At 39.8% G+C, this 62,154-nt stretch overlaps 1 protein-coding gene across 2 annotated transcripts; it reads left to right on the top strand.

The window, feature by feature from the left end:
* Window positions 1–11,822: 11,822 nt before the first annotated feature.
* Window positions 11,823–32,129, top strand: LOC103756505 (cell surface glycoprotein CD200 receptor 1-A). 2 transcript variants are annotated; one of them, XM_008922558.4, is made up of 6 exons: window positions 11,823–13,989; window positions 26,796–27,104; window positions 27,852–28,103; window positions 28,872–28,971; window positions 29,358–29,400; window positions 30,704–32,129. In XM_008922558.4, exons 1-6 carry the CDS (start codon window positions 13,905–13,907, stop codon window positions 30,824–30,826), a joined length of 912 nt encoding a protein of 303 aa, XP_008920806.4. In that variant the 5' UTR covers window positions 11,823–13,904; the 3' UTR covers window positions 30,827–32,129. The 2 variants fall into 2 exon arrangements, with proteins under 2 accessions (XP_008920806.4, XP_017930137.3); XM_018074648.3 differs by lacking the exon at window positions 28,872–28,971 and having other exon boundaries at window positions 30,704–30,848.
* Window positions 32,130–62,154: the final 30,025 nt, after the last annotated feature.

Genomic DNA, 62,154 nt, shown 5'->3' with positions numbered 1-62,154 from the left:
CTCATGTTCTTTCCCTCACAGCCACTCTCTTGTCAGCAGTATATCTGAAGAATATAGGCATGAGATTTCTACCTGATACCATCAGTATTTTGACTGTCAGTTAAAAGAGGCTTCTGCACAGCCACATCCATGTCTTATTAAGTATTTTGAAGAAAACTTAAATACACTAAGAAGTACCACATAGACATGCAGGTTTATGTGTGTGCTTGTGTAGAATTTCTAAGCAATGTAAAACTGCATTTTAAAACAAGGGTGTTTTAAAAGTTTCTTTAAAAAAAATATGTGATGTGTAACTCAGTCATCAGAGCAAAGAGAACATTTTCCTTTTGCATTGAGAAGCAGCACAGTAAGCACTTCACAAAACTAGATTGAGTTGCTATTTGTTCTTTGTGGTAATGCAACTGCATGATCGAAAGCCACAAAGAATTCAGTAGCAGAAATCTAGACTGAATATATATTTTAAATAACCATAAACAACAAGTTCACACAGTGAAAGTGGTTCTGCTGCAGCAGAATGGTACTTGGTTATCATAAATCAGAGTGCTGATCAGGTATCTAAGCAAGTAACTCTCTACCACTGAGATGTCAGGTGATTTCTTTGGTATTTTGGAGATGGAGAGCAAAGGACAGAGGCCTAAGATATCCTGTGAGGCCTACAAATAATTTCCAGAAGGGGCAGAAGCAACTTAAAATAATACAGGGTTCTTTCCAGCACAACTTCTCACTTAGGCAAGTATCCAATGGCCGAATAGGCCTGACAAGTACTCAAAGCTCCCCCAGGCTATGTGGTTTTGCTTCTGATTGTGTTAAATTTTCCAGAGATAGACAGTAGGCACTAGAACAGGGATATGAAACAGGATTGGTACCAGTTCCCAAGCCTGAGAAGAATGTGCCAGGTGTCCATCATCTCTGCCCCATTCCTCGTGTTATCTTGAAGTATCTGGGATGCTTTCAGTTTTCAGGACATGGGCTCAGAACTCCATCCCTGCTAATGCCTGTCACCTCTTCACTGGAAAAAGCATCAACACCACAAATGTAAAAAACCATATATTTGTATCACTTTGTAGAAGCATTGGGGAGTAACTGTATTATTTTTGCATTTTCAGTGCTAAAGGAAGGATATGTTTCTTCCAGTAGCTCAGAAAAAGAAAACTCCCTCTGATATGAAACACAGACAAGAAAAGACTCCTAGCCCATTTAAGCTTTGCTGCAGGATTTATCAGCCATAAATTGGCCCCACGAGGAGAGGCAAGGCAAAGAAGGTACAGGAAGCCAGCTCTGCAAAAGGGCAGGGGGTGGAAGCTCTCTAGCTTCAAGGACCTAAACCACCATAATAATGGGGTGTCAGAGCACAGTAGTGAAGAGAGAGCAATGACTGGTTGCAGTTATACTGGCACAACAGGAGTCTGGCACAAGCCAGACTGTGTGGAATATCCATCTGAGACACAGATAAAATCAAGCTTGAATATTAAGTGCAAAAGCTGCCTGTGCCTTGTGTGAGGGGACCACAAGTGCAATGGGTGAGTCAGGCTGTTCTTTGGAACAGGGCACTGTTACACACCAGGGCCAGAGCTCTGTGCCCAGGCTGTTTCTTCCTAACTTTGTCATGGTCTTAGACACTGAGATCACATCAGAGACCACATCAGAACCCCAGGTGTTTAAATGAGGTGTGGGATACAGAAGTTGTGGAGACCAGTTGAGGAAGGGTCACATTACATCCTGAAATGGCATGTAGGCCAAATGTCTATCCCAACTGACCAGGGAATAAGAGCTGCATTAACCTGATGTATCAGTAGCAGTCACAGTGCAGAACTGCTCTTCCAAAGATAAACATGCTCCAGGATAACTGGATGCTGACCAAAGACCTAGGTCCTCTGAAATTTAATTGTCTTCATGTTAGCATTAGGATAACAGACTTTAGGGAGGAGTAAAAGCTTATGAGAACTAAGTATCAAACTTACAAAACTTACAACCTATCTCATGAACTAGATATTAAACTTATGAAAACTAAATACCAGATAAATATTATTGAGGATGTAGAGTATGCACATAGTTTTTCTGTAAGTGCTTAAAAAGTAGTTCTAAGGACTGCATCTCTTTGTAATGTGTCTTGCTCAGTGATGAAAATATTACAAGATTTTCTGAACATGACATTTAACGGAAAATGGTGTCACCACTCACTGATGATTTCTGCTCACAGCACCACTATATGGAGCCCTGACATCTAATTCAGGCATGTAGTTCTAAGATGGAACTTTTCTTCTAATACTACTAGTGATTTAGATATTTTTTTCTTTTGAATTAAAAAGAATTGCCAAAGAAATAATGACATAAGAATGCAGTTGCAATTGCTGTTGCTTATTCCATTATCAGTGAAGATTTTAGCTACCATTTAAAAAGATTTTTATAGTGCCCAGTTTGACAAGGCTAGGAGGTATCTATCAAGGTTTGCAGCCATGCTTTCATCCAGATTTCTCTCAGTAATGAGATTGCAAACCTAATAACACTACTGGAGTCAGTTTCTATTTACAACAGTAAAACTGCAGAATTTCAAATACAGGAATATCTGCTATATCAAGGAGTTAATAACATATTTGAGGCAGTATTTTTAGTACAGATTGCTATTTCTAGGATTGTAAAATAGGCTGTGTGTCAGTTACAGCTACCACTGAGCAGGACAGTCTTGGTCCAGAGGGCTGCACTTAAAGTGACCATAATGCTAGGGCTTCATATAGGCTTTGTCAGCATCCAGACTTTTATTCACAATTAAAATTGTTTCTTGCTTCAGTTTCTTCATTCTTCAAATAATAATCAGCCTGAAGAGAGCCTTACTTGTGTCTGTGCAAAAGGATTTAAAAATCTACAAGTTCTGGTCTGAACAACAATGCCAAAGGATCTCCTGTCTGGGACGATCTCGGTGATGAGGGACCGTTCAGTGCCAGATGTTCAGGATAAGACTGAAAATGTTCACAATACATCTTGTATAACTATGCAAAAATAAGTAGTGCCTGCCTAACCTTCACTTACTGCTATCTGTCTTTCCATCAGCGGGCTGGTTGGCCCTTGTTTATTTTTACTGCATCTGGTATTTCCACTCATGCATATGAACTTTTTCCGATTAAGTAATTTGCTTAATATCTCTACATCAGTAGTTTATCTTACATTGCATCAAATAGAGTTTATTCATTTCATTTGTTGCCTGATAATGTCATCAAAACACAATATGTTAAGAGACAGGGCAAGCACAAACAACCCTCTAAAGCAGTGTCTCATTTTTTGCAGGCAGGTAGCCCATTCCATCAGGGAAAATATTAAATTATGGAAACTACTTCCTATATGTACCTTGTCACAGTAGAAACTGTGCCTGTATTCTGGCTCACTTATATGCACTGCATTGAGAGGCAACTACAAACTCTATGTTGTATTTGAAAACAGTGACTTAAATCACATCTATCAAGTATATCAGAGGCATTGTTCCTCTGATTCAATTCTGCTTATTTCAGGTTTTATGCCATGGGGTTCAAGAGTGAATTCTTTTGATACTTAAATTCTTAATTCTTTAGATTTAATGTGAAAAAAATATCATTAAATTATATTTTCTCACTTTTCTAGTTCTCAAATGTACAGAAGAGTGAACTTACCTTCCTTAGAGAAAGATGAATCTTCACAGGAGTCATGATGAATGTCACGATGAACTAAAAAAAACCTAATAAAACTTTTCAATTTAAATATTTTAAAATCAACCTACCTATAATGATGACCAGTTACTATACCATACCTATACAAGCTATTGTGTTAGGTAAAAATCATATGGTGGTACATGCTTTCTCCTCAAGTTTCACAAAAAGTAGACCTTGGAATTTACTTTCACCCCATATGCAAATGTCTCTGGGTTGAATAAAGTATTTAATTCCACCCTAAAATGAGTTTCTGAAAGAGGGCAGCACCATCTGTTTTGACCACAAGGTGGAGATGAAAGGGCAGCTAGAGTGGGTTTTTATATCTACTGAGGTCACCCACAAGTCAAATGTGTGTTATCCCAACTTCCTGGTCTTATGCACTGGACAATGAGAAAAATAGTGATTATCAGACACCATGTTCTGAAACAGCTGTGAAAGAGACATTTCAGATCACTGTGAATTCTAGCAAAACCCGTGGGATAGAATGGAGGGAAAGGGACAGTTTTCTCCTCTAGAAGAAATGATAGAGCCTACAATAGCTGAAAAGTAGGGTGGAATGTAAGTAGATACAGTGGGAGAACTCTGAATCGTAGATGAGATGTTACTTCTAAAGTAATTTCTGGTTGTTCAGTATTTCTGGTGAAACGGGACCTCATGACACATTTATCAGCAGAGATACTCAACCATGGAGAAAAGGCAGCTGTAACTGCAGAATTCTTCTCGCAGATGGTATGGGTGGTCAACTTTATCAGTCAGAAAGTCCAATGTAGTAAGTATTAGTTACTTCAGCTGTCTGAAGGCCAGTTATTTTTAGGACAGCCACATAATTTGAGTTCCCAGATCATTATTTTTACTCATCAAGACCGTACCTGTGAAAAGATTTGGTATGTCTGTATAGCACAAAGCCTGGGCTGAACTCCATGTTGCCTTTGTTTGTTTGTTTTTGTTTGGTTTTGTTTGTTTGGTTGGTTTATTTGTTTGTTCTGATCATTCTGGACTTAGGTTTAGATCCTTGATTCTCACAAAAATCAAACACTAATATGTGCCAAAAAGTGATTTCAAGGCATTAACTATATATGCCATTTCATATACAGTCATTCTATCTTCTAGATGGTATTACTAAAGCAAGTCTTGGCAGAGAAAATTTGGGAAGCTTCAGCTGGTCTGGGTAATGAAGTAAATAATATATATATCTCAACATACCCTGAAAGCAAGCAGAGTATTTAGTCACAGAAGATTTAACCTGAAGTCGTGCTCTGTTTAGACAGTATTTGGATCACAATAATATACTGAAAAGGTGATTTTGTGAGAACAAAATCTGCCATACCCCTGCTGCACATCCCCTGACAGCTGTGCCAAACTCATTAGTAAGCTACTGTTGGTATTTATAGCTTATCAGGGTAAACAGTTGCTTTTTACAGGGCTAAAGCTGTAAGTTCCCATTATATCAAAGGGCACAGGGTTGAGAAAGCCAACCAAAAGTAGGAAGCTTAGAATGCTCTGCTCAGTACCAGAATTTTGTCTCATCAAAATTCAAATTGCATCATTTAGGGGATTTTAGTGCTGTTTCATTCTGCTTTCAGCATTTTCATCCCAAAGAGCAGCTACAGCAGTTTCTAAAGAAAGAGCAAAGCAGCATGTGGAAACACGTCATTGTTAGTCCCCAAATTACAATTTTTCAGCTTCTGACTGACTGCCTCCTTCTTCTTACTGATCAGTCAGGCTTGCCAACCACTAGGGAGTTGCAAATGTCAAATGTCATCACTTGTATTCACCAATATCTAGTTTAGAAATTCTGACCTAATTAAAACATAGAAAGCAAAATTTATTGTCACTACCAGCATTCTACCATCATGTTCTTTTCTTCATCTGAAGTGTTGGCAGTATTGCCAAGTTCTGAAATTAAATAATATTTGGGGTTCTACTCCATCTGGAGTCATATGGCTCTTAGATCTCATATTTTAGCCGCTGCTGTTACAAAGCAAAACTACCCAAGCAAATGCATTTCTTTTGCAGTGATATGATTTGTGGCCAGCAAGTTGAGAAATTACTTTTCAACTTTCAGGGATATCAAGTCTCAATTTTTCATGTTTTATAGATGCCATACAGCACCCCACTGCCCCCACACCTTCCCTGATGCTGTTCTTAATCACACATTGCAAATGGTAAGCTGGTATTTCCCTGTCCCAGACAGGCCTTGTTTGTTCTGGTGTAACAAGCAGGGCTGATTCCTAGTCATGCATCAGTATCAGGAAAAATGAACTGTTTAGGTTATCGTCTGCTTACACGGGAGAAGCAGGTTTGTTCTCAGTTTCCAATGTATGCATCCCCATCATAACATATGCATTATATGTATGGGATACATGTAGCCTTGGGACTGGAGCTTCTCTGAGACAGAGGCAGTGTTTACAATTCACCCATGAAAAGGGAAGGTGACAGAATGAGTCAGCAGCAAAACTGGAAGAGAGATCTTTACCTCTGGACTATCCTGAAACCCCCAGATCAAATCTACCTTCCTGAAAAAGTGTCCAGAACAGCACCATGAAATCAGGAAATTCCATCCTACACATTAAAATAATTGAGACTATCAGGAAATATAAAGGCTTTATGAATAAACTGACCTTTCTGGAGTTATACTAGAGATTCTTTTGGATTTGCATATCTTAATTAAACCAACTGTAATTGAAGTATTTTATGCCCAACACAACTGTGATGGGCTTACCTCACTTCACGCCAACTTCAAGGCAAGAAAAGGAAGTAACTTTACATTCACTGCATAAATGGACCACGTGCATATTTATCACCATATATTGCTGAAATAAGAAAACAAGCAAGTCTCCATAAAAGAGATAATCATGAGTTGTGGAAACATTAGAAATTAGAACAATGCAGGCACAGTACTGAAACAAATATTAAGATTTATGTACTGTCATTTAAACCAATACCTAAGTCCAGAAGATTAGAAAATGTCTTGTACTTTTCTGTGAATGATCTGATGCTGGACTTGAATTTCTTCAATAGAAATAGAAATGTCCTTTCTATTAGAATTATCTTCTCTCAGCCTTATTGCAAAATAAGACAGAAATAACTGTCCAAACCCCCAAATCAGACAGAAGAATCTCCTGCTTCTGCTTACACATGTAGCATCTGTTGCAGAAAATGAAATAAATGCCCCACACCCTGCAAATACCTCCATACATCAGTTTCTTTTCACTGATTTCCATTGACTTATGTGAGAGAAGAATGTCTCACAAATTTCTCATGTTTTCTTAGTCCAGCTACATGAAATAATGGAGGACATATCACACACAGTCTTAGTATTCTGTGCAGACACGCTGGGGATAATAGCACAGCACGACATGCAGAGCAGTGCCAAGGTTAATCCCAAACTAGCTGAGCTAGCAGATTTCCAGGCCACGTCATTAAGTGCTGCCAGTGGTGTCCAAGTGCAAAACTTCCTTCTTCATATCCTTAGCTTGCCTGTCCTGGGAGATTGCTAGGAAGAATCTCCATTGGTAAGAAAATAGCCTCAGGCTTTGTTGTCAAGTGAAGATATCCTTTTCATTCCTCAAGCCAAGTATTTCCATGTTTTAAGGAACTGGAGAAGTGAAACATCTTCTTCCTCTTATTTAAGAAAAGCCTTAACAATTCCTCATTTCCGTGCAATCTCCTGACCAAAGAAAAGTGGTACTGACTTCCAGCACAGAGGGGAGTTAGGATTCATCTGGACGTTCCTGCTCCTTTTCCCTCATGAAACAACTATCTCAGTTCATCTGGTCCTCTGACTCACTTCCTCCCCACTTTTCAGTCATCTGCTCTCAGTGCTCTTTTGCAATTAAGCCCAGTCTTCCTCGTCCAATCTGGAGCAGGGTTCAAGGGGAGCCTTGCTGGGAGGTAGGGTAGAACATAACCACAATGTAATCATAAGATGGAGCTCCCAGGCCTTGTGACCTGTGCAGGAGTTTGGGGTGGGTGGACATCATGCATTTTAATGCTCTTAATGCTAATTTTAAGAGAGCCACAACAGTTCATACCAGCAGGAGCTTGTGTGCCTTTGGTGTAATGTCAGTGATCCAACTGGCTCCAAATAAGCTGAGAGCTCATTGCATGGCACTGGGGACTCATTCCTCTCCACTGGGTAGCAGTTAGTTTCATGAACAGGGTTCTGTGCCCTGGCTACGTGCAGTGCTGTGCTGACTTGACTACACAACATCTGTTTCTGAAGCCAGCTCACAGCCAGCTCAGGGAGCTCGGCACTGTCATCATCTGCACAGCATGGACATGGCCAGCAGAAGACATTAGGACAGGACTCCAAGGAGTGATGGGAAGCAGAATTTAAGACTAGGCTGCAGACTTCTACATTAAGCACCCTCAGGAGTACTTTGAAACATAATGTTTTATTTACCTACACATGTATGTAAAGTGTGCACCACAGCTCTGAATTCAAAGTCAGGTCCCCCAGTTTCAGTCTTGCTATTAAATGCAAACTTCCTTGAAGGGAGAGGGACTCTGGGAGTGTGGGCTTCACCTCAGTCTCACCTACCCTCCAGTAAGAGTTGTGTAAAATTAACTTTATTCTTGTTAGGACTTTCAGGTGTGTGGGTGTTTCCAGGAATAAACAATACCCAACCACAGAACAACCAGGAAGCTGCTTTATAAGCATATTATGCCACTTTGCTGCCACAAAGTTTATAAATTATATCTCCATAGCCAGGCTGCTGCATTATGCCATTCTGCTAGAGGACTTACCATGTGGTGGGATCAATGGGCAAGGAAATGACCACTGCACGCTGGCCTTCACGGCCTTTGCTGAAAGCAAAGGCTGGAAGTACAGTCTGCAATTTCACATGTCAAGACAATCAAATTTGAGGCAGACCTATCAATCATGCTCCAGGTAGACTGGATGAACTCTGTTAGAGTCAAGGACTGGAATAGCTAGAGGAACAGCTAGTCAGAGCAAAGTGCATCAGCTAAGTAGATATAGAACTTTTGCATCTGCCCACACAAGAATGATGCTATCCAATACTTTTGTTTTCTCTTTCTCATACCTCCATATACAAAATTAACATCTTTTGTTACTGAGTATGGAAATAAAACTTCTGAAATTATTTTTCCATCATTATAACAAGTTCTAGGTTCTAAGGTCATCAAAAGGCAGGAAATTCAGGGACAAGTGTAACATACAGTGCTATCTCTGAAATAATTAAAGTGCTATCTCTGAAATAATTAAATTGGTTTTAATGCCCTATACATTGAACAAGGCCATTGCATAGTGTAATCCAGCCTTAACTTTACTTCCTTGCCAAGTTGCCACACAAAACCATTGTATTTCATGGACTGAGTACTTACTCAGTGAGCAAAACAGATCTATCAGTACATAGAAAATCATGATTTTTTTTTTTTCAGAACCATTTCCGGCTTCAGAGATAATTGGATTTACTCATTTATCTGCAGCCTGTTGAGCTGTCTGTACCTTTATGATCCTCAGCTGACACAGAAAGAGACAGCAGGGAGAATTCTTACATGGTGTGATACTTTCAGTCTAGGCCTTCCTGGAGACCAGCTTGTAACCAGGAAGGAACTAGAGAAGTGACCAAGGAAGTATTCCACGCTATTCCTTTACATAACCTGAGGTATAAATAAAGCTGGTCAGAAAGACCTCTCTCTCTCTTCTTCCAGCGAGGTTTGGGAACAGTAGATCCCTGTCTCGGTCTTGCTTATCTGGAGCTGAGGCCTGCAGCGACTGCTGTTGTCTGCCATGTGTGAGGGGAGAGTGCTGGGCTGCATCCGGCTGTCCTGCTTTTCTCAGGGGAAGTGGTGAGATTCTGTTAGTTCTTTATTTTGTTAGTTACTGGTTTTTTTCGATTGTGCATACCTGTTTTGGTTTTGTCCATTTTTGTCCCTTTTTGTCCTTTTTCCCCCTTCCCTTCCCTTATTTCCCTTTTGGGAGCGATTTGGGGTTCCTGTGTTCATATGTACATAGCACCTTAATTGTATATCTGTAATATCTGTAAAATATATAAATATTTCATACAGCTCTTGCTATTCCGTTTTTTTTCTTCTCTCTCTTCTAGGAGCTTTTCTTCTGTAGTCTGTGGGATTTGGCGGGAAGCCAGCTACAGCCGGCTACACATGGAGAAAGTCATGGTAGCTTCATGTGAAGTCAACAAGACCAGGCCAGCTTAAATTTATACCAGATGGGGCTCTAGCACTCTGATATTCCTGTCACCATTGGAATTGAAGTTCCTGGAATGAACTTTTGTCTGCACCTTGCTGATTAAAATTCAGCTTTACAGCTCCTGCACTTCTTGCTGAATGAGTTACTAGCATGGAATCTGCTGTCAGCAAGGACTTTAAGCTGAGTAAAACCACTTCAAACAGAGCAGATCACAGAGACTGTCAAATAATATCTGATGACATTATGATAATTAACATAAAATAGTTCTGCAATAACCCACAATGAAAACCACAGGCAGAACCTAGATCTGTGCTCTCAGAACTGAGAAGACAGGGAAAGTTCAGTCTCCAGCAAGGCTGTGATGGTTCTGCATAGCACCTTAAACAAACAGTGCTTGACTTTCTCTACTGCTGTGTGGAAATGGGAACTTACTGAAAATGTATCCTTAGTTGCACTTTGTTGACAATGTCATCTTCCTCAACTACGTCTCACGCTTCAGTTTTCTTTCCACTTTTTCTCCTTTCAATCAAATGCACACCACACTTCTAATTGATGCAGCCAGCAAAACCAGACAAATTTCACTCCTCTACATGCATTATTTCTCCATCTGGGTCATCCTCTGTCCCACTCTGGTCTTTCTCAGGACCAGTCATGGCAGTCTGGTAAAGTTCCCGCTGACTGAAAAGGGGAAACATAACTCCCACTTTTAAAAAGGGAAATAAAGAAGACCTGGGGAACTACACACTGGTCATTCTCACCTCTGTGCCTGGCAAGATCATGGAGCAGATCCCCCTGGAAATTACGCCAAGGCAAATGGAAAATAAAAAGGTGATTTGTGACATCCAACATGGCTTCACTACGGGCAAATAGTGCCTGACAAATTTGGTGGCCTTCTACAACAAGGTTACAGCAATGGTGGCTGAGGAAAGAGCAACTGATGTCATCTACCTGGACTTGTACATAGCACAGGACACTGTCCCACACAACATCCTTGTCTCTAAACTGGAGAGGCACAGACTACGTGGTGGCTAAGGATTTGGCTGGATGGTCACACTCAAACAGTTGTGGTCAATGGCTCCATGTCCACGTGGAGAGCAGTAATGAGTGGTGTTCCTCCGGGGGTTGATATTGGGATTGGTGCTGATCAACATCTTTGTTGGCAACATGGACAGAGGGACTGAGTGCACCCAGAGCAAGTTTACCAACAACACCAACTTGTGTGGTGTGTTCAACATGCTGGAAGGAAGGGATGCCATCCAGAGGGACCTTGACAGGCTTGAGAGCTGGGCCTGTACAAACCTCATGAAGTTCAACAAGGCCAAGTGAATGGTCCCACGCCTGGGTCGGGGCAGGCAGCCCTGAGGAGAAAGACTTGGGGTGTTGGTGAGTGAGAAGCTCAACACGACCCATCAGTGTGCACTCATAGCCTAGAAAGCCAAACACATCCTGGGCCGCATCAAAAGCAGTGTGGCCAGCAGGTCAAGGGAGGTAATTCTCCCCCTCTGCTCTGCTCTGGTGAGACCCCACAAGGAGTACTGCATCCAGTTCTGGTGTCCCCAACATAAGAAGGACATGGACTTGCTGGAGCGAGTCCAGAGGATGTTCATAAAGATGATCAGAGATCTAGAGCCCCTGTACTATAAAGACAGGCTGAGAGAGTTTGAAAAGAGAAGGCTCTGGGGAGTTCTTATAGCAGCCTTCCAGTATCTAAAGGGGGCCTACAAGAGAGATGGAGAGGGAGCTTGCAAGAGAATGTAGTGGTAGGACAAGAGGGAACAGCTTTAAATTGAAAGAGGGTATTTATTTAGATTAGATATAAGAAAGAAATTATTTACTGTGAGAGTGGTGAGACACTGGAACAGATTTTGCCCAGAGAAGTTGTGGGTGCCTCATCCCTGGTTGTATTCAAAGACAGGCTGGATGGGGCCCTGAGCAACCTGCTCTTGGGGAAGGTGTCCCTGCCTGTGCCAGGAGGGTTGGAAGAGATGATCTTGAAGGTCCCTTCCAACCCAGACCATTCTAGGATCCTGTGAATTCTATGTCGTGGGATCCTGGCTCTCATTGTGCAAGTTAGAGAACAGCCTCCTGTGACTAAGAAATAAAGTGCTTGTCACTTCTTGTGGTAAACTTATGTTTCCGTCATGTCCTGCCGCAGACTTCTGTGACACTTCCCAAGTTTTGCTGCCTTCAACCAGAAGTTGCTCCCAAAGAGTCTTAATGGCATCTTAAATAATATTTTCCTACCAAAAGAATCCATCTGTCTAACTTCTGGTTCTGAATCAATTTCCTGTAGCAAAGATCTTTCATGATGGCAATTTAAAGTAGGACTTTTCTTGTTTAAAAGAGAGTTTGTTCTTTTGCAAAATCTCCTCTATCCCACTGAATATTTTAAATTTTTATATTTATGCAGCAATCTTGTACCCAATACACTATATCTGCACATTTATACCACCTTAGTTTCCTCTTGTCTTTGCATCAAATTTGAGCACCACTTCTTTTACCTTGGAGGCCTGATACTGATTACATGTTCTCTCTCCAGCCTTGTATCTTAATCTCTACTTACAAAAAGACCTCTTCTTCCTCTCCATGCCCTTGTCTAAAATACAGCTATGATATCTATTCACATGCATTACTAATTCCAAGGTCAATGATAAATACTCAGAAAACAAACCAATGTTACTGAAAATAGCACATTGAAAAGCGGAGGAGTGTCAAAATGTGATATTGTATTTAAAAAATCAAGGGGGGGAAATATGCAGAACACCCTCCCACAAAAAACTATAGCCAATGAGATGATCCTGGGACCAAGATGATCCAGCTAAATTTGTGTCTTACATTATTTTCTTTACATGATCATTATCAGGTTTTTTTTTACGTATTTACATAAGACCTTAACTCACACTCCTCTGTTCCAGTGAACATCAATGCAGACAATTTTGGAACACCAGTCTGATCAAACAAAATTACCAGAATATCAGACTGCAGTCATCAGCAGAGTTCAAACATGGTGTGCAGTCCTAGTGCCTGAGCAGTTCATTTCCTGCCAACTTTGATCTGTTTTCTGTATTTACTTCTTATGTCTCTGTCCTCAGTAGTAATTACCCTGACTCCTAGCTTTCAAACAAGACAAAAAGCTGAAGCCTTTTTTATCCTTGACCCACAGAACTGTACTAGGGAAGTGCTGTGGCTTAAGAAGGGAGACAGAACTCTGAATCTGAAATTAGTAGCTCAGTGAGGAAGTGGAGAAACAGGTACAGTATTATTTTAAAACAACACTCACGAGAGTATTCTGAAAAAAATCCCCAAACAAACCAATTTTTAAGTGAAAGATGTAGGCCACCTTCAGTTTCTGTCTCATTTCTGTTGAATAGAATTTAAAATAGCCTTTTCTTTCCCCTCAAAACTCAGTTTCTGTTCTCAGGGTCTGGATAGACTTGTTGTTCAAGATGAGAACTGTGCTACCAGCAGCTGAGAAAGAAATAATTAAAAATGTCACTTACAGAAAAGGTTTGAGACTGCTTTTTTTTTTTTTTCTCTTGAGGAAGATACAAGGAAGAATTGTCTTGGAGGTAGTACCAAAGAAGTGTCAAAGAAGTAGCAGTAGTAACAGACATGACAAACATGAAGAATAAGTTTCTCTCTAGCTTCCCAAGACTAACATTTACTTTTTGATATTAAACTCAGCCTTGCATAATCTCCTCTGCTTTTACCCTTTCTGAACTCTGCTGCAGGGTTTATCTTCACTTATCAGCCTCCCGAGGAGAGCCAATGAACGGAAGGCAGAACTGCTCAGCCTGTTTCCTCAGTGTTTGCCCAGGCTTTCAGCACAGGAAGCTTAGTGCTCTGAAAAGTCAGAAGGAGGAACCTCTTCAGCTTTGAGGAGCCAGTTGATCAGGAGCATGCACAGCTAGAAGAGAGGAGTTGGAAAGGGAGAGAGGAAACACTTGACACCGACTGCTGAGGGTGCACTGGCAGGCAATAAACGCTCCCCGTGACCACAGTTAGGTTGGTGTCGGGATGGATGGAGTGACGGAGCTGCCTAAGGCATGAAAGCAGGAACCAACATGAAGATTTCTGGGAAGACTGTGTATATGTTTGTGCTGCTCACCATCATTGTTATGAGATCAGGAGGTGAGTCTAACTGGAACCAATTGGCCATTGGGATGTAAGATTGGGGAATATGCACAGCTACTTTCTTTCTGTAGAAGCTATTCATTGCTCTGTGGCTCTCATTAAGTGCTAAAAATTGTGGAGCACAACTAAAACAGCTTTCCCAATATCCATTCCTGTTCCTCTTTTCTTAGGGGTCATGAAGCTGCCAGGCATTATCCTTGTGACTTCAATGTAGAAAACTATTTAGTGGCCCTCAGCTGGGAATGTAACATTTGTCACAAAAAGCCTTTTTATTGACAACTCAAAATCCACATAATCTGAGAAACTGATCCTTTTAACATATTAAAAATATGTTCACAAAGTTTTTGTGAACATGAAGCTTTTGGACATGCAGTTTCTGCTGAAGAGAGGCTGCAGGTACTCTGAAATAGGGCAGGAATCTCTTGCATCTTTTGTGAAGTAGTGGAAGACCCCCGATGCTCTGACAGTAGGGAGCAGCTTCTACAATTTTGTTCTGAGGCTAAGGGGCACGCCCAGTATCAAGTTGGGAAAGGCTTTTGTGCCAAAGGCAGTGGCACTCCAAAGCTTCTGTCTTTTACTGTAGTTGACTTAGTTTTAATACTGTTTAGCTACAGCAATTAATGTTTCCCACATACTGCTCACTTGCATTTCTAGAGCTTGTGCTCTTCCAGACACCACACAGCACGCCGGGAACTTGGTAGTGGATCTAGGAATTTGGGCAGCAGTTCCAGAAGCCTAAATTGTCTATGCATAGAGGGAGAAGGCAGATAGGTCTGTGAGATCCAGATTAAATTAGAGACATATCTGAATAATATGTAATGTGCATGTGTCCATTCCTATTATAGACAGAAGAACTAAACTGTGTGGACATGAGTTATTCCATTCCACTTGGCCAGAAAATAAAAATGTCTCCTTCATGATATTTTAAAGCAAAACAGATGTAGTCATTGTTGGCAGTGACAGAATACCTGTCTGTAATGTGTCTGGGTGGTAATGAAAGATCCCAAATAGTTACCTCAGTGCTACCCATTGGAAAAAATTGATATACTTCACAAAAATTATTAAACTTTGCATCAGTAACCTCACAACAGGTACGCTGGAGGAAAAAAACCCTGTCCCTTTCCTGTAGATAAAGAACTATCTCAAAAGAATACTGAGGAACCTGCTCAAGATCATGCAGATAGATTATGGTAAGCATCAGAGACAGCCAACATTTTTGAATACAGCTGCTCGAAAAGTAAAGGAGTATGAATACACCACAAAATCTTGAAGAAAATGGGGAGAAAAAGGGTAATAAACTTGGCAAAAATTCTTTTTGAAAACTGACTTTGCTGGAAATATTTTAAAAAGTCCAATGCCAAAAAGTGGATATTTTACACCCAATGGTATTTTGATTTCAACTTCTTGGTGTCTTGGTTAATCAACTATGTTGCCCTTCAAAGAATGTAGAAAAAGGTGTTCAGTTAAAATGTAATTTCATGCCTGAAACCTCCCCCGCTACCCGCATCCTGCTCCCAATAAAAAACAGCCCACATTTGATGGGAAGTTTTTAGCTAACACTGCTCTTAAACTTGTTTCCGTCATTATTAGGGTGATTCTTCTGAGCAAGATCTAGTGACAAGGGGTTTTTTTCTTCAGAGATCACAGGCTAAATATGTCAAACTGATCCAATGAGTGCATTCTATCCAGAGAATTCTAGTGTTACATGAAGCTCAGAAGGAACTGTGTCCCCCCTTCTGAAGACTAGAGCAAGCTACTCTAATCTAAATAAGGTCATGCAAAAACTGTTGTGTATAACCAGGCTTTATCTCCATTAACATTTTCCTTAACATTTCCTTAGTAAGTTGTTTTGTATGATTGGGTTAGTTTTTACAACAGCAGAAGGGGCAGCTCAGAAGCAAGGCTGAGGTTGCTTCATAATTGTTGCATCTGCCCTCAGGTAGAATTGGATAATACACTAGTGAGGCTGCTGATGCATGATCTCTACTATCAGTCATGTTGTGGCAATCCTCACAGTCGTGGTAGAGAAAATAAAAATCTTTTTGGTAATGCTTTGAAGATTTCTAGCACACAGAACAACTCAAGTGGTTGTGTACATACTCCAAAGGAAAGTGGTAAGAAAAGGCAAGATCTTCCATGAGAAGTTCATGCAACAGATCTCTTTTTATTGAAATAACATTTGCAGTGTTGGGCTGTTAAGTCCTGCATCTGCAGTTGTATCTTGTGACAACAGATATGTCCAAGTGCTCCAGAGGAAGCTGCAAGACATCCATTGTCAGTAAGGAGATGTGATTCTCTATGGTTGTTCAGTTTCATCAGTAGTAAAAAACCGAAGTCAGTAATATTGTATCGGTGCTGGAATTACAGAGCATGAGATGAATAAAAGTGAAGTTGATTTACAGAGCAACCTAGGTACAGTTCAAGTTTACCTACATACTTAACCTTCTTGAATGCTACTGCTGTCATTTAGTTTCTTTCCTTAATAAAGCTGGTAAATTCTTTTTCACTAGGGTACTAGTGTTTTATTGCGTTTTTAATGTCTCTGTCGTACTGTGTTTCACTGCTTCTGTCTCTGTTGCCTTCTTTTCTAGTTTGTGATGGAGTCTTGCACTAGATACAAAAAAATCATAGCCTAAAAAAACTATTATGATAATCTTACTGTTGTCTCCATTTCACTATTTTTTGCAGCCCCCTGGGACTGTGTGCTGGAATCATTCTGACTTTTTTTACCCTAAAAACATCTGAATCCTAATGGATGGGTTTTCTCACCCAAATTCTTAAAACAGAATTTCGTACTGAATTTCCACTAAGCAAAACTTTTCTTAGAACACATCTAAATTGCCATAGTTCAATCTTCAAAGCACATCCTTGTGATACCAACATTTTGCTGTACTGTGGTCCAAACACATTGAAAGCATTTGCATCTGAATGTGTTAAAACCATGGAAAAAAGGAAGCTCAGTCTTGCAAGCTGACCACAAACTCCATGAACTACAAAGCAAGCAGATTTGCTTTAACTGTGAATGCACTTGTAGAGGTATGTGCTACTTAAAACTCACCGTTGGTATATTTTGTATTTAGAAGTACAATCATTCACAAGAAAACAAGCACAGAGGATCTTCTTGTGCTGCCTTATCTTTGTATTGAATAAGAAAATGCTAGGACAAAAACCACTATGCTAAAGCTAAGCACTAAACAAGGTATGACTGAGATTTTAACTATATAAAAGTGAGATTATAGACATGTTTTCATAGCAGTCCCTTATCTGCTTTCTGCAAACTATGAAAAAGAAGGCATACAAGCTGCTGTTTGCAGTCAACGATCTATTTTTTGTTTAGAATAGCAGGAAAACACCTCTCAAGCACAAATAAACAGTACTTTTTCTGTTTTCCTTCTCACGCAGACAGTAATGCAGAACCAAATAATGCAGTTCAGCATACAGAACCAAATATAAAACAATCTGTATCTGTTTCTATACTGAGAAGTTGGAGGCCCTTTGTTACACATGGTGTCACAGCGCTACTCGGAAAGAAATACTACCCAAGGCATTTTGTTGTCCAGTATAAATCCTTCTTCCCCTCATCCATTCCAGCTCAAATTCTGCAAGGACAAAGATCTTTGCACATAGAAGTTGCCATACCAACTTCAAAGTTTACAACCAGGCCGATACAATATGTGACAGCTTGTTAAGTTCAGTGATGATTTATTATCAGCTGAGGATTTGGCCAACGGTGTTTGTTCTCTAAACTGCGTGACTGACACATCATTTAAACACCAACAAATTCCTTCATTAAAGAAGTGTATCTATCCTTTTTTTCTAGAAAGTCATATTTATATTGAGACATAACCCATTTAATTGAGAGTAATCACTGAATCACGGGATCAAATGGCAGTGCTGAAATGAAATTAAATTGCTTTTTTTTTTTTGCAGACGTATCACAAAACACTTTTCATAAACAATTTGAGCACCAAAAAAAGCACCCACTTTATTGAAAGGCTGGTTTTAATCCTGATTGAGGCAAGATTCTCTATTCTAAGTTCCAGTCTCAATTTGTAATATTACTTATTTTTATTATTATTACATTTTGAGCTGCTGAATTTCAGCACACATCTGTCATTCTACTCATCAAGGTCAACTGGTCCTTTTTGTATGACATATCAATTCTTTATACTAGTAACACTATATTCTTCCTGCTTTTAACAAATTTCCTCAAACAGCCAATGCCATTAGTAAAAAGGTTAAATGCAATTATGGCAAAAAACATCTGCTGAGAAACATTATTAGCAAGCTACTTTCAACCTGACACCTCCTTTTAACACTGCCTTCGCTTTCTCTCCTTAATCCAGTTCTTAATCCATCATGTTTCCCTTCAGTTGTCCTTCTATTCTTCAGCTTAATTTTTTTCAAGACGACACTGTATCAAACCACATCTCTCAATTAGGTGTGCTTTAACATCTTTTCTTTTCCTTCAGAATTAGCTATCTTGAATGACTGCTTGAAATTATACTAGAGAAAGCTTAGTAGAATTGAAAGATCATAGAAAAATGAAAAACTGGAACTGGCGAATGCAAAGGTATATTCCACCTTGAATGGGAAGACTGAAACCTTGGGATCATTATTGAGTTCTGTCAGTGTCCTCACCTCTCTGCAACATATAAAGCCATACTGAAGTTTGCAACATAAAAAAAAATCCAGCCATGCTGTGGGCACTTCATATTGGAAAACCAGTGACAAAGTGTGTAAGGTTGCTATTTTGGCTTGTATGAAACAGCAAGAAAGAATGACACAGTAATGGGGGCGAGAAAAGCACTGCAAGTGACATGGTAATAGTTGCAGAAAAGAAATGTGTTAAAAGGAGAACAAAATAAGAATTCGACTATGAGGAAGAAAAGAATATCTGAAGATAAGAAAGAAGCCTAACTAAAGGAAATGGGAATAGGAGATATTGTCAAGAAATAATGATAAGTATGGATAAAAGACCGTGAGTGTGAAACTAATGATTAAGGTATAAGTCTCTTAATGTGTCCTTTTAAAGATACATCCATGCTGAAAAAGCTGTGATCTCAGTTTCAAGAAACAGTCATATGAGCTCAGGTCAGCTATTTCATGTATTTCTCTCATGAAAATTAGAGTAGTTGAACTACTTAGTGTTCACCCGAAACACAGGACTGGTTTTTAGCCTACACTCTGTCCTGTTGTGACTCTGTTTTCAGAGTCACAAAGCTATGATGTAGAAAAGTCTGTCAGTTCGTTAGCAATTCCTACCCTAGTACAAAGCACTTCTATTTATCTTTCACTTTACTCCACACGAGCCTTGCTAAGTGTCACAGGCACTTAGAAGGGGAAAACAGATGCAGAACTCAGTGTTGTATCTGACCTCTTTCAATCGTCCGGTGCTGCCTTTTTGATTATTACTTGTTATGACTCATATAACATATTCATTCCAAGATACAGTTGGTAGTTTGCTTCTGGTATGATCATTGTTTCAGTTCATTATACCTCTGAGTTTAATATGTCACAATCCACAGGGGGTGTAAGGGGGAGATGCTGTGGTAAATTGTTACTGTAAGAAATAAAGATTCAATAGGATGTCTGAGAAATACGGCTGAGGAAGAAATCCCTTTACAGTGTGAAAAACTCTTTAGCAGCTAAGTTTCAGAAGAGGTTGTCACGGAACTTGAGTCATTTTGGAGGCAAGAAAAAGTTCTATTGTGGGTTAAAACCTGCTATGAAGAATAACAGAAGCTAGAAATCTTTCCTGTTTGAAAGCAATTAAAAGCACTTTCAAGCTGTGTAGCTCTCTCTGATTTTGTAGTTATTCCCCTCAAAATTGTAGTGGCTTCACAATCAAATTTTCCTGGTTTTAAAATCTTTCTTTCTTCCTTTATTGCGAGCAAGTCTCTGAGAAACAGGAGAAATGACTAAATAAGTGACACTGCATTGAAACTGGTGCAACTAGTTATTCATGACAGCTGTTAAACACACTATATAAACCACATGGAAAAAAACAGAGGAAAGTCTTTTCCCCCAATCTTTTCAAATTACAGAAATCTTAGCATGACGATATTTTTGTTATTTTAGCATGACAACATATTTTGGAAACACAAATGTGAACTTTTCAACTGAGTTTGTTTTTCCTGAGAAAGGATATGTGCATTTTCAAACACAGAAGTGGAATCTGTCAGTGCATTGGAATGTGCACTGGAATAGAGCTTGAGAACCTTCTCAAACATGGCTTGAAGTCTTCTTCAAAAGTCAAGGAGAGAAAATGAGGGATAGCATAGCATTATTGTTAATAATTAGATGGATTTTACAGGCTGGAGTAAAATTGGAGGACCTCATCTAAAGGCCTTCTATCCTACCCACCTGTCAGATGAGTCTCCAAGGTGAAAGCTGCTCACAATCAAAATAAAATGGTTCAGCTTGGAGCTATACAGAACTCCCAGAACCTGACTCATCTGTTTTCTACATTGTTGTGACAGACAGCACGGACTCCCGAGTTCTGCTCCTTTTGGCTAACAGAAAAAATGATTGCTGTTTTCCGGAGTCAATTCATTTGTGAAGAACACTACTGAAAATGAGAAGCTGTTTACAAAAAAGATGTAGATATATTTAATCTCTCTTCATTTAATCTCTCTTATGTGCAATGAAATAGTTAACAGTACTGACATTTAACTACCATCCTACAGTTAGCGCTGCACAGAAGTGAGCCCGATAGCTCACACCTCTTCAAATCACTTGTTTCCTGCAGGCCCACAGAGAGCGAGGCCTTTGCTGCACTGACAACCTGTCAGTTCAGCTCAGCTATAAAATGGGATTTCATCTTGAAAGAAGGAGCCGTGGAATGTGCTGGTTTGTTTCTGAGCCTTTGTTTGAATAGACAAACGCTGACATGTATGGCATATATGCCCTAATGGCACTGGTCATAAAACAAGCAGCTATCATGGAGGAAACTTCAGCAAATGACTATTAGCCATTTTACATTATGAAAGCACCATTCCAGAAAACAGCGGTGCAGTGACAGGTCAGAATCGAAACACTTGGAACACTGAACCTTTCCTCTTTAACAGTGGCATACCGTGATGGTTTTGGCAGGGATAGAGTTAATTTACTTCATAATAGTTACTATGGGGCTATGTTTTGGGTTTCTGCTGGAAACAGTGTTCATGTCACAGGGATGTTTTCATTATTGCTCAGCAGCACTTACACAGAGCCAAGGCCTTTTGTGCCTCTCATCCCACCCCACCAGTGAGAGGTGGGAAGGGACACAGCCAGGACAGCTGACCCCAAATGACCAACACCAAATTCCACACCATATGGCATCGTGCTCAGCACATAAAACCTGGAGAAGAAGGAAGGAAGGATGTTAGGACCTATGGTGTTTGTCTTCCCAAGTCACCACTACTCATGATATAGCCCTGCTTTCCTGGAGGTGGCTGCCTGCCTGCCCATGGGAATTCTTTGGTTTGCTTTGCTTGTGCACGTGGCTTTTGTTTTAACTCTTAACCTGTGAGTTTTCTCACTTTTCTGATTGTCTCCCCCGTCTCACTGTGGGAAGAGTGAGCGAGAGGGAGCCAGTGGCTGTGAGGGGCTTTGTTGCCAGCTGGGGTTTAACCACAAGAAATACTTCTGTTTGTTTAGTTTTCCTGCAGAGTAGATATACATCCTTTAGGTTTAGTGAAATTCTTGGAGGAAAGGAGAGATTGTGTCTTCCCTCAGAGCTGCTGAGTACATATCCAAGAGTGCAGGCTGGAGCAAGCAGCATAAGGAGGGCAAAGAAAGCATATAGGGAGATCCTGGCAAAGGGCTGGATTGGAGTAGACCCACAGGAAGTAATGGAAGTTGTGGAAAAGTTGCTCAGAAGAGATCATGCGAGAAATGTGCAGCCTGAAAAGTCACCAAAAGCTTATGGAGTACAAGAGAAGAATGAGGGAAAGAACCTGTTCTATGGGGGCACAGAGAGCAGGGGAGATTTATTTTCAGTCCTTTCATTTTCATAAGTATAGCTAGCAGTTCTGGGTTCCCTGCAGAACTGTCACATGCTAGCATATTGGTTTCTGATCTATCAAAATATACTTTTAGAGACTTAGATGGCTTTTGGGATGCTCACTAGAAAGAGAAAGCAGAACATGTCCAACTTCAGTCCAACTTGTCCTAGCAACATCTCTAAATTGGAGGAAATGCTAAACTGACCAGGAAGGACAGGATAGGGATGAGGATTATATCTATTCAAAAAACTGTCTTTGTGCTAGTGGATTCCATAACTATTTAAGTATTAATTTCTGAGAATATACATTTTACAGTGCTTTTAAATTAAGCTAACTCTAGTAAAAACCAGCAAGTTTTGACATTTTCTGAGATCATATTTTATCTTGAAATAGAAAGAAAGGCAAATCCTTTTTTCATCAGAAACTGTTATGAAAAATGGCTGACATTATTATTCATGGTTTGGAAGCTTCCCATCAAGTGTTACCCAGGCCCAGTCCTATTTTGCTTGTGAGTGACAAGAATTTAGCTCACCACGGTTCAAAACCTTGAATTATCTGAACTTATTGCTACACTCTGTGGTAAAATGAAGCTGAGCTCTCTTTTTGCATATACTTTATTGGGAGAATAGCAAGCACGCTGGAAGATTTCTGCACCACACGGTAATGAGTGAGCATCCATAGAAATGGAAGCACTGTAACTACCTACATGATGACAAGAAGGGCTACTGAGCAAATGCCCAGCAGAACTATCAGCCTGGCTATGTCACTTTTGGGACTCAGTTTAGGGTGTATCCAGAGCACTTTGCTGACACAAAATGCTTCCATGCCACATTGAACCAGAGGAAGATCAAAACAGATGCAGACTCTGTAGTTATGCCTTGCTCCCTTACCTTCTTTTTTCTTTCCCTGCCTTTAAAACTAAGACAGTAGGAGTTTGAGACAGTTCTTGGGAGAATGCTAACAGGCTAATAGGGTCATAATATAAGATAACACTTCCTCCTAATAATATATTTCTGTTCTACAGAGATAAAAACAATCCCTGTTCCACCATAAGAGAAGGTTGTCAAAGTCATTTCAGAAACATAAATAAATCAAACTTTTCAGGACTTCTAGCATATGCATTCTTCTTCCGTAAAAGAAGTCTAAAGATCATGTTTATAGTAGCATGTATGAGAAAAGAAGCAAATCAAGGAAGAAAGTTCAGAATTCATATTTGTGTTAATACCACTTACCTGCACTCTAGCAATGAAAGAGTTCAGTAAAGTCAAAACAATTAAAACTTTTATGTTTATAAGACCTCTTTACAAAAGTAGGAGGATGTGTATAAGGGTAGGATTAATAAGATTTTTTACAAATTAATCTGCCATCTATGGAAAAGCTCTTGCCTTAACAAAAGCCTTCTGAATTGATAACAAGATACAGGGGATATCATAATCCTTCTATGAATTTCTTATAAACCTAAAATTGTACTTAAACTTGATTCAGCACATTTTAAGCTAACTGATGTGGCTTCTTATTTGAAGTCAATGGTACTTGATTCATTCAGAGGAGAATATGACAGAAAGGCACAGCAGAAAGCACCACTTTCACTGCCTCTTTACAACCTTGAAGTGTGCAAGTTGTTATCTTGGGAACTTGAGCATTGCAATGAGTTGCTTTAGGAGATGCTGAGTTGAAATAAAAGTAAAATAATGTTGCTTTAAAATGCAAATAAAAGCGTACACACTTAAATTTGCACAACACTGTCATTCTTGCTCAACATTTGCACACATTATCCAAAAAAAACCCATCTCCAACACACAAGCTGTTTGAACGTTAAGGTTTGCTTAGTCATTTTCAGATGAGGTAAGCCACACTGTGCACGACTCGGAGCTCTGAGACTCTTGGCAATGTTAAACTAGGAGAGGAAATACTTTGTTCTCCAATTTTCAGAGACATTCATTGAACTCATCCAGAAACTCTCATGAGACAAAAGGCTTCCTTCAGTTCCACTTCTGGTAAAATCATCTGAGTTTAAGACACACACCTCACATTCTCTTGAAATGCCATTAAGCAGAAAAATACACTGTCAACAGTTGAAGTGTATTCACCCAAAGGATACTTCATCTACAAAATGAAAGGGCAAAAACCTTTAAAGGAATATATAAGAAGTGAAAATGCAGTGAACTGTCTTCATTTTGCAAGTTGGAAATCATTTCCCGAGAACACAGTCAAACAGAAGCAAATGTGTTTGACCTGGAATGTTTCATTCACCTAAATTCAAGATGATAATGAGATTTCAGACAATATTATTAAGGTAAAACCAACTGTAGTTTTCTCAAATAGGCCAATGATTTGACTAATGATTTAAAGCTGATGCTCATTAAGACCATTTCTTATAGCATTGTGAATGTTCAGGAACTGGGCTTCACATTGTGCTAGACAACAGAGGTAATAGAATTTCAGATCTGGGTAGGCGGTAGTGGAACAACGAAGTCAGGTCTGGTACCTTAGAGGAAGACTGACAAAGGTTTGGCTAATCACACAAAAATTAGGCCTTCTAATCCTTTGTATATCCAGCTGAATTTTCAATTGCTGCTTTAGTATATCTGTTGAAAGGTTTGTGGAGGGGTTTAACATTTTCGGAATAACTTGTGAAAAACTTATTTTTCAGCACAAATCAGGTTTGTTAACTTCTGTTGTCCATCCAGATTAATGCATGGTTTGAAAGTAGTACTCTGATTTTTTCCTCACACACAGCTTTCAGAATGCCACTGAAACTATTACTCAGCCCAAGGAAAGAACAACTCAGGTTCCACCAGAGACACAGAGAACTGAGACATCAATGGTTTGTGGTCCCAAAGGTTAACAGTGACCTATTAAAGGAGGAAGTGAGTGAAGTGGTAAATGGAGGCTTCTTGGATGACAGCTGTGGGTATTATTCCTGCTAACTCATTAACTGTTGCACCTAGGAGATTTTGAAAAAGATTATTTACTGGCAACAAGTCTTCTTCAGGTGGTTATTTAAACATGTACGTACATTGTGAATTTTGAGGGTTGCTTGTTTTAATTTCAGCAGGAGCCCAAGGACACAAAAGTCCCATTCCTTCACCTCCTCTTCACACTGGTTTACAACCTGCACCTCATACTTCTGTTTTCTCTGTCTCACAACTGCCTCACAAAGGAGGGTGGGTTGCCTGTGAAAGTGTAGGCAACAGTAGTGCACATACAAGCAACTCATCTTGAAGAACAGTTACAGGTAACTTTCCTCTCATCCTGGAATGCTCACTCACAGGTACCTTACCTGCAAACAAAACCCATCACAAAATACTTTCTTAAAGGAAATGGTCCCAATGTGAGTAATTGAAACAAAGCAAAAGAACCAACTGTCCTAAAGGTGGCATCATGTTGAGAGGCTTCAATGGTCAAGGAAATAGCAAAATGAATCTTGGGCTAGAAACCTGATCCTTGGATATGTCAGCTGAAGACACAGGCAGATGAGGTGTCCCAAATCTGGTCAATACAAAGAATGCAAAGCATGACTTATGTTCAATATGTGAAAAAAATAATCCATTCTGAAAGCTTATGGAAGAAGAAATCCCAGGCAAATTATTTTCTTGGCTAAAAAGAAATTCAGGGACCCATAAGAAAATAAAAAGCAATCCTGAGGTGTGACTTGTCTTGAACAAATGCAATACACAGAGGAGCCATAATAGTGATCTGGCTCTCCACCCCTAAATAACCAGTGTGATAACTACCAAAAAGAATGAGAGGACTGTGTCCAAACTTTTCATCTGGTGGCTTCAAATGCATAGTTCATGGATCCAGAAAAGAAGTATTTCCTGTCTCCCAGCAATAGTCATCTTTTAAAATATAAAAGAAGAGTCAGTGTCTAGAAAGAAAAAAAGAAAAGTGTTTCCCAGCAAATGCAAACCAGAATTCAAGAACAAGCCATACTCAATGTCAACACATGTTAACACATCAACTGAATAAGGTTCCTCTGTTATCTCAGCCTATCAAGCAAGAGGCACAAGGATATGGGCACATTTTACACCTTCATAGTTGTGTGCCTGGCACAAAGATGGGTAGGACTTACATTCATGTTGTATGGGAACTGCTGCAGTAAAAACAGTACAGCCACAGTGTGAATGCATATGTACACATTATGTACACTCACAGTGTAAATGTGTATGTTCACAAAGATTCCAAAGATGAAAAGACATCCCTGAGACACAAGACAAAATCCTTCCTCTGCACAAAGCTCCACCACTCTTATTTGTGCTTTTTTTCATGTCTAAGAGGTGTAGAAAATGCCTTTGCCCACAGTTTTGGATTTTGTATGAATGCAGAAGTAAAAGCTGTTTACTCTGTTGGTCGCAACAGTTCCAGAGAAAAGTCATTATCATGTGGCCAAATGCAATAGTCATATTTCTATTTTTTCCATTTTCTGTTAGTGGCAACCGCCCTGTGAGCAACCCAAAGGAGTTGCAAATCTGAAGAATTTGCCAATAGAGGCAGATTTCAGATGACAAACTGTCCAAGACAATGGGAAGGATTAGGGTCCTCCTTCAATATCCAGTCTTATCCACTAAGAGGAACCCCAGTGGGAAATTTGTTGATGGTATTTGGAGGGTAGGCTGTGACAGGCCACTGGCTCCATAATCTACAGCTCTAGTATGAGATGACAGACAATTTGCAGATGAGCACAGACACGGTTCATGCTGGCATGTACCATTGCAGACATTTCCCTGTGAAGCACTGACCTCAACTTCAGGACTATGAGTGACACCCCCAAGCACTATCTAACATGTTCTTCTCCTTCTTTCTCTCCTTCAGGGAACAAAGAAGTGTCAGTGACCGTAGGTGACAGCTCAGTGCTCGCCTGCCCTCTCAAACCAAATATAAATATGCTAACATGGAAAATATATCCCAAGGTTGGAGGTCCCTGCAACTTGGGCTACAGGGCAGATACGAACACAACAGACAGAACAAACTGCAGTGACAGCATGAACTGGAAATTCAGACCAGATCTGGGTCCTGTGCTTGAGATACAGCAAGTGGGGATAGCCCAGGAGGGAAATTACATCTGTGAAGTTGTAACACCAGAAGGGAATTTCCACAGGACATACCACCTGACTGTGCTGGGTAAGGAACTCCTTCCCTGTTTACAGTTCTCCAAAGGACCATGTCTGGGCCTGGACATACAAAGCTCCTCTCCTGAGGCACTGGGGAAACATGGAGTAAAAAATTGAGCTGCCTTTTTTTTTTTTTTTTTTTTTATCAAAGAGGGTAGCTTTAAATTAGATATTAAGTAAGAAATTCTATACTGAGAGGGTGGTGAGTCACTGAAACAGGCTGCTCAGGAAAGCTGTAGATGCCCCATCTCTGGCAGTTCAAGGCCAGGCTGGATGGGACTCTGAGCAACCTGGTCTGGTGGAAGGTGTCCCTGACCATGGCAAGGGCACTAGAACTAGATGATCTTTAAAGTCCCTTCAAAGCCGTGATTCTTGTTGGATAAACTGCCATGCATATCACTGATAATGTCTCTGGGTCTCCCTTCTCCTTATTTCCCAAAACTCTGCTCCCTTCTGTGGTCATGTTTTCCACTGCCTAGTTAGAAACAACAGCTGTGAAGTAATTTCCCATATCCTAACAGAGGATGTGGAGCATGGTTGTGGTAAGGCTCACATAAATGAGGGAAAGTTGTCCAAAAGGAAAAAAGAGACAAGATCTTTGTCTCTTGTGAGTTGGATCCATGTTGTTGCCATGGGACAGCACCTCCAACCTCATTCTCCTCTTTTCACTGCTTTCATTTTGGGTAGAGAACAAGAACATCCTGTCCCAGCTGCAGGAAACTAACTCCATGCTTCTCCCCTTCCTGGTGCTTTGCAGTGCCCCCAAGGCTGAGCCTCTTCTGTGACGAGCACGGGAAGCCCGTGTGCGAGGCAGCGGCAGGGAAGCCGCCTGCTCAGGTCTCGTGGCTCCTAGAGAGCAACTCCTCCCTTGAGGAAGAAAGCCATGACAACGGGACAGCGACTGTTCTCAGCAGGTTGACAGCATGTGACACCAATGTGACTGACACAACCTGCGTGGTGTTCCACCCAGCTGGGAGCTGGAGTGAGTCCATAGCCTGTTGTCCCTCAGGTAAGCTTCCCTTCGTGCATTTGCTGTTCAAAAGCCTGTTCAGCTTGTTCAACTATCATTACTTCTAGGAAGGAAAATCTACAAAAGGTATAGAAAGCTTCAATGAAGTCCTATAAAGACAAGAGTACCATCCCCAACTGCCTTTGACCAGAAACATCACCACTCATTTGTGTTCTAGACACTATTTCCTAAGAATTTCTTCCCTAAGAGGGATACACATAAGTGTCATAGCATTCTTTTGGTAGTGAAAACGTTGTTGGAAACAGAGACAAAGCAGTCATAACCAATGGGAAGTGGAACATCAGCAAGGTTTTTTCAGATGCAAATTTAAATGTCATGGTAAGAGACAGAAAGAGAGCCAACTCTAGTGTGGCCAGCAGAAACAAGTAAATCACTTTGTTCTGAATTGTGAATATCTGACACTCTATGACCTCTGGTATTTGGTTTTTGGTTTTTTTGTTGCTTTTGAGAACTATGCACGAGTTGCAATGCTGAGAAATACTGAATCCTTGAGAGGGGCTCAGGTGTGGCTTAGTGAAAAAATATCATGAGTGTCCACTGTGGGATTTGTGGGATCTGCTTTTGTCTCTGACACAGACTCCATTTGTGTTTCATTGCTGACTTTGCCTTCTGCTGAAGGACATTATATTTCTCTTACAAGCATGCTGAAACTGTGTGTATGTGCTAAAGCAACTTTAATCTTATACTGAAACAATACAGAAAATGAGTAGTAAGAAGATATAACTCAAACTAACTCTTTGTGTTTAGACAAAAAGAACTCTATCCTGTATGTCTCCATTACCCTTTGTCTTCTGAGCATTATGACCTTCATGGCTGTCATTTACTACATCAAGCTCCACAGCAATAGGTATGTATGATAGGGTGCTAAGGAAAAATCGTGTAGTGCTAGAATAAATTTTAAAGTACTCTTGGTGTCTTGAAATCATATGACTCTGTCAGTCTGTGCTGCCATGGATAACTGAAGTAACTTCATCAAATATTTCTATACTGCAGACACTGTGCATTGCACACACCTTCACTGAATAATGCTAAGAAAGCATCCTAAATGAGAAAGTCGGGATGCTATAATTTCAGGATCTAAAGTCAGAGAGAGAGAGACAGGAGATGGCTTTACTCCTGAAGATGAAAAAAAGAAAATTTTCATATGCTTCTGACCAAAGAAACCAAGCTGTGATCCAGACAAACATAGGACTAAGGAAGGAATTTCTTTAACACTTGCTTTCTTTTTCACAGACTGTGCCACAAAACCACACCTCCTGAAACTGATCCTATACAGGTAAGGAGAATTATGCAGGTTAGACATCACCAAATCAGGGATCTTCTGGTAGTCCTGAAAACACAGTCAGTAAAGAGAAAACAATAGATTTTCACTCTGTGCTTTACGCAGGTATTATTGTGTCCTATATGTTTGTTCTTAGCTGTTTATAGGACAAAACAAAGCTTAATTTTACCATAATTTTGACTTGGAGCACTAGAGGCATGTTCCAACAGCAAACACTCAGCTACTGCCCTTCTTTATCTTAGCAAGGAGTGATGCCCACCACATCTTCCTGATTATATCAGACACACCAACCACAACTCCTGTCCAAGCAGTAATGAAGAAGGGAGGCAATAACATGGGTTGGGGAATATTAAGAAAACTATTAGTAAACAAGAAGATTAAACAACCAAATTAACAGACAGAAGGAGAAAAGGAATGTCCCTCTTCATGTCCAGAATGATAATGTGTGAGTTTTGAAGGTCCCTCTTTATCTAGTATGGTCAATCCACAATCAATGAAACAATCAGACTCAAGACAAAACATCTTATTAAACAACGGAAGGAATGCTGAGCTGCAAACTGGGAGATATTATTGAATTCCCTATGCTGTTAGAAGCTTCCCGTGTAGCTGAGCAACTCACTCATCAGTGATGTCTCTCTATTCTCTGCTGCCAAATCCAAATAAAAGCACCTCTGTGAAGACAAGATGTGTTACAATTATATTGTATCTGTGCACCTAAAGTAGATGCTAGGCTCAAATTCTGTCATCAACTTAAAAAGATGCTTCAGCTTCTGAAAAGACTTAGCCAATTCTAGTTATTACTATTCCTGCTGTTCTGCTGCCCTACCTCCAAGCTGTTGCTGACAGATGCAGTTGCGTTAAAGCAAAATAATGGGTTAAGTACCAGTGTTCTTGCCATCACATCACGTAACTTTTATCAGCATGTCTGTAGACTAAAATTGTATACTGATGGAGGAATCAATTGTAGTCAAGACTTTAGTATATTATTTGCTCTTTCTAGAGAATTAGACCTTAACACAACTTTTTTTTCAGGCAAAAAAATAAGTGGTGTAGAAGGGAAGGAAAAGGAGGCAAGTGAACCAATATGTCAGCTTTACCCTCCAAATCTTTGCCAGAAAAAGCAACACATATTCTTTGATAGAAAAAGCAATAGAGGAGTCTTTTTCTTGAGTTGAAGAGGAATAAAAACAAGAGCACTACTTTCCAGTTATGTTCATCAGTTGATATCAAAGGCTTGCTGGGTTTTGCCAAACTAAACTACTCCTTGCATTCACAGTTTTTGGTTTTGTTTTGCTAGAATGACACGATGGAAGTGGAACCTTATACTACTTACGTGCAGAAGGAAAACGTAATTTACAACTCAGTGTCTGATCTGACAGTGGGGCAGAATCTTCCACAAGAACTGTGGCCCGAAACATGAACAATTCAACAACACTGGAAAAGGAAAGACGTCCTTTATAAAAGACTGGTTATATAGAGAAACTTCTCAGAGGATTTCTTCAGATTTTGGGGCAGCATAGCTCACTAGGTCTGTTCAGACACCTGTGCTTGCCGATGAGTCTTTATAGGTCTATTTTTTTCCCCCCTGTTTTGCTTTCTTCCTTGGGAAGGGAAACAGTGATGTTCCTTGCAAAAATGGACTGACCCCATAACACAGTTTTTCCTGGAATAGATGTTGTGACCAGTGTTCCCTTTACTGTTCTTGCCCTGGAGGTTCTAGTTTTGTCAGTCACTTCTAAATGTAACTTTGATACACTTGACACTATGATGCACACATTTGGGAGACCAGAGGAGCGTTATTTCCAAACTAAAATGAAACACTCTTCAATCAGCAGCCACCTTTTTCTAATTTGCACTTTACTAACATAGTGACCCAAGTACCAATCATCACTGAATACCTTAAATAGCAGAAGATATTGGTAGGGAAGACCCAGTTCTGAAAATGGAAATGAGTGATAAATTTAGATCATTCACTAAGAAAGAGTCTTCAGTAACATGATTAATTTACTTGTTAGTTTCATATTCAGTAACTCAGGATACCATTATAGGATATAGTCCTATAGGACTATAGGATACCATTATAGGATATATGTCCATCCAGAGGAACCTGGACAAGCTGGAGAAGTGGGCCAATGAGAATTTCACAAGACCAAGTGCAAGGTGCTGCAAATGGGTTGGGGCAACCCATGGTATCAATCCAGGCTAGGGGATGAACAGATCAAGAGCAGCCCTGCTGAGAAGGACTGGGGTGTGATGGTGGATGAGAGGCTGGACCTGACCCGGCAATGTGTGCTCACAGCCCAGAAAGCCAAATGTGTTCTGGGCTGCTTCAAAAGCAACGTGGCCAGCAGATGGAATGAGGTTCTGCCATTCTGCTCTGCTCTGTGAGACCCTATCTGAAGTACTGCTTCCAGCTCTGGAGTCTCTAACACAAGAAAGACATGGACATGTTGGAGCAGGTCCAGACAAGAGCCACAAAGGTGGTTAGAGGGATGGAGAACCTGTCGTATGAGGAAAGCTTGAGAGAATTGGGATTGTTCAGCCTGGAAAAGAAAAGGGTTAGCGGTGACCTAATTGTGGCCTTCCAGTACCTGAAGGGAGTCTACAAGGAAAATGGGGAGGGATTTTCTACAAGGGCATGTAGTGACAGGACAAAGGGGAATGCCTTCTAACTAAAAAAGACTAGGTTTAGATTAGATATTAGGAGAAAATTCTTTACTGTGAGGGTGGTGAGACACTGGAACAGGCTGCCCAGAGAAGTTGTGGATACCTCATCCATGGGAGTGTTCAAGGCCAGACTGGATGGGACTTCGAGCAACCTAATCTAGTGGAAGGTGTCCCTGCCCTTGGCAGAGGGGTTGAAACTAGATGATCCTGAAGGTCTCTTCTAATGCAAACCATTCTATGATTCCATGATTCCATGTTAATTCTGTATTTCAGATAATTGTTATGATTACTTTTTCATAAGATACTCCAAAGATGTGGCATTTCTCTCTTTCTTAAGAGTATTAGCATTAAGATACTGTAAAATAATTATGTTACTCAAATCTCATAGGCTACTTTTATCAGAAACAAATATAAAATATTTCACAAAACAAGTTAAAATATATTTTCTATAAGAGTGCAATTATGTACGAGAAGGATAAAATGCTTGCTAATTCTAGTCATACTTATTTTAACTACCACAACCGAAGATATTTTTGTTCTTATGTCTAGATGTTTTATTGATATTCTTTTAAATGTACTTGCAAGTTCACTTTTTTGTATGTAAATTAGCTTACATATCTTAATGCATCTCATATTGAGGTGACTTCTTCTCACCTTCCCAAAATATCCTTTGGGAATAAGTCAAATAAATTATCCTCTATATAATAGCAGTTCTCAGACTTTTTGGACTGATACCTTTCCAGCTAAAATATGAACAGACTTTACAGTAAGAGTAAAGGAATTCATTTGTAAATCTCTTTACTACCTCTTACTTCAGTATTTTCGAAGACTGACTGGGTACTTGGTCTGATTGTAGCATCAGAAGAACTAGATTTTTCCTTTAGATCACAGAAATGTCATTTCCCACACGTTTCTTTTGATCTAGGCTCCCAAGGACCATGACATAGTGCTTAGAAAACACTAAGACTTCTAAATTGATTGCAGTTCCTAAATGTAAACTGATGTTACTCATGTAAACCACTACAGCTAGTTATTTATTCTTTGTCTAGCAGCTATGAAACAGCCACTTTTGTCCAGGTGCTCTCTGCATGCAAGTATTGCTTTTCTCCATTTCTGCATGTCATTTTAGAGTGCAAGGGATCAAAGCTGAATATCAAGCAGCTACAAACAAGTTTTCAAGGAACCTCAGTGTCTAGTGACTTACTAAGGAAGAGAGCCAGTCAACTCAGCCATAATACTCTGAATTTCCCCACGTAAAATAGGTACAACACCGTCCAGTGATCTTTCTTCCCACCCCAAAACAGAGTGCCATCACTTCTTAAGACTTTTTTCTGTGGACTGGAAAGTGGCTTATGTTGTTCAGTGTCCATAAATGGGGTTCGTGCTATGACAAATCAGCTCTTGAAGGTAGATTATTGCCAGTTTATATATGATATATTATGTTTACAGAAGTATATTACCTGCTAACCTGCTGTCTAGCTGTAGGGTTTTATGATCCTTTACAGGGCAATTTCACTGGGCTTAATCATGTAAGTTCCAGACCTGGACGTTGCTAAGTAGCTAACTGGTTGATTATTTTCTTTGCCCCCATTCAGACCTGCTATGGGCAGAAAAAAAGATTTTACTTTGGGATTGTGATAAATAATGTGAGTTAAGAGTCTTATGTATACACACGTATGCAAATACACTCTTTGTACTCAGCAGCACAGAAGGTATAAAGCAGAAAGTCCCTTCCTGCACTCCTCTTTCTCTGTCAGGTCACTTGCTACTCCCCTTTGCACTGTGCTGGTATTGTGCTGCAGACATCCTCCACACAAAAGTGCTGTGTTGACTGTTTCTTAGTAGTCAGGCAAGCCTGCCCTCTAAACTCCCCAGGATGTTGCAAAGTCACAGGAAGAAAGTCAGCAACTTTTCAGCTCATCCCGTAAAGAAAGGGTTTGGCTTTAACCACATTTACCAATGCTATCTCTTGCTGCAACATTTAATTTTGGTAAATTTGCATCTCCCACCTTTGCTGCTATATTTTACCCTGACACACACATTCCAGTCTCTTGACAGTTTACAACTGCTCTAATCAGGCAGTTAATAAATATAGTTATCTTATGACTACAGACAGTCCCAAGCACCGAGCTCACATGCCCAGCACGCCAGCAGATGTGCACCCACAGAGCAGCTGCTCACCTAATCTTTAGGATGACACTGGAGTACTAAAAAGTGGATGCATTACAAATCCTGAGACTGAGCATAGCTTCTGTATATGCATCAATACTTGGGCATCTCTAACTGCAAATTATTTCATGGGAACAAAGTCAAGCCCTTCATCCCCCATCACAGTGACATGCAAGATTTGGTTACACTGTAAATATTAGCAGAAAGGTTATTATATCATCACTTACCTCCTTTAAACAACTTTCCTAGTAATAGAATCCATTAAAAATGGTGTTTCAGGTATTACCCTATCTCTGCATCCAAACAAGTTTCAGGATTTACGACGACATTATCCTGCCAACATCACCTATTCTTATTTGTAGTTTGTTACTTACAGTCTAGTTTGTAATCCTGTGTCCATCATAGACCTTTTGGTTCAGTGTGTGACTGCTCTGCAGTTCTGCCAGCTTACTTCCAGTTATGAATTGAAATTACTTCAGTATCCTCTGTTTTCATCCTATTGGCTATAGAAATTTAAGTTTTCACATTAGAGCTGTATGACTTTCTCAGGAGCATTGACAAAGCTACCTGCCTCTAGATATCCCAGGGATTTCTTCACACAAATCTGAAGAATGAGTGTATTGGCAAAAGAATGCTAAATTTTTTTTTTTTTTTAAAAAAAAATTTTTAAAATCTGAAATCTTTATAAGCAGAGTAAAACCTGATTCATATTTAACTGGGAGGGAAAGAAAACTGTGCAGTGCATTTAGTCATAACTAGAAAGGAAATTCAAAAAATACATTTACACGGAATCTATGCAGTCAGATCAAAACCTATTCACAGAAAATATTAAACAAAGAATTTTCTCTGCTAAACATATTTCACTAATGAATATATTAAAAAGGCTTTCACAGCCTAACATGCTCTCCCTTGCATTCACTGTTGAGAAATCTTTTCTCTCTGTTGGGCTAAAGATCACAGCTGTCTTTAAACATGTGTTAAGTTTAAAAATAATTCACCTCATGCTTTTTGACATTTACTTTAGATGCTACTGTCCTCAGGCAGGAAACTGCACAAACATCCAGAAAGGTACCTCGTAATTTTTTTTTCAATGTCTTTGCTTAACTTCTTCAATGACACTTGTTCAATAATAATTACATTCTTAAGAGTGTGGACATGATGAAATTATTTCTGTTTACACAGATCTGACTGCCTTGTAATTTGGTTGCCATAATCTGCCTCTGTCAGCACTGCACTTCAATATATACTTAAAACTTTAGGCATTACATGGCAGATGCTATCTTGAAGCTCTGAGTTTTCAAGCACCTTGAATAAGTGGATCCTGATCGAAAACTGGGGGTCCAACACCTTGAGGAAATACAAATAATCAACAGAATCTGCAAACCGAGCTAGACAGGAAGTTTTTTTGCTAAGTATTATGAGTTATATTAGCCAATTTGCTCCAGGAGATTTTACTTCATAAAAGCTCCCTCACTGATGAGTACACATGAATCTCTCCATAAGAAAATCTGGGAATCACACCCTGTTCTGTTCAGAGTATCACAGACACCCCACTGAGTCATCAAACTCATAACACTGCACTTTACTCTGCCTGTTTTCCTCTTTGTAAGAGCATATTCTTATTACACCGTGTACCTGTCCTGCTGTTTTTCACATTTATTTGCTGAACTCCAGTCATTATTGTCTCAGTGTTTGTATCACCTTTGCTGATCAGCTACCCACAAAGCACTAGTACGTTAGCATGCACATAGCTCTCTTCTGATGGAATCAATATGCTTGTTGAAGAATAGCTTTTTTATAAAGAGGTGTGTAATCACAGATCTGGAGGCCCACTCATGGTGCCTACTTATTCTTGATATATCCCTGCAGGTTCACTACAACTTGCTGAAGTCAATGCACAAGAGAAGACCCACTTCTTTAGGCTGAAAGCTATTCTCCCCCACAATCTGTGCTTGTCCAACTGAAAACAGTGGCATTGCACTGATGCTGTAACAGAACTTGGCCTTCTAGGATGAGTTAGGGTGAAGTGTTACTGCTTTTTTTAAGGGGAAATTTGGAACTGAGACTGACTTGTAAAATGACTGTAGCAGAATACCTAATAAGAGAGGTTCTTTTGTTGCCCTATTTTAGTTTCAGTTATCTTGATCTTCAGCCTCCCACAGCTGTTCAGTAAGGCAGAAAGTGGTATGTCACTGTGATAAACTGTGGGAGAGAGAGGAAAATGGGATTTCACAGCTCCTCTGCACAAAGTTATAAATTCATTTATTTTTTACCAAAGATTCCAGGGGTTTTCCCTTCACCTAAAAGCCTTTCAGATACATATTTTTTTTTACCTTAATATTTTCAGGTGATACATCCTGGGGATAAGAAACATTCTGGCTATATCCAAATGAAAATGGTAATTCAGGAACAACTATTATGACCACTAGGTGACAGTTTTACCTCACTCTATGAAAAACACTGCCACAGGAGAAGTATTAGTTCTCTAAATACTCTCTTGTTAGATTTGGGATTCTAGTGATTCATTTTCCTACATTTGTAGCTTCAGTTATGGCAGGATGTTCTCACCAAAAAAAAAAAAAGGAGTTTTTCTATGCATAATATCACAAGAAATATGGCAATTCAAAGGAAAAAAAACCAATAAAAATAACACACTATACACCAAGAAACTCATTCAGAAATCGTTGAAGATATTCCACGGTATACACAAGACTCATGTGCAGTGGTAAGTAGGTTCTGAGGGCATGGAGAAGACAATAGGGAAAAGTCAGTTGGGTCTCTAAGGCTGGGATGATAAAAAGTAAATTAGGGAGAAAATGAGGGAGTGATTAATGAGAATTTGAAGGACTACAGTTAGAAACAGAAGTTCTCCTTTTTCAGCACACCAGCTTCACAGTGGTCAGGCTCGTTCTTCTCTTTTTTGTATCAAAATCTGTCTGGTACCTGGGGTCCACAGAGCAGCTAATTCCTTCCTGCAGACCTCACTGCTCCCAGCCCTCCTGGGCTGCTGTTTCAAGACAGGAAGTAGGTGTGTGTGAAGTCAGACTGGGAGCCAGCAAAGGACAGGGATGTCTGGCCTATTTAGTCCTGTTGCTGGTAGGACCAAACCACAGATTTGCAGCAGAAACCTTAGGAGAGGTCCCATGCCTTCAGTAAAGCTTATCAAGCTTAATCTCCATCCTTTAATATGGGTAGGGAAAAAGGAAATGGGTGAGAGATGACCACATACCATCCCAGTGGGTAATTTTGATCAAACCTAATGGAAAACATAATGGAGAAAGCACATAGGGGTCACTTTTGTGCTTCCATGAAGGACTAAGCTAGGGAGTGCCTTGTAAACTAAGGAGAGTTCATGCTGGCCCTGCCTTTTGAATGCATGACCTATGTGTTACCACTCTGCCATATGGGGCCTTTCTTCCTTGAGGAAATCCTACAAAAGTGGCTAAGAATTTCTGATCACAGGGAAACATAGGCATACACACCTATCAGGAATATTTGTTGCACCAGCCCTTTGACTCTTCCCCTGCACCTTTATGTCTCTCCCACAGTGAGAACCAGGGATCAAATTATTTTTAAAAGTTTGCATCCCATCACAGTCACACACCTTAAATCCCTTCACACTTCTTGTAACTACTGTATATCCTCAGTTCAACCCACCCCTCTCTGCAAGCACTCAGACCTCTCAGTACTGAAATGCTCATGAAAATATTGAATGCTGCCAAAATAAGGCTCCTGTATCATCACATTACAGATACATTGCAGATGTTTGAGGATATGCACACTAGGCTATATGATGTAGAAAGCTGTTTTTCCAAACAGAAAGCAAACAGATGGACTTGTGTAATCCATCATGCTCCTTGGCAGGCTATTCCAGGAAAGGGAAGTAGGTGGGTGTGAGGTCCCAGCAAAAAACGGGGACATCTGGGCTAGTTAATCCTGTTGCTTGTAGGACCAGCATGGAACTGCACTAGAAACCTTAGGACAGGTTATATGAAGGTGGCTTATAGAGGAATGACTGTAGTAACATGCTTTTTAGGAGTATTTATCATTGGGTGCATGCAGTGCAGCTGCCTCTTTCCAGCTCCAGGACCTCCATTTCAGGAAAGTAACTCAGCACATTATAGATCTGCTATAAAGGTGAAATCTGATTTAGGGAATATCCAAACCAAGATCCTGCTGCGGATGTAGGAACTGTCAGTGCCATAGCAGAGTAGCATAGGAGATAATAAAAAAGTGATTTTTTTAAAAATAGCACTCCTTGTTGATCCAATGAGGCCGATGTAAATAGACAGTCATGGCTCTCTGGGCTTAATATCAGTATTTTAAGAGCAGTCCAGAATACTGTAGCAGATGAATAGTATTGCTCTGCCTTTTAGTAAACACTTCCTAGGCAAAGATCTTACAGCACTTCACGATTATAATTATAAATTTACATTACAATTATAAATTTAACTTCATTAATCTCCTCTGAATTATCATAAATATTTTAAAATTAAAATCAAAATACCATCAATATTTTAAAAAGACACTTCCTAGGCAAAGATCTTACAGCACTTCACCATTACTTATAAATTTAACTTCATTAATCTCCTCTGAATTATCATAAATATTTTAAAATTAAAATCAAAATACCATCAATATTTTAAATAGACAATAATATGAAGAGAAAGAAGGATTCAGTGATTTGCACTCAATCACCAAGAACCACAATTTGACTGTTCAAAAATAAGGACAGATAAGGAAAGGAAGAATAAGGAAAAATCAAAATCATAATTAGCACTCTCTAATCCTAGTAAAAAAAACCCCAAACCAACAAAAACAGAAAAAAACAACTTTAATTATCATAAGCAAATTTCTTCATCTCTAAAAGACTCACTTTTTCTTTAGGTAAAAGGGTAATGATACTGACCTACTTTGTGAAGTGCATTGTCTTCCACTGATGACAGATAGTGTGTGAAAACTAAATATTACTTTTATCATCAAAGCACAGCCACCTCTGAGCCTGAACACAGAAAGCTGTGAAAACTGCAAATTTATTTAGGAGTTTATTTTAAGAGAATAGAAAGTGAAAATTGTACCATCAAACCGAAACCGACAGCTTGACTTCAGATGGGCAAGCTGTCTTTCAACTCTCCCATTTGCACTGAAGTGTGTATAATACTGAGCTTTTAAGGGACAGAATTTTAATGTCATTTGTTATTTGATTTAAGATGTCACTTAGCAGCAAATAAATCACTGTCTTTTGTCTATTTATTAGGTAATGCTTTCCAGAGGACACTGGGTTTTGTTTGCTTGTTTGTTTTCCCATGGTCTCCTCACTTCACACTGACCAGTGCCCAGCAGTGGTTTAGCTGTACAAGTTGATGAGCTCATGCCCTAAAGCGGAAAGTTTACACAGAACTCAGCTGCTAACACTCCCAAGGCTGAAAATCTACAAACACTGCCACCTGTATGTGGGGGTGGGAGCGTGAATTTAAAAAAAAAAACTAGGAAAAAGCCTGCAAAAGCAATGCATAGTACTGAGATTTTAGTTGTTCATCACCTGCTTTCACTTATTATTTCAAGCTCTATTGCACTGGCTGAAAGTAAACCATTATTTTTTCCTTTTTATATCTGTAACCATACAACAGGACACAGAAAATAACTTAGACGACCACATGGCAGTGAAAGAGAACTTTGGGGAACTAAAATACAGGAGGACAACTTTGAAGAATCCTTAGGTATTATTCCAGGTAGATACACGCTGTCCTTGTTTTACTCCTCACATACCATCAAATGAAGAAAAACAGCTCTAGAAATGAACAAGTTACTTTTGAGGGTAAAGAGGAGAGAAAGTTTGTAAAAATTTCCATGGCAATTTTTCAGCTTATAACCAGATTCCATGCACATTATTCATTCCATAAAGGGGGCAAATATCAAGTCACATACAGTCCAATAGAGGATCTCTTAAACGCTTTTAATGAAGGGAGATTGTATTTCCCATGACCTGGCTAAACATTAAAAGAAAACTCTTAGGGCTGGAAGTGGACACCAGAGCTTTTTTTGATGTCAACTCTTTTTTCCCCCTTTTTCAGACTTTCATCCAAAACATGCTTAGTTTGGCAGCCTACACAGGGGGCTGTGAAATCATAAAGAGTTACTGTCCAATTCCTACCTCTGTAGGACAGTGAACCAGATCTAATCCTTGCAAATAGCAGCTGTTTTGATCAAAACTGTTTTGCCAAACCAGACACTTTTTTTGTTCCTACTTTTCTGTAGGAACTTTTCTGGTTTTGTGTTGTTGTCAAGGACTTGAAGGGTCTCAGAAGACAATTTTTTTTCAAGAGCTTTTGAGGCTATTCTCTTACCTGTTTTTTTTAGCCACATAAAGAAAAATGAAGGGATGGGGATTACTGGGAGAGAGGTGGTGGAAACAACTTGTGCTGAAAAAGGACTGAATGAATGGCACAAGGGAGGATGAGGCCTTGCCTTTATGCTTCTGACTCAAATCTGAGGTGTCTGATGATTCCTAACTGCTTTGTTACTGTTGTAATGTCGAGGGACTAATCAAGATGGATAAAGATTTAGTAATTACCACATAAACAGGGACCTGTAGACAGTCCTTGACCTAAGGAACTTACAGTTGAAACAGACACACCAACATGACAGAACAGGATGTTATCAGTGCTGTTGGAAAGCATGTACAATTGTGATAACGTGTAATACTTTAATACCCAGTCACATCTCACCTTCCTGGATCAAGACGAAGATTTTCAAAAAGGGTGTGAGATACACAAATGCACTGAGGAAGCTCACCTTAAATTACTAACTCTGTGAGCTACTGAAGAGATACACCCCTCACTGATAGTTTCTATTTCTGTTGGAACATTCTGTAGAAACAAATACTGAAGCTTGTGCCATAGAAGTTATTAGTGCATTTTCCACATAAAAGATCAAAGCAAAAGTAGCAACTTAAGTTGTTATGATGACTTTTATTGGGCAGGCATAGAGGCAGTTAAGTCAAAGGTATGTTAAGTCTCACTGTATTCCTACTGTGGAGTTGGGAAAGTAGGCAGCAGATAGAATTTAAGGCATAAAAGGTGGGACAGGGATTATCTACAGATACACAATAACGTGGGATTAAATTGGTAGGACAGAATTCAGGGTCTGTACCATCAGTTTGAGCAAGACTGATCAATAGACTTCAGATGTGTCAGAAAACTTACAATTGCAGCTACACTGAGACAGAGCAGGAATTCATATGTATATTTAAGTAGAATAATTCCAGCACTAGTAACCCACTGATCTTTGAGTGCATGAAGTTCTCCCTTTGAAACTGTGTTGAGGTACAGGCAGTGAGTTAGTACAGGGAAGACTCTGCAGAAGTTATGTATGTGAGGATAACTAGTGGATTTCAGTTCCAGGGAGATTTATGGCACTTTTTCTGGCATCATATGCAAATTATAATACTCTATGATGTCAAATTTTAGTCACTATAGTCTGCTAGGTCTTAAGAGATGATGCTGTAATGCATGTACAAATTGTATTCCCCTTTGATCTGCAATAAAAAAACCCCATGTGTCAGTAATGTGAGAATTTGATCTCACTGGAGAATTGAAAGGCAGATTAGTTAAAACCTAAAACAAGTAAATAATGTTCTTTGGGGAATCATATCTGGCAGTTTACTAAGGAAATTCAAAAGTATAAATATTTACAATAGGAGGTACACAGATTTCTCATAATATTATAGCTTACTGCAATTTGGAATACATGCTGTTTTGCTTAAGTGTAATCCATTTGCTTTTGAAATCTGATCCATATTCTACATATAAACTTCATTATTAGCTCATCCTTTCTGTCCCAATCCCTGTTTTGTTATTTTTCTAGGGTTTGTCTTTTATTGGCAGTTTCATGTGCTTTTAAATTTAACCAAAATATTGCCTAGATAAAAAGCTCTTAATAGAAAAAGTAGAATCTTAAGTTGCTATTTACAAAACAGATTTGTGCTGTATATATACTGTATGTATTTATAAATATATGTATATAACTTTACTACTATCTAACTGCATTACTGGCAAATTTTGAGGTCCTAGTGAAAACCTTACAGGGTTTATAATCTGAATAGTCAAAATAGGCACAGTATGGAAAAAAATAACTTCCAGTCTTCGTGACAGAAGTATACTTTCAAGCCATTTTACCTCATGCCTTTCACACATCTGAAAAGGAACTTGCAAATTAAATAACACAGTGAGTTTTATACCCATCACTTAAAAAAAACCCCCAAAACATCTTGTAATTGACAGGGCCAAGAGAACAAAGCCATTGTCAGCACACTTTGACACATCTGTGTTAGGAGCTTGCAACAGGGAGCAGGGAGGAGGATGGACCACCATAGGGACACATTGTGACCTTACTCCTTGATTCACTGGAAGTTGGAAACTGATGGCACAGGATCAGGTCCCCAAAATACCATCGGTGTTGGTAACAAATGGAGTGATAATGTGGTGTGCTAATCTTACTAGAGGCAATAGATCAAAGAGATATACGGTAGGCAGTACTCTCATAGTAGAGAGTATAGTCACCTCTAGAGCTTTTCTAAAGAAACCACACTGCAGAATGTTTTATCCCTGCTCCCTGCAATTAAATTATGAACCCCAGTGCCTCCAAAACTGTTGAAAAAACATTTTTTACCAGCTTCCCAGAGAAATATCCAATGCTAGCCACAGGTGTAAGTACATTCCAGGGTCACAGTTGTGACAGCCTCACCCAGTCTGATGTACATAAACTTGATACAGCTACCCTAGAGATGTATGGACAACTCTGCCTCAAAAGCTCAGCCCTCGGAGATTTGAATCAGGCCTAAATCTGAAACCCAAACATATCACTAAAGTAGCAACAGTTAAACTAGGCATTAAGGAAGCCAGAAATGTATCCTTGTCCTGGCCTCATTTTACTTGAAGTAATATAACTGTGTTATTGGACAGATCCCTAGATTGTTGCCAAGGGATTGAAATAAGATCTCGTTATCCGCTGAAGCCTCAGAGGTCCAGGAATATAAGCAAAACTTGTGATTCTCCCATAGATAGGGGACTACTTTGCTTTCAACACACTGTCTCCATCCAGCCCAGGCAGATTCTGCTCCTCGGGGGCTATCTAAAAAAACGGATCACGGAGGAAAGCACAGCCAGGCAGCAGAATCCCAACGATTTACTCTTGCTGGGCTGCATTATGATCAACAGTCAAGCAGCTCTCAGGTCTGAATTTTAGGTTTAGAGCAAAGGTTTGACAGCCTGTCTGCAGCTTTGTGGGGAAGGGGAGTGATATGTATGATACATACCACTTTGTGGTGCACCTCTATAAGGGCAAAGCAGTTCCCACTACAGCAGACTGTTCATGTGCGACTGCAGCCAGAAGGCCCTTAGGCCACAGTGATAACAGCCAGTGTAGCAGTCCTACTCAGTAAATTACATTCTTAGCCACTGTCTCTACTGCTCCTTATTCCAGTGGCTTAATAGCCTCTGGTTTGAGAGCATTCACAGGAGTTCAGAGTGTGGGTGAGCACAGGACATAGCACATTGCTCTCATCCTGTTTCTGACATTTTGCTTTGTTCCTGCAAAAATAATTCGTGGGCTGTTTACAGCAGCAGTGGTAAGGCTTGATCTCAGCAGCAGAGTTAGAAGTAACCTCTCCTGTGGCAAGAAAAAGCTACTGTATGGTCATACCACTGACCTGATAACGAAAGCCGACAGAAACCTGCATCTGACAGGAAAATGGAAACAAATGGAGAGTCAGGAGCATGCAACACATGAACAATGGTTTTGAAAGGAAGAGAGATACATGTAATGTTAAAACTCCTATTGGGAGCCCGGTCAAAACATGGCTCCAAATTTCTTATCCGAACTGAGCCAAATCCAGTGTAGATCTTTGTGTTCTAGGTCAGGCCTTTTGTGCTTTCAATGCACAGACTGTAAAAGGGGGAACAAACTAGTTGTCTCTGCTCACCAGGCATCTCCACCTATAGGAGATTTTTTTCTTTGGCCAGTTCTAACCCATGCCAATAGGCAGCCCAAGACTAAAGGAACCCAAGAACAGGGGAGCTGTTATGGGTGGTTTAAAACCATAGCAGTGTGCACAACACAGACCCCTTTGGACTTCTGCCAGGTACAGTTCAGGCTATCTGGAGATCATGGGCCAAGCTGTACAGTGCAGGACTATGGTGGTTTAAGACCAGAGGCACATAATTACTGTGAGGTTCAAAGGGATGCAGGGAGAAAAAAGCACACAGAACACAAAGCACTATCTTTCTGTAGCTGCGAGTTCTAGACCCACGAGTTACTGCCTTGTCTGAGCCTATAACCTGGATATATAACCTATAACAGCTCTGATCTGTTTGTTTTCATCTCCTCCTGGGAGCCATTATACGATATTAACAAAATAAATCAATTTTAAATAACTGATTGTGTAAGCTTACAACAGAATGGTTGTTTCTGGCATACCTCAGGGACACTGCACAGTTCTCCACCATTATAAGTGAATGAATGGGCCTTAGCTGTACTGCAATAGAGTAATTTGTTTTAATAATGTCTGAATATACACTGAGGTAATATTTGTGCAATGCCTAATAGAGTTCTTAGGGCAGAAACTCACATATTAAGAGAACAGTGTTTATTTACATTTAAAGAGAGTTACAGACAGAAAAGGGGCTGTGAAAATGATATCAGAAGGATCATATTTACTCTCTCTATATGGTTTCAGCTCAGTCTTGCCTGGTGCACAAGTCAAAGGTATTTTCTTTTAAATGACAGTTGCAGAAACTTCACATGGGATTTGAAAGCCATCTGTTTTTTATCCCCCTACACAAAGTGAAGAGCTTGCAACTGTATTTAACTGAAAAGCTGGAAGCAAGGAGAGACTCCAAATGCCCAGAATCTTTAAGTCCTTTGCAAGAGTTAGTCCTCCTCTTCTTAGAAAAGGAACAGTTTGGTTGGTGGTAAATGAAATCCATATACATACTTGAAGAACCACAGAAAAAGCACTGTTTTCAAGTTAGGAGTGGGTTTTTTGGACTGATTTCTAATGTTAATCCCTTCTGCCATTAAAAATGGCAGGATGATTGAGAAGATCATACTATGGTCTTCAGGAAAGCCTTCCTGGGGAAGATTGGGTACGTACAGGCATGTTGATGCATTAAATAAGGTTAAAAACCAAATATTGCACGTCCGCAATTTTTGATTCTCCACAAGTATCCCAGAACTGGTATCTCTGCATAGTCCAATACAAAACTGTTCTGAAGGTGTTTCCTATGCTGACTTGTTTCTGCAAAGATTCTACCTGTTTATCTTTAATTTATGAGACCTCCTAGGAATGTTTAGTTCTTACTCCAAGAACAACTGTTTTTCAAAGAACAGATGAAATCTCACTCGCAACACACAAAAATAAATTGCTGTAGGCCAAGATTTGAAGGCCCAAATTCTCTGTTAAATAGTCAGCTATTCGCAGTCATTCAATAAAGGCTAACCTGTATTGAATTCTGGCAGAACATCTTGTTTGGCCACACAAATCAAAAAATCAGAATCAAATGAAAAAAAAAAAAAAAGACATCACTGAGTTTTATGCAGCACATATATATTTTTAGAAGAAATATTGACAACTTCTTTCTGTTCTCCAGGCTACCTGGTTACTACACAACTTGTTTCTTGATGTAGGGATTCACCACAGTTTTTGTTGGGGCAGTTCATTTCATCAGAAAGGTAGGTCTGCTGCTCCTGGATTGCTGCTTCAGCACTGGTGGAGCTTGTGAGAGCGCTGCAAAAGCATGATGCTGAAGATAAGGTTGAGATGGAATTTCCAGGCTCAGCATGGCAATCAGTTATAGCTGTCTCTCTCTTTCCAAACAACAATATCCCTTCTGGGCAGCAGTTACTGATGTTTGGCTGTGACTCAGAAGCAAATCTTTGCAAACTTTGGAAAGTTTGAATGTAATCATTTGGCTGCCTTGCAGTTATCTCAAGTGAACAAAAATGTTTTTCATCTGTTAGGAACTACGTTCAGCTCAAGGCAGCTGAAACATCATTCCAACACTTCACAAACACGTATGCTCTCTTTTTAGTATTTGTTGTGTCAGATTCAAGACTTAAACCCTCTCTAGAAACTGCTTAACAAAGGGAATAAAACTCAGATATCTGATACTGCTGTAGAATTCAATTTCATTGGGAGTGACAACCCTGTATTTCATCTGCACCCAACATATTCTGAGAAAGTCAGCAAATACCAATAGAAGTTCTTCTTGAGGAAGGACAAGCAACATGAGTAAAACCCTTTGATGGGTGTCGTTTAGAGGCAGAGGTAAATTGTTCAACTTATACCTGCAACAGAAGCTTCATGACAATCTACATAGAAATCCTCATGATATAACAGTTTCAATAATCCACATTGACCAGAAGACAATGGCCAAAAAAGGGATTTTGAAAAGAATATTCACTACATAAAGGAACAGAAAAATATAAACCAAGTTTGCCCCTTATAAAAGGAACTTTGGCAATCATTGCTAAGTTATTATAATGCATTATATTTACAGTAAACATTCTTTACTTCATAAAATTAACAAAGTTATAATAGGAAATATCATCACAAAACTGTGAGCTTCATTTACACAAAGATCTTTATGTTTACATCCTAATTTAGGAGTATTTCAATGTGCTTACAGTTGATTATGCATCAAGCGTATTTCTGAATTGAAATAGATCTCTCAGTAAATATTTCCTCCTGTTGTAGAAGAGACCATTGTAGGAATTATGTTATAAAAGTGAACATAAGTGTTTTCAGATATTTTTGAATATTTTTCAATTGTTTTTCATTTCCTTACATCTATGCATGGACAAAACTGCAGTATTTTCAATAAGCAGATTAGCATACAAAGTCCTGTTGTTAAGTTAGGATGGAAAAGAGTTGATTCCTATGTTACTGCTGAAACCTGTCACTAAATTTGATGCTGTGGAGGCAGTCAGAGAAATGGAACCATTTTCATGATAGGCAGCATCATCAAAATTTCTAGGGAGCTCCTGAAGACAAACTCTGACATACTTGGTTATTTTCTGCAAAGGAGACAGCTCAACACCCATGACAACAACATGCCCATTGTTGCTCACCCATTATGTTTGAGACTAAATATCTTTAAAACTGCAGTCTGCTCTAAGTTGCTTTCATTAAAGGTCCTCTAAGGAAATGTGGGTGGCTGTATCTTAAGGCAGCTTTCTGGGAATGTGCAGAGGAAGTTTCTGGAAACATATTTAGAAGTACAAGTATAGATCAGATATATTTCTTCTAATGAAAAGCATGGAAGCAGCACTAGTCCAAAAGGAATAGGGCTAATTGAGGGAGCTTTCTAGTATGCTTTAGTCAAAATTATATGTACAAGGTCCTATTAATATAGCAGGTCCGAGTTTGAGAAGACTGAGAGCTAAAAAATTCCTCCCTTTAACGTAGCTGCTTTAACACAATATTATTTATGTCAGATTTTCTTTGACAGCAGTAAATTCAGGCTAGGCTTGACTTAAGGATGTATGTGTTTTCTTCTAAGAGAAAAGTAAGGTAAGAAGCATAAATATACAGCCTTTAGCTGTTTTTCACAAAACTCAAGCAATGTTTATTATTGTGACATTAGTAAATCAACATTCAGAGTTTGAGCCAAAGATCACTAAAGTAAATTGGAGGCTTTTTGGCTGACTTCAAGGAGCAAATGAGCTATCATGTACTGAGGATATTTTGTTAGTATTACAGGCATAAGATATAAAGACATGCTTATGATCTGCATAAGCACTTTCAAGATGCTCTTCCAGGAAGAACAGTGAGTTCTAGAAGAATAGAAAGAGCAATTGGAAACCAAAAAAAGAGAAAGTAACACCCTTATTATTTTTATGTATGAGGAAAAAATGCTGTTTCATTCACTGATGACAGAAAGCAGACCCACACTAGACTGTGCTCTGAATCAAACTGATTTTAGAGAGAATCTGCTCTTTCCCCCTTCCTAAAACTACATATAAATCTATCCTGCTTCACTGGAAGAACAGAGGAGTGATAGAATTCATGGGTCACTGCAAACAGTTAGAACATGCCTTTTTTATTTTTTAAAGTCTATCTAATGTATTTTACATTTTCTGTCCTAAATTACAAGCCTCACAATGGATTTTTCAGTTTTGATTTTTGTCTGTTTGTTTGGTTTTGGTTAAAACTAGTTTTGTGGTTTATTTATTGTTGGCTTCCACAGTCTGCTCTGGTCTAGAGAGATTCAACATGGAGATTTTCCAGCTTATTTTTTATAGACCATGCATTGTTGTAAAAAATTCCCAGGACAAAAGATTGCCATTTATGAAATGGCAGTGAGTTGACTTTTTCCTGTCCTTTTTTCCTCATTGTTGCCTTATATTGAAGCACATTTCACTTGGCAGTAAGCAGGAAATGAGTCACTGTCAGCATTTGAACCCTCAGGTACTAATCAAGTCCTAGCAATATCCAGCAACTAAAATGCTACAGAATTCAACCTGAGCTACAGGATTCACACCAGGATCCAAAATTTCACCAGTGTTTAGGTTCACAGGAACTGGAGATTTGCTTTAAGCTCAGCTTGATTCACACAAGGCAAGACCATGTTGTATTTCAATATCAACAATATTTTATGTAGCTGGTGCTTGTTTGAGTGTTAGACAATGAAATATAAAGACTTTGTTGGCTGCAAAGACCAGCAGCCATGTGCATCAAAGCCTGTGCAGAGTCTCAGAGACAAATGTTATACCTGGTACTACGCAGAGAATACTATAGTTCCCTTCCATTTTGTCTTCGCCCTGAACATGTTTAAAGACAATATTGACAAGATATATCTACAGAAATGCAATGAGACTTAAGCAGATGAGGATGAAAATGTACAAAATCAAAACTCAGGGGCAACAAGCCCTACAAAGCAAATACACAGTGAAAAGTTCGGGTTAATAATAAAAAAGAACAAAATGTCTGCTTGAAGAAATACTGAAGATTTCTGGTTTGCTAGCAAATTAGAAATTTATTGAAATAGTCAGAAAACTAGATGTGTTCTAGAGACAGTGCATTAGTGTATAAAGCACTTGTTGCAGTAGGGCTGTGATTCTGTCTAGGGACTCTGTATTTTTGAGAGAAATATTAATATTAATATTAATATTAATAATTCAAAGCACATGCCATTAGCTAAATTGGAGGCATCGGTGAGTAATACTACAGAAGAGTCAGGAAAACACAGAACCAAAATATTAATGTTGGAATACTGGAGATGAAAGGACAACGAACATAGGACGAGCACAGAGCCTGTATTAGGAAATGCTACTCTGAATATACAAACTTTGGGAGAGGAAATAAAATCTCCCTCAAAACCTGGTTATTTGTATAAAAGCAACAAAGTAAACTGACATGGGTTTGCCCCTGTGAGTAGTCCAAGGTGCCACATAGCTCTCTTCTGCTCTTTTTGCTAGGACAGTTCTTACTCCACATGAGACTGGACTGTGAACTGCTCTGTTTCCTGGTAAGCAAGTTTACACATCTACCCTCACCAGCTATGAGGTGGGGTATAGTCTGCAACAGCCACTGCTAATGTAACTATCGTCTCACTTTCAACACAGTATTTCTTAGTGATAATGTATGAGGTTGGATAGAAAAAGTCCAGCTGGGTTTTCAGAGAGATCAGCATTTGCCTCATCAATTTGCTTATCTGGATTTGGAAAAGAGTGAAATTAAAGGAGCTCTTAAAATCTGCCTTAAAGATCGTCTGAGTCCTTTGGACACAGTCATTAAACACGAGGTCATTAGAGAACAATTTATCAAAGTCTGATAACCACCCAAGGCACAGGTAAATGAAAAGCAAATTGGAAACCTCAAAACACATCAGCAAAATGGCTTCATTAGGTACATATTTATATCACAAGGGCATGCATGCTTTTCTGTGGATTAGAGTAGGGGAGGAAGTTGTGCGAGTGAGAGCAAAGAAAAGAAACAAAATTCAACATATAAGTAGCAGCACTGGGAACTCTGAGAAAAAGTCTAGAAAGGCACTTTTACCATGCAGTCACTGAAATGCTAAGAACTGAAAACAAAGAGACACCTTGACCCCTACTGTGTTTGGGGGAATGTGTCCCTGGGTTTTGCATACTTATGTAAGTACACAAGATGACATCAAAGGTTTATAATCTGGGTTTGTGTCATTAGGCAGGATAATACTCTCTTCAGAAACAATGGTGTTTTTGACAGTCAAATCTTACGCATCTAAGTTCCCTGCAGAAAGCTAGATGTTGTAACATCCCCCTTGCAGGGTTCCACTGAGGATTTTACTCTTGGAGGTTTCAAAAAACATGGTAGAATTAAAGCTCTTAGTTCTTGGTAGAGTTTGGGTACTTAGTGAGAGCTGGGCTCTGCAGGGCTGCACCCTAAGAAATATGGAAATTGTGCAAGATTATAGTTGCAAAGCCAATGGGTTCCTTCAATAACACACTTGAAAAAGCAGGTCCATCAGGCTCTACATTCAATAGTATTCAAAGATTTTAGACCTAAAGCCATGTCTTCAGCTCTTAAGCAAATGCATCATCATCATCATCATGTCTGTAGTGTTCTTCATTTCCATGGAGCTTTGTCAGTGCCAACAGAGCTCAAGCTGAGCTACACCAGATGCAGTGTCATGGCTGTTGCTGGACTGAACCATGGCATTTCAGATTTCTGGGCCACTATCTGACATGCACAAAGATGAGTGAGTACAACTTAGGATAGCAAAAATCTTCTTTGCTGGACTCTCAACTCTGAGTTTAAAGTTGGCTGTTGGAGATGACGATGAAGCAGTTCTAGGGACATGCATCTCTTTAAATTTGCAGAAGGAGTTTTGATGCTCCACCTATATTCTCACAGATATTGCCATTCACTTCTAATATACCCCCATGCTTTGTACATGAAAAGCTTTAAAGAGCAAAATCAGTTTCTTTTTCAGATTCACTCTTTGCTCAGATTCAATGCAAAGAGTGGATTTTTAAAAATTTTTATTGTAAAAGATACATTAAAAAATATAAAATTGTGCTAATTTCCCATGTAAACATGTCAGTTTATTTTTCAGATTATTTCATAGCTAACTACTTCTAGAAATGTTAAGATGTACAGAAGCATGAAAGGATTAAGGAACCTTGCTGGGATTCTAATGTGTATATACCAATATTGCCTTGCAAGGGAAAAATATTCATTATTTTCAGCATTGTTTTACTGCTGCTACAATCCTGCTCTCATTGCATTACTGATCAAATTGGCAGCACAGATGATTCTACCACCTATCCAGCAACAGATTTAAAGAAATTGAGATGTTACACCAAGACATGGTTCTTCTGTCTGTAGCTTTAAAAGGTGGAGGGCTTGTTCAACCCTGGGATAAACAAACATGTCAGGAAGTCAGATGAGAGACCACAGAGTCTCTGTTAGGGAAGAAATAACAAAAATAATCTCCTTGTGCTTAGAAGGGAAACCAGGGGCCCACACTTTACAACCAGCTCACTACAGACTTTGGGAGGGAATGGGCCTTCCAGTAAAGGAATGAACCAGTTTCCAGACAAGCTTGCCTTCCTCAGTGGCTGGGGATTGACAATACATCTGTATTAACAGTGCTGGGAACTGCAAGTGTGATGTGAAAGGAAATATTTATGATGTTATTGCAAGCGCTACATACTTATAAACTGCAAATTCCTGTAACTTTCACTGGCAAGCCTGTTCTTCACACAGAACAGGCTCCCAAAGCCTACATGCTTTAAGGGGTACAGTTTAAGCTCCAGAAAAGCAGCTTTCTACCCCGGAGACAGATAAAAGCATTTGTAAGATAATGTCAGTATTCTTTCTCATGAACTTAATGCTTACTTGAGAGTTCTAAAAACGAAGTTCCTATTAGGAAAAATATAGCCTCTCTCCTTATGTCCTCTTCATCAGCCCTTGCCCGATGCACAGAAATTCTAGTAAGGGGCTAAAAGATACTAAGGGACAGCAACTGTCTGGGTCCACAAACCTCTGCTGGAAAACACAAATTGGAGTCTATTGCTGTGGTGATTTCTTTAGCATGACAACAACTGTTCTCTAGGTACTTCATTGAGATCGATTCCTGCCATCTACAGAACGTGGCAACAATCCATGCAACATGTTGGTAGGAATAAACAAAGCTCAACAGGGTTCAAGGTTACGCAACGAGGCTTCCTCTCCCAACGATATTAGGACGTGTAGAACAGAATTATCTTCCATAACATGAAAAGAAGTCACTGCAGAGAACAGTCAAATTCTCGAGTTGAAATGGTTCTCAGTGAAAAAGCAGCACAGCTCAAAAATTATAGGTCAGAGCAAGTCAAATCTTCTTTAGTGTGCCACAGTGATCTCCATCCCACCCTGTCAAGTCCTTGTCCTTCAGATCTGATATTCACCTATATCCATTAAGGCTCTTATTCCTGTTACAGTTGGGTTGGAGGCAATCAGTTCAGCTTCTCACTGAGTTTCAACCTTTTCCTCTAAACCCTGGGGTGTGAAGACACGAGTCACATATGTTTCTAATCAGAAAAAACAAAGCCAGGCCTTGGGGACCATGAGGAAGGCACCCAGTATCCTGACAGATTACTGCAGTGCAGCTATCAAAGGCAATGAGTAAAGCAGCCCTGGTCTCATTCCCTCTGCCTGAGTGTGTGATGGCCCCAACTCACTGCTGGTTCTTCTAGAGATTGCACATTTCACTAGAGGTGCCCTGCTCACACCTATTAGGCTCGGCAGGTTACAGAGAAAGTGCCAAGGGATAAATTTTCAAATTCACTTCCCAGTTCTCTACCAATTTCGGAGCCCTACAAATCTTGGAATCAATAGTTAGTGGAATAATAATTTGTTTCTCTCACAGCTCACAGTGCAACAGCCTCTTAAGCCAGCCCTGAGGGGCAGAAAAAGAAAGGGTTGGAGCTATGTAGCAAGAGTTGAGATCTCAGCAAATCCCTGAGTCCAAGGCATGGGGAAAGCCTTCCTGGCACTTACAATTCTGAAAGCTGGAATTCAGTGTTAGCATTTGGAATCTAACTGATGAGCTCCCAGGGCAAGAATCTGCCTTATTTTTCTTCTGTACAGAACAACGCATGTTTTTGCATCTTCAGACATTTTACCTACCGTGACAATAAAGCCTTCAGAATCTGCTGTTAAGTACCCTGTGATTTACACAGAAGATGGATGATTTAAGTTATATATGTCTGCACAGTTCCTGCACTAAACATCCATGGCAAAACGCATACAAATATTTAACACCCATCAAAGCCAATAAACTGAATTTCCTCAGCACCCCACTCTGTCCTCCACATCAGTGTTCGCAACTTCTGCTTCTCTAGTTAGACCATTTGGAGTGAAATTTGCATTTCATAGGATCAGCTGACTTTTTTTTTCCGCCAGCAGCTAGAAAGGATTTACCTCAATAACAACAGGCTGTTTGAATGACAGGTTTCTAATAGATTCATTTGACTTCCAGAAGCCATGTTCTGAGCTGGCCCAAGTTGTAAGCAGAGCAGTGCATATATAGTACGGGAGAGAACAGGTAAGTCTGGTGGGCATGTAAGTCGTGCAGTCATGACTCACATGCTCACAGATAAATGTACTGGGACACCACAGACTCACACATCCTTATTTACCAGAACCGATTGCATTCACTAAGACCTGTCTATTCCAAGAGCATTCAGCAGTAGGATCATTTTAATCCTCCTGCTCACTGACCACAACTAAAGACAGCTGAACTTTCTAAATATGCCAATGCTTGAGACATAACTAGCCTGAAGATGTTTTTATACTGGCAATTCAACATGGTTTTCATTGTGACAGGTAAAAGGTGAAGCATTTTTTATGAACTTACCATTTTTGGGTAACAAGCAGCTACTTTGCTACAGAGGCTACACTGGTCTCTGTAGATCAAAGAAGAAAAGGTCACGTGCTCAGTCACATCAAGACGCCTAAGAGGAGAGGCAGCACCAGGAGCTGCTCCAGAAACCACCCAAATAAGTGCTGACTGTAAGGTCTAAGGCTGTAAAAAGCATCCTAATTCTAACCTCTGCTGGTGAGGAAATTTATTTCCAACTGTAACAATGGATTAATTATAGTGATTAGCAAATGCCATGCAGCAGGTGGAAATAGGTTAGGGCTCAGAGGAAAAGCTCTCAGAAAATAGCCCAAATACTTCTAAGTGAAAAAGTCCACAGTGGATTGTTTTTCTCTCTCCCCTCCCCCATCCTGTTTGTCACGGTTTGGGCTCACAGTTCATCAACACTTGAAAAAATCTTTCACCAAAATCTCTTCTCAAATCACAGTGATTTCCCTCAGCATAATGCCTATTTGATTTTATTTTTTTCATAACTGGCTATATAAAAAGAATTTCAGAACTGGAGGGCAGTTTGCTTTACTTCTACATAACTGAGAAGTTGAGATTTATTTGATGTGATCTCCAAGTGAAGTGTAGAGGGAAAACAGGATACTGTATCTGGCATCAAACATGTGGCAATCACACAAAGTAAACTCTTGATATATCTGTAATCTCTTTGTTGGCTTATCCCTGATTCAATTTAAGGGTCTGGAAAAAGCTACCAAACCTCTTCATGCGAAGTGTGAGATGGAACTTATTAGTCATGGCAATTGGCTTCTTAGGGGATGCTGGCAGTCAGAGAGCACGGTGTGCTGACAAAAACAAACCCAGAGGTGCATGTGCTGAGTCTCTTAGTCCTACTTGGAGTTACCAGTGAAAAGAGGGTGCCAGGTTAGTTTAATGCACAGAAGTTAGACTAATGAAGGAAAATGTGAGAAGTTTGACTTACAAAGTTTTAGGGTTTAGCTTTGACAAACTTTTTGGCTTTTAATTATATTTTTGTCTTTTTTTTTTCTTCAGCCCTTAGTACACAATCAAATGCATTTGCCTTAAACTCATTAAATCAGAGGGATGAGAAGGCTGGTTGCAGATTGTTAAGGGGATATAATTCTAACAGGATACAGCTAGAACACCAGAGATACTTCCAATCTCTCCTTCAGGCATAATTTTTCTTGCACTTTTTTCCTATTGTTTAGTTCTTATGTGACAAGACACTATTCACTGAGAAAAATGGACTCATTTATGCCTATTTGTATTTTCAAAAGTCATGCAGTGTCCACTCTCATTCAAAAAAACCCTCTTATTCCAGGCAGATAGGATATTATATGTAGGTGAGCGGTGTTCCAGATATTTGCATATCCCATTAGTTTTTGGTGGAGGTGACAGATTTCAGGGTATTTATCAGGCTTGAAAGAAGCAGGAGGATGAAGCAGGAGTTCCCTTCTCACCCAAATACCCGGAGCCTTACCTGTGTCCCAGATGAAGTGCCCATACCACCTGGCTGAAGGACAGGACTGTGTAAGATGGGAAAAGCAAATGGAACCCCGGCTGTGTAGCAGCCCTTGGGTCCCACTCTGGTGGTTTGTTTGGGGGAAGAGGAGGGGAGTCAGTAGAAGAATTTGTGAGTAAAAGCAAGGGGGAGTGGTGGGGTGGAGGAAGAGGGGAGGAAGGAGCTGATGGTGGGGAATATTGAAATGAGTGCAAGGGAGCTGCACTGCAGCAGCTGAAAAGAAGGACTGGACAGAGAGCCCAAGCTCTCTCCCCACTTCAGGCGAGCTCAAAAGCGCCATGTTCACCATCTCTTACCTTGGCAGGAGCCGAAGGGAGTCCAGTCCCCTTTGCTGCTCCACAGGAACAGCCCCCCCAAGCCCTTGCCCACACCTCCCCTCCCACAGCTGCTCCCTGTGCCCTGCCCACAGGGTGTCCTCCTCTCCCCTGCCCTCACAGCTGTGGTGCAGGAATGTTTAGCATCCAAATGCCATCGCATAACCCTCACATCTACAGCATGGGCTGAAACCTTGTGCAGAGGCAGCATTGGGCTGGTAGAGCAGAATGGCCTCTTCTGTAGGGTAGGAGGGTCAGGGCAGGGTTAGTGCCAAGTGAAGGGGTGGTTTGGCAGCTCGAGAGTGCTTGAAAACAGCTCCATTTTCTTTCCTGCCCAGCTCAGTGCAGCCCACGCCAGCTCCGGTGTCTGGTGCACTGCTAGCAGCACCGCCCTACCCAGGCTGACAAAAATAACCAAGGACAGAGTCATGATTTTCTTCTTTTTTAACTGCTTTTTGTCTGAAATGTGGGGTGAAAGGCCTTGTATTTCAGGGTGTTCTTTGTAGGGCAAAGAAAGGTAAAATTGCCAGCCATGCTGGCTTAGCAGGAAGCTGTTTCACCCTCACCGGTGGGCCCTTCACCACAAGCCCATTGGCTGTGGTAAGATTTCATCCATCTTATTGAGCATCCACACATTTTAGGATGAAAAAAAGCCAGACCAAACTTCATAGGGATTTGGTTGTTCATGGTTTCAAGTTATTTAGTGAAAATGCAAAAACTTGCAAGGTTTCATTTGGTTCTGTTTACCGCTTTTTTAGCTTCCTCCCTTTTTTTCTCCTTTTTCATTTAAAGGACAGGCAAATATTTTTTGAAACAACCTACTTAGTTGGAAAATAAATGAAGAGGCAGTGAGAAATTTTGAGTTAAATAGAAAAAATACTTTTGGCAAACTTTAAGGAAAACACTTCTAAATGTTGATCACTCTTTAAAGTGAATTCCTTTAGCTAATTTCCTTAATTCTTTTTCTGAGTTATGAAACAAGCTGCAGAAACAGATGGAACGAGGATTGTACTTAGCTGTACCTAGCATTTGTCTGTACTTGACTGTATCTAGCATTTCTCTGTAAATTCTTAACCCTTGATTCATGCTTTCTTTCCTTTTCTCAGTAAAAACAGTGCTGAAGGGGATGTCAGGCTAAACTCACAACTTTGCTGAGAAAGTGACCACAGCCTATGCAAGAACAAGTATGGTGCATAACCACCAGCTCTTTTATGGAGTTCTCATGTAGCTCTTAGCTTAGAAAAGATGAAGCAGAATACAGCTAGGAGAGATATACAATACAGCTGCTATTCCTCCCAGGATCCATTGTAGTCCTCAAACAGGTATATAACATTGTTACAAACTGAAGCAGCCTCTTGGCTATCCTTATATTGAGGGCCACATAAACTTCGAGGTACTTCAAGTGGTGAAAAAGGACACACAGAGGCACAAATCCAGTTTTTATTCTCCTCTATGAGTCTGTGCCTTCTTTGCAGTTTTCTAGGAGGCACAGCAGAGAGCCAGCATCAGCATCCCTGTCTTCTAAAGTGACTGTAGAGGTACTCACTACCTCAGAAAGCTCTATCCTCCACAGCATCCCAAGAAACAACAAGTAAATGCTATCAAGGTCTCGTGCAGGCTCACTCCAAACATCTTTTTTCAAGAAGGAAATTTAAGAAGGCAAGAGTCTCTTGTATGACTTCCCCTGTCCCCCAGTTGTCTCAACACATTTTTGTTCTTCCGGACAGAAAAAACCCTCTCTGACCCATCTGTCAGTGCCATCTCTGCTTCAGTGAGCTGCTTCACACGTTTGTTCATAGAGGGCTGAATAATGGACCAGCGCCAGAGTCCTAATCAAGAGAAAAGCTACTAGTAGTTACAGCTTCTCAGCATTATACATGTTTCTGAGTGTGACTGATTAAGACTGTTGTTTGGAACAGGGGAACTGTGTCAGAGGTGCCACATCCCATAAATTAGTTTAAGCTGAGGTAATGTATGCGCCAACATACAGCAATACGCCTGCTAGCTCAACAAATTTGGCAAGCAAATGTCTGGGAAAAACAAGACCATCAACATTTTCGGGCATTTAATCCAACTAAGACAGAGTTGCACAAGTTAGGAGACCCTTACAGGAAAACCTTTGCATTATATTTATTTTTTAAGGGAAAAGAAAATGTCTGAGAAACAATTTTGGTGTCCAGACAGTTTAGCTAGACAGGAAGAACAGTCTAGTTCTCAAAGTATGGCATTTGCCACTAGGGACTTCTGAGTTTTAATCCACCCCCTCTGCAACCTCTGTAGCACTCTTTAGAAAAGTCATTTAATTCTAGTCCAGACAGTGAACTTTGTATGCTGCTGAGCAGATTAGTCATACAAGTGTGTTCCTTTCTGTGGGACTACTCATGTGAGGTAGTTATCAATGGGAAGAGGGGGAGCAAATCTAGCCCTCTGTATGGGGTCATACAGAGGGAGAAAAAGCTACCACAAGATTTAATTGGTCTGGCCTCCTTGGAGAAAAAATTATCCACACTGATGCTGGAAGAAGTAGTAAGAAAATTAAGGGACCTTCCTGATAGGAAAATCTGTTAATCGGAACAGCAGTCTCTTAAGTAACAGAAGCTTTATTGACTGTTTCAAATACAATTAACTGGACTAAGGAATATCAAATGTAGGGAATAAAATAGACTCATTTCATTAGGGACACTGAGTAAATGAGTCAGTAAGGATTTTCTGTTTGTAGCACCCATCACGTCTTAGAGCAGGTGACTAAGACCCCATGCTTGCAGGCAATGCAGCCAGAGAATTGAACCCAACCCAAGCCCCTTAAAAATGTTGTTTTTCTTTTGAACTAGAATTGGAGAGTAGTTTTGGAGCCATGTGGAACCTCAACTGGAACTAGATCCTCTCAAAATTTACTTCAGTTAATTAGCAAAGGGAGGTAATATTTTCTGTGCCTGAAGCTCTGTTCCATTGAATCTTTTCCAGCAACTGACTGCTATGAGTCAGTTCCAAGTTACCAACATAGTGAACAAACTTCTAATGGCCTGAACTGAAACTGAGCAGGAATAATTTCAGTTCCAGATATACCTGAACTGGAACGGAGGTAAAAAAGCAACTTGCTTGACCCCCTGATGAGACACATCCTTACTTACACTGCAATTTCCTAATCACATTGATTTACCTGAGGGCAAATCTTATGTGAACCAATCTTTCTTTAGAAAACCATGTTTTTTTCACCATTTATTACCTTTCTGTTACTGTCAGTAGATTATCTGTGTCTCCACTACTTGTCTTTCTCACACAGGATCCCAAAATACTTATCAAACTTTCTGAGTGAATTCTTCTTCTGTAAGAAAAGTAAGATGCCATACAGAGAATCCAAACCATTTCTGGAAGTAGGATGTGGGAATCCTGGTGCCAATCCTGTTTTATGCCCTTCCCTACCTGTGCAGTTCAGAAAGGTGCTGGTGTTCTAGTTACTGGCAAAAGACCTGCTTTTCTCCATAAAGAGCACAACAAGCAGATTCTGAGTAATTCAGCCCTCAAGAGCACTGTATTCAAGAGCACATCTTCCTCAGCCAGGGAACAGCTGTATTTTTTGCTAGTGACCATGTCCAAGTAAGGTTCAATTCTTTCTTCTCCTCTGATCCCTCAGATTAGGAGTATTAAGTAGATTTTTCTGGATTGTGATGTACGGTTGCCTACACCTGAGCTGGGCTGCAAAAATGTGTTTAGATAGGAAATTGTATGACTGAAACACTACATGGCTCAGCATCCCTGTGGGAGTTATACCTTGCATGAGACTGGTATTGTGTGGTATTACTAGACCTTGGTTATGACACTTGTATGACTCGTAACCAGAATATACTCACAGAGAGGTTGGGAGAAGAACATGTGAAGGTGAATCTAGTGAATGAACACATTGCCTTGTCCTATAGAGACTAAAAGCTTTTATCTTGCTTGGAATTTACTGAAGTTACACTATACTGGAAGACATGTATCATAGTTTATTCATTCTTTCCATACCAGAGAGGCCTCTCTCTGTGCAGAGCTTAGTCCATTTTCCATCCGGAAATATTCCCTGTTTAGAAGCCCATGACTCGGGACGGTGGTTGTTCTCATTTCGGGGGAAATAAAAGAATGAATTCCAAGGACTTAGTGTCTGTGATTGTGTTGTATTATCCAGAATCAAAAAGCTTAATCACCATTTACACTAAAACCTTTAGCACTGCTCAGGCAGAAAATTGTACTGTCTCCTGCTCTCATGTTCCTGCAGTCTTACATTGTCAAGAACTTGAAAGTGCCTTGGAGTTTATTAAGATGAGGCTTGCAGTTTTAACTAGCATATGTACAAAGGATGGCAGCAAAGTCCACAGCCCAGGCTCAGGTCTTGTCTCTTGAGAGCTTTGTTTGCACTGTCCAGGTACCAAAACCAGTTCAGAAACAGTTTAGCAAGGAAATCCTGTTGGGCTAATTGACCTTGCTTAGAGGATGAGGCTCCATACACAGGACTGGCTCACATCTCTCTCCAACATACTATTCTTAAGGCATGTTTGTACATTATATGGCAGAAATTATATTGTGTTACTCAGGCCAAACTCAGATGGGGCATGAGGGAGCTAGTACACTGTAAATATTAAGTCATAGAAAGTTCACATAGTCATCCAGTATATTCAGTTATGCAGCATGTAATTAACAAGTTACAAGAGACTGAGAGCTGTACCTGGAAAGGCAGTTGTTGGCCAGCCTGAAGAACAGGTCTGTGCTTAACACTCAAACGTGTTAAGCCTGCTTGGAATTTATAGAGAAAAGTGAATTAAAGAAGAGGGCAAAAACTGTGTGTTTTGTACAGCACTTGGCTGCACTACCAGTGAAAGGAAAAACAGACTCAAGTTCATAAGCACTTGACTGATCCTTTGTTTTCCCTTACCTCACTCGAACACCTTTCAAATTACCTTATTAACAAAACCCACTCATTGCATTACACAGACATTTAGTATTTGCAGGAGTTTTAGGGAAGAGTGATAGTCAGACAATGGCATCTGCAGTTGATTTGCATTTATTTATCCAACAGTGTTTTCAAGTCCCTTGCCCAAAATGGAAACAGCCACCCTCTCAGTGTCAAAAGAATGCACACATGCAAGGCTGTCTAAAATTTTAACTGTAGAACTGAAGGTTCACAGAGCAGCTCCAACCTCTTCTCCCTGAATGTCTCACGTTGTTATAACAGGGTATTTCATTACATAACCATGCAGAATGGGCAACTCAGCTTGCTGTTCGACATGTAAAACCATCTCATACACAGCAAAGGATTTCTACTCCTTTTCTGTCACCTCAAAAGAACTTCTTTACTACCTTTTTGGATCCTTAGGAGTGCTAATCATGTTCTGAAAAACCCTAGTGAACTGGTTACAAGGGAGCTTGCATGTTTAAGTAAGGACATAAATTCAATAAGGTACTAAGTACATTCATATCTTGAAGAAGAGTGCTGGACTCACTTATTGATGCGCTTACTCCTGTTTAGGTACATCTTTAAACAGTGCCCAGGTTAGTAGCAGGACCTCAAAAGTGAAGGAGGGGATTGATTCCAAGTTTTTCTAATCATTACTGTGATATACAGAAGTCAATAAAGTAGGTTGTTGGGAATCACTTTTAGTGCTGACAAAATAGTGTAAACAACTGTTGGCGTTTTAAGATGAATTTGATGAGTTCATGAACAATGAAAAACTAGGGGATAACAACATCAGAAAATAACTTAGAGAGTCTGCAAATCTTACCCATCACTGTGGTCCTCTTTTCCTCTATGTTGTCTTGACTTATGCATCAGTGACTCAGTTCTGTAACAACAGTTCAGGTGTTATTGTCATGTCTCAGGAATTCTGTATTAGTTTTCAAGGCTGATGCTTTGTAAGAGATCTCAAGAGCTCTCAGAAAAAAATGTAAATCATTTTATGTTGAACACCAACCAAAGCAAGCTTCCATCTCTGCAGACAGCTTCAGAGGGTCTGATCACTTCAACCTAGTATGCATAGAATGCACAGGATGATTACAGGAAAGTCTGAGTGTGAAAAAGATGCTTCCTTTTTCCACATGGTTAATGTATGTGCTCATTTATGAAAGAGGAAAATTAAGCTATATCAGCTTAAAATATTCCTAAAAGTCCAGAACACCAAAACCAAATAAAAACACTAGAAAAAAGGATACTCTTCACATCAGATTT

Source organism: Manacus vitellinus, unplaced genomic scaffold (genome assembly GCF_001715985.3).
Source record: "Manacus vitellinus isolate BGI_N305 unplaced genomic scaffold, ASM171598v3 scaffold_28_pilon, whole genome shotgun sequence".
Lineage (NCBI taxonomy): Eukaryota > Metazoa > Chordata > Aves > Passeriformes > Pipridae > Manacus > Manacus vitellinus.
This window is presented reverse-complemented; position numbering and strand designations above follow the sequence as displayed.

What these genes read in the sequence shown, in the direction of transcription:
- LOC103756505 (XM_008922558.4), top strand. Translation starts at nt 13,905, where the DNA reads ATGAAAGCAGGAACCAACATGAAGATTTCTGGGAAGACTGTGTATATG. An exon ending in CATAGCCTGTTGTCCCTCAG is followed by an intron (nt 28,104 to 28,871) that starts GTAAGCTTCCCT and finishes CTTTGTGTTTAG; the next exon opens with ACAAAAAGAACTCTATCCTG. An exon ending in ATCAAGCTCCACAGCAATAG is followed by an intron (nt 28,972 to 29,357) that starts GTATGTATGATA and finishes TCTTTTTCACAG; the next exon opens with ACTGTGCCACAAAACCACAC.